The 62,850-nt window shown below is 41.1% G+C and overlaps 1 protein-coding gene across 1 annotated transcript; it reads right to left on the bottom strand.

The window, feature by feature from the left end:
• Positions 1 to 17,685: 17,685 nt before the first annotated feature.
• Positions 17,686 to 60,288, bottom strand: LOC306969643 (netrin-1-like). Its single transcript, XM_079565330.1, has 6 exons — positions 59,111 to 60,288; positions 40,378 to 40,566; positions 32,351 to 32,500; positions 30,475 to 30,531; positions 22,930 to 23,004; positions 17,686 to 18,656 (listed from the first exon to the last, which is right to left on the bottom strand). Exons 1-6 carry the CDS (start codon positions 60,111 to 60,113, stop codon positions 18,337 to 18,339), a joined length of 1,794 nt encoding a protein of 597 aa, XP_079421456.1. The 5' UTR covers positions 60,114 to 60,288; the 3' UTR covers positions 17,686 to 18,336.
• Between the last annotated feature and the right edge of the window lie 2,562 nt (positions 60,289 to 62,850).

The raw sequence follows: 62,850 nt of genomic DNA, 5'->3' as shown, positions 1-62,850 counted from the left end.
TGTAGCAGAGAGCTAACGTAAAGCTAACCGCTACAGCTCAGCTATTAGACTCAGACACAAGAGCAGCAGGAGCAGCCACTGTATTTATTTAGGCCTGTCTGTTTTAGCCAATAAGCAGTTATAGAGCCAATGTAATGGTTAATGAAAATAAGTTAGTACACATTTAAAAAACACAAGCTCAGGATAAGAGTGAAAATGTAAAAAATGCACAATGCACTGGGGACAGAAATTATATCAGAAAAGGCAACTTTTTCTTTCTGTTTGTTTCTTCTCAGTGAATGTGTATCATGAATAAGATATTGCTTGGCAGTCAAACATTTTAAGAGAATAAAGCCGCTGTGACATTGCAGATTTGCAAATAAAGTGATAAACAATTGCCAAGAAAGATTAAAAAAAATTTATTGAATAAACAAAATTACAAATGGAGCATTGCCAAAAAAAAAAAATCCTGATATGAATAACATTGGCATTCAATATGACAAAGTACATATATACTATATTATGTTTATGTTATATTATATTTATTCTTAATTCTTAATATTCTTGAAAAATTAACACTGTTTTACCGGAAGTAGATTTTGTTGTCATACAAGTGAAAATTACCTCAAACTGCTTCATGTGAAGCTTTGTTCTGACATATCTTCTCACACCTGTGTCTGTAAGACAGATAAAACACTGCACGCACATGAAAGAAAGGCTGTCCATGTTTCATTTGTACTGATGTTACAGTTACACAGTACTGTACCAGTAACTTCAAGATCCGTATTTCACACATCAACCTGTTCTGTCAAATCTTTATCTTAAATGATGATGAGCTTATGCAGCGGCCTACGTTATTCTCATCACAGCTGATGGGAACTGGTGGGAAACTGGAATGACAGACCACAATTCTGGCGAAATTTACAAACCTTTGCCTTCTTTGTTTTTTCAAAGGTACAATGAAGAATTTGTTTTTTGTCTTCAGAGGGACACGTGTCCTCTACTTTTGACCCATCCTTCAATGCCAATGGGGTAACTGTCAGGAGCAGTGGGTGTCTGCAGTGACTGCGGCTGATCATGAGCCAGGGTCTTTACATATATATCTATATAATATGAATACCAATGGAGATCTTTAGTCTTCAAATGATCTACATTTAAAAAATAATTTGTTTGTTTGCTTTTTAAGTAAAAGCCATCCACCGCAGTGGAGATTAATGGATCAAACTTTTGACAAATCTGTTTACATGGCACAAACATCCTTTGTAAAAAAAACAAAAAAAACATGGCCCTGGTTGTTTAAAACAAGCAAGCTCATCAACTGCCATCTTTACTAAATCAAACATATATGGATCGATTCCAGATGGACCTTTTCTACGCACAATACAATGAAAATGAATACAATTATTCAGAACAATTACCTGCTGGCTTCTGCCTTGTTTGGGTCTTCTGCAAATTGAAGCAAAAGTAACAGAGAAGGGCCTCTGTGGTGAAAGAGTGTGCTGAAAGACGACACCTAAACACTGACAGACTGGATGCATTAGCTGAGAAACCATGAAACCTCACACAGTCAGTTCAAAGACAAGATAACAACCTGTTTACTTACTGACATGTTCCTATAATGGTGGTAATTTGTAGGATCACGCACACACACACGTCATTAAAGCGCTAACAGATTTATGGCGCTCGCCATGACGCGAGAGATGAGATGCACAGACACACTCTGCTAACGAACGCGTGTCTGTGGAAGCATTTTATCTATCAACCTTATGAGGAAAGGATTAGCAGTGAAATTAAAGTCTGGGTGCCGGCTGCTCGTTGTTCAAGCAAAACAAAAGGAGCACCTGTTGACTTACAGGTATTGCTGGTGACATGAGTGCAGTGTTGAGTTGTTTTGATGGAAAAGAAAGATAGTATTTTCCGAGCGTTGTAGCCACTCCTTGATGGTGGAAAAAGAAGCTGTAGCCCAGATGGGAGCACATCACTCAGGAATCTCAAACATGACTGGATGAGCACGGCCCGACTCCAGAGCATTCCACTGTTTGTCTTTCCAGCTTGCAAAGGATGAGTCAAATTCTAACATTGTGTCAGAGAGCAATAGCGACCTCAACTTTGGGCATGTGGAATTACTCTCACTAGCGACCTAAGTTCACTTGCACTGACACAAGTTTAACAGACAGAGAATTTAAACTATTAAAATAGTTAAAATGACAAAATGGACAAATAAGTTCTTTTGAGTTTTGTGTTTTTTAGACACCTTCATGAAACCTGTTCTGATATGGTCAAACTCTGTTCTCTTTGCCAATACATTGCTATTGTTGTTATTACTGCTCATTTTAACCGCTTCCCTTTTCACTGGAGCGGGACGGCACCCTCTGAAATTTTGTAGACACACACATTTTAAGTTATACCTATACCTTATAGTAGTTTAGAGGGGACATAAGCAATCAGAAACATACCTAGTCATTCACAGCGTTTTGAGCTGTCCTGTTTACATGTGTCGTATCTTCTTCCACTGCAAATGCGCAATAAATGAAACCGTGAAATACTGTATGTTCTGTATTTTGTCCATAAATCTTCACTGAAGCTGTTCTGAGCTGCTCAAATTGCGGTTACCACGGTGCTATTGATTTGTTACCCTGCCATTGGCTAAGAGTGGTGGCTTTTATCTTCTCAAGAAATGAAAAAGATAATTTATATGAAGTCCTGCCAGTCTCCATACTGATATCTGTATAAATGTATAGGAGGCACAATAGAAAATAATATGGCTGGGATTGATACTGCAGTTTCAAAATGGCAATGTTTGATTGAACAGCTTGCCTTCTTTACGACAAGTTCAAGTTCGGGTTCAGTGCTGAAGGTCAGTGAGTGGTGGGTGTTGTGATGGGGTTGGTGACCCTGGCTGGCCGGTGACTGTGTGGATGATTGCTGTGTCTGAGGTTGGTTTGACCCCTGGGCGAGCGCTGGGCTTTTGATGCCAGCAGAAGATTGAATCCAGCCTCCTGTGGTGACACGGACACATACACAGGTGACCACATCCCTCTGATATTGGTCTCATGCCTTTGAACAGCACTGCTGATAGTGCTGGATATATAGGTTTGCAAAGCTTTATCCTAAAACTTACAGATACTGTGCCTGTACGTTTCTTTTCAACTTGAATTTAACAGCATGATAGTTTTTCTGAGGGTGTGTTGAGATACTTGTGCCTACATAGACAAATTGTGCAAGAAAAGGATTAATGGCTCTTTTTAAATCAGAAGTTTCATACCGACAAGGAATAAAGTTTGGCTAGGGTTAGTAACAGTTCAAAACGTACTGCAATTTTCTCTTAATTGTGTAATAAAAACACATTTTGTTATAACTCTCATCATTTGTAATAATATTTGGAAACCGCACACTCTCAGGCAGTTACAAATACATTACTGAACTCTTAATTTATCATTTCAACAAATGTACTTTCAATTGTTTCTTTATTATTAATAGGCACATAACAGACCATAGTAAGAGTGTGCACCATCCCTGTGTTTAGGGTTAGGCTCAAGTCAGGAAGGCTCAAAAACTGTTTGGGTTTGTTGTCTTTCGGGTCTAAAAGCATTCATAAAGGTGACTCACAAATGATTAACCAATGATAAGGAAAGCTGTCTCTCTCCCATCCATTCAGGACATTTACTCACAAAGCCTTCAGAATGTTATTCCATTGTGTACCATTGGTGTACTACTTTCAGGGTGGAGACTTCGGTTTCTGCGGGCTATGTCCAGCCAACTGAAGAACAGCTTCAGCCATCCTCTGGTAGCTGAACGCTCTTTTACTTCATTTTCTGATTTTTACTTTGCGTCACATAAAAGGAGTTCTATTCCCAGACCTCCCCTCCAGAATCAAGGTCTTAAATTCCCACTGTACATTTTCCATGTATTTTATTACACGGTTCAGCTTCCTCGCCATTTGGTCTCATTTCGTCTTGTGTTCAAGTGCGTGAGCGTCCGGGCAGAGTTTACTAGCAACCGTGGAGCACCAAGCTTTCAAGTCCCATTCAGTTGGACAGAAAAGCATTTGAGTAATGACTAAAACAGAAGAGAAATCCGCTTGATCAAACAAGCCAGTCACGGCATGTAAATAGTTTTAATGAAGATGATTTACTGTTAGTAACAGAAAAGGGACAGGAGCGATATGCAACTCATGATGTATCAGACACCACGAAACCTTGTTTTTTAGATCAATATTGCATTTTCTAACCCATAAAATGTCAAATAGTTATTGCCAAATACCGGAATTCTCAATTAAATGTGCTAACAATCTATGGTTCTATGTGGAAGAGATTTGGCCATGTTCTACCTACTAAGCTTTGTGTATTTAGAGGGAAAGGTTTTACTTTAATGTGTAGCTGAACAAGCTTGCAGTAAATCCCAACTTCATTGCACAGAGGATTTCTGTCGTAGATGATTATATAAATGACTATATATGTTTTTTTTATTTTGTACAATATTAAACACAAGCTCCCTTGGACTTTAATCCTCAAATGACCTTTTAAACATGTCACACAAGCTACGACTGCTTTCACTGATTTGTATTACCTTGTTTAAATGCATACCAAAAAGATATCATTAAAAATGATTCCTTTGATATTTCCAAACTGTCCTGTTGAAGTTTTGTTTTTTAAAGAACCGTATTATGCTTGTGGCTAGCTTTTAAATAGAGAATGATTAGTGTGGAATAAATAACACACAGCAGCACTTTTTTACGTAGCTTACGAGGAGACTTTCTATTGTCATTTATGATATAAGTACACCTGACCCTCAAAAAAGTGGCAGCCTGGATTTAACAAACTGTTATGATCTGGATTTGTGCCCGAACAATGAGATCATCTCCATCAATAGATTTAAGGTTAAAGGAACAGGCCACCATTTTCCCATACTGAGATATGTTCTTACCTGAGCTTAGACAAGTTTATACGTCTGGTCTTTGTGCGTGCCCGTGGAAGAGCGTGGTAGCTTCCAACTTCACCCCCGTTTGGAGCTATTGGATTACATTGGGAGAGGCCAAATGCCAACAACACAGCAACAGTTTTGCGTGACTGAGTGCACGCACAAAGACCAGACAGGTACTCATCAACTCGTCTAAGCTCAGGTAAGAACATATCTCAGTATGGAAAAAACGGTGGCCTGTTCCTTTAAGGTGCCTCTATTGTCATTATCCAGCTGTAAATCGAATGTGTCCTCTGCTGGGTGACCCTTAAGGAGCTGTGGGCAGTAGCGTGTGTCGCCTGATGGTCAGAATTACTGGATGAGTCACCTATTATACATGTTGTTTGTTGATGGGGGGGAAAAAACGGAGCATCCGAAGGAAACCCATCCAGACACGGGGAGTGAAACATGCAAACTCCACACGAACAGTCTGGGAATCGAACCCGGGACCCTCTTGCTGTAGTAACCACTGGGCCACTGTGCCGTGACAGAGTGGTTCAGCCAATGTTAGACATCATTCTCACACGTGGAGTGGCCTCCAGAGAATCCAGATCTTCATCGCATTGAGAATCTTTGGGATGTGCTGTGTGCGTAATCAAAGGTAAAGGCGCTACATCCAAATATTAGAGTGTGTGACCTTTTTGGTAGCTTATTTTTTGGGGGTCAGGCAGTGTAATCAGAAATTGGGCAGATGCAGAAAAGTAACTTCAATGTTTTGAGCTACATTGTACTATAGCTGTAAGTCAAGCATGTCCATTAATATTGTTGATTTTATGTATCATTTACACTTTACTTATCTTCTGAACCCTCATAGATGAAACTGCCAAATTGGAAGTTTTACCAGCGCTAAATCTCCCCTGTAGGTCAGTGCTTTGTTTTGGTCTCCTACATTACGGTCGACCTAAAACTGTCTGGTACCTTCTAAGAAAATCCGTGGTTGGACCTAAGCAAACGGCGGTGGAAAAAAATAGCTATAGAATAAGTTATTGTGAGATGTGGGAGCGCTGAGTTGTTGGCAAGGCTCGGCGTGTTTGCTCAGTAAACCAAAAAAAAAAAAGGAAAAAAAAAAGTGGTGTTTTTTCCCCCGAGGGAAAAGGCTTGCATTGTTTGCCGCAGAGACCGTGGTTACAGGGCAGCCATGTTGGGACAAACAACAAGAAGGAAGGTCAGCTAATATTATGGCACTTAATTCCACTTCCTGGTCGCCATGACAGCCGGTTGGGGTTTTATTTGAAGATCCCAGCGCCCGAGTCACTGTGCACTTTGTTCAGGCCAAGACTTCTAGATATGAATGTGTCGGGGGGCCGGGGCCGGGGAGGGTGAGGGGCAGTGAGGAGTGGAGCAAAGGACAGGAGCATTCCAAAAGGCCATTTCTTTGTGTCTTTGTGACATCTGTCAAATCATACAAAGCAAGAAACAAATGAAACCACAATAAAGATGAAGTCATAGGATATTCAAATGGGCATGTTTTGTGTTTGCATGCCTCCTGAAATTGACTTCATAATGTTTTTCCCTGGTCAAAAACATGCCTTCATCACCACTTGATTCATACAGTTTTGAGTAATTCTGTCAACTGTTCATTTTGTTGAGGTTAAAGGTATTTTTCATTAATACAAACACCCACATTCAATTTAAGGCTTGCAATTTATTCTGTTTATTGGATGAAATGTTATTGCCTAAAACAACTCAGTAAATGTTAGTATTTATAAGATTTTTAGGTGAAACCCTCATCTACAGGGCGTCAGTGAACACCCTGTGAGCCACCCACTCCCCATGACCTCAATCAAATCTGTGCCTCTGCGTCAATGGCCATTAAATTGCCCTAGTTATTTATTTTAACTCCAACCTACAGAATGCGTGTGAAGAAGAGGGCACTATATCACCGATCGCATCCAAAAGCCAAGTGCCCTAATCCTGTATGGAAATGTTAATGAGGAAAAAAGAGGACTACGTTGAGATTTGGGCCTCTATAGTGGCGGCTTTGTGCTCCAATCTAGTAAGCCAAAAATACAGCTTTTGAACTGCGCGCATTGACTGAAACTAAAATGAGAAGTCTGGAAAGAGTGAATGAGGGTGAAGGAGAGGGAGGGGGGGTTTGGAGGACTTTGGAGGCGTTAGTGTCAAATGCAAAGGCTGTAATGTGTTCTGAATCCGAGTTTTGTATGACATTGGCACGCACTGGTCGGACCATATCAAGTGCCTCCTTAAGCAAAAGGTGTCTAGGCTTTGTGTCATTCACGCTAATGGTGTGAATGGAAGCTGCTAAGTGAATGGCATTTCATTGCAGCATTTGGAGAAGCCTGTAAAGCAGAGGGGGGATGTATAGAATGACCTATGCATAAGTTAAAGGTGACAAATGATGCTAAATTGACTTTTTTGAGCCCTAATAATGTTGCTCATTCGTCAAAAACATATATGGAGTATATTGCATGTGTTCAAAATCACATAATACCGTGATCGTATTTCAAACGTGTTGTTTTTGGTAGATAGCTTTAGATTACAGTCTGTGATGGAGTTAACCAGTGTCAGTGCTTCGTATTAGCGCTGAAGCCGTGTAGCCTTCCTCTGTTTCGACAGTGCTTCTGCATATTGTGTCTTTCTTGGGAACAAACTCATTCTTGCATCAAGAAGCTGTTCCTGTGCGGCTGCTAATCACCCATGTTGCTAACGTAATTAATGTGATCTATAAACTACATTTTCAAATTACATTTTTGTCGTACCCTACCATGAAAATGTTAAGATCCAATATGACAGCGAGCCCTGACACTATGAATTACCTTAACCATTCCTGAGCATTGCTAACTAATGCATTACCCACTGCTTAATACTGCAGTTAACACATGCTGGATTCTAGTTTTTTTTTTTACAAATTGAACTGTTGTTACATAAGGCCACTAGTGTTATTACAAAACAACACCACCTTATGTCTGTAATGTTGCTGCTGTAATGTTACAGACTTATTGATTATTCCAGACCAAGTTGTGCTTTTCTTTCATTGTAAATTATTAAACCCTAAAGAACATGCATTCTTTTGTTGGGGGTCACCAGAGCCAACCTATAATTTGTATATTTTTTTTCCTGCCACATGTCTTAATGGATGGAGACAGCAAAGTTCCTTCCAAACATTACTGATTGCCATCAAATCAGTCAAATCAAGATTTTTTGACACGGGTGGTTATGTTTAAATCATTTGATTTGATGTGCTCTTTTGCCTGGCATTTCAATAAAGCACATTGTGAGCCATTTTACTGTGTGGCCTAAGTGCCCCAACAGAACAGCAGAAGTGCTAAATGCCTGAAGTGATGATGTTTCAGCACTGCAGACAGTCTCAGTCGTCTCGTAACCGTCACGCCATCTACCTTACAGTAAAACAGGGGGCAAAAATAACACGGAAATAGCTATAAATCCTTAAGCTTAATAGCATGAGGGTCCAAAGTGTTAACCTTGTGTTTACCAAGCAACAATGTGTCAGGTTTAGTATGAATTTAAACACATGTTTTTAAGAACATTAGTAATATGTTTTAACCATTCAAAGGGGACATATCAAGTAAAACTGACTCTTGAAACTTTAAATGTTTAATGTGGCCGTTCTTCCTCTGATCCTGGATCTAATTCCTGGATATTCAAACCCATAAACCCTCACTGGACCCGTTCTTTGCCCTAGTGCAAACAGAGTTCCTCACAGAGCCATATATTTGTTAGCATGCTGCCTGTTAAAAATGGTGGCTTTCATTTTGCGATAACTACGGTAAGTTTAATCCCTCTGTTACTAGTGGAGGGCGCTCCAAGCAGCACAGAAGATGCTTAAAAGAACAGTCTTTTGAATAGAAACAATTGAATATAAATGATTAAACTTTAAACATTAATGCTGAGGTGCCTAAAGGCAGGTTTGTCAATCCCTGCTTCATGTCTACGTTAATACAACATTTATTACATAAAAAGCACTACTATTTCCTGAAAACAGCACGTCAAATCCACAGCACCACCTGTTCCATGACCAAGGCCACACGATATTCCCCATCAGGACAAAGGCAGGGCTGAACCAAGGACTGACCATGTGGAAAGTTCCGTGGAGCGTGGAGGCCCGAGTGTCTGCTCTCTGCTGTGTGCACCATCAAAGTGGCCTCAGGAACTCTCTGAACACTATTTGTTGTTCCATCTTCATCTTTGTTCCATGCTCTGCTCAGTGCTTCCATCACACCCTGGGTAAACTGTAGCCTGGCGAGTCAGCCACATCTTTATTTTCTAAAGAAATCGTGTCTGGAACCAATCACGGCAGTTTATATGTAGCATGTCTCTCAAAAACGGAAGATGTTTTCTCAACCTTCGTTCAGAGCTTATTTTTTACTTTCTGTCTTTTCTTTTCTCCTTCATTTAACAGCATGCAGTGTGGTGAAAATCTTGAGAAATCTCCACTGTTCAGTCCTATGTGCGGTATTTCTGGTTCTGTTTTTCTCGCGTAAACTGCCATGTTTGTGCTCAGTTTAATTCACGTACAACAGCCCTGCACCAACAGACAATTAAATCAATGTAAAATTAAACAAAGCTATAACCCTCGGCTTGTCAGATCCCACAGTCAGTATTGGTGATCCAGCTGCCCTGGGGCTCCGTGATGAACGTGGCTGTCATTCTGCACCATAGCCTTTCCGACCCCCACAACTCACTCTCGCAGTCTATCACACTTTGGCAGGTTGAATGCTGAATTCAGACCAATGTTCCAGAAACCCCACCTGAGCCGTATTTGCTCCTTTTCGAGCTAAAATGTTATATATTTTATTTTGTTTTCAATTATAGGGGCAAAGGAAGTGTGTTGTATGTAAATGTAAAGATCTTGGACAAATATGGCATGTACACTTGTCTCTGTATTTGTTCTTGAACACTGTTTGTATACCGTATTTTTTGCACCTGATTATAAGGCGCATTATCAATGATGATGTTTATTTGAATACAAGGTGCATTAATTAATGCTGCTGGGTTTACGCATAATGACGACAAGTCACGAATACCACTAATGTGAGTGAAATTTGATGAGGGGTGGAGGTTTCACGCGCCGCCACAAACTGTTGCGACCTGTTACTGTGTGTTACGATTAATGGCAGGAATTCTTATGCACGGTCACGAATATGCGTCCCGGGCTGCTGCATGCAGTGGCGCGCTGCTTCATGGACAGTTGCGGGTTATTGGGAATTGTCGCGTTCTGTCAAGAATTGGGGGAATGTGGACAAGACCGGCTGCCACGCACGCTGGGTTGGAGGCGGAGCAGGGACGTCTTGCTCCGCCATGCTCTCCCCTGACTCATTGGGCTCTTGTCAAATCGGGTTAAACAAAAAAAAGTAGACCAGCTCAGCGTCGGGCCTGTCTAAATACTGAAGAATAGGAATAGCACCGTCTATGGGACAGTCACACCAGTTCAACCCCAAACTACAGTAATGTCAACTTATAACACGGGCAAAGGCAGAATGAATCTATCAAGACAAATGCAAAACAAAATGATCTTCTGGGGATCCGTCGTAGAACTTGCTGCTCTTAAACCTCTTTATCCATGATTCTCACTCGTCTGGTCGATCATTCGCTCCATTTGGAAAAACGTTATAATCCACAAAAACAGGCCCATTGCCGCTTGGTTTACATGTCTAAAGTTGTAAATAAGCTTTAACTTATCCATGGTGTAGCATACTGTAACCACGCGTTGTTGTTTTGGTGAGTGCGAAGCAGCGTGGGAGGTGCATTCAGGGACAGCGGGAAAGGCGCACTTCTTACTGTCCCTTTTTTCCCCCCACAAACACAGGGAATATATAGCAGTCGGATTCTCCAGCGGGGTGGCAATAGGGGTGGCAGGAGTATCTCATTAAGATGCGTTCAGTCATGTTGCGAACGTCACGAATGACGGAAAAATGACATTTGTAACACATCGTGCCTATGTGTAAAACCAGCATAAACAAAGGCACGATGCAGTAGGAATGAAATTGATACATACGACGCACCGGGATATAAGGCGCACTGTTAAAATTAAAGGCTTTTATGTGTGCCTTATAGTGCGAAAAATACGATAGTTTTGTTTATATGGCTCGAAATAAAATGTTCAATTCAATTCAAAGTCTACATGCCCCATGTACAAACAGCATATCTGTCTTAACATAAAATAAACATAAAATGTGTATGTGATTAGTCAGAATTACCGACAATTGCTGTATGTGTCCCATTTCCCAGAAATCAATACATCAGTTTGCATACTTTATTTTTATGTTTGAATGTGTAAAATCCTCATCTGTAAGGTTAAATATTCAGTTTCTCTATTTGCTAAAAAATGACTGAAATTATACTGTAATTTGAGTCAGACGTTTTAGACCACCCTCTGTTTCTGAATGTCTAAAGCTGGGCATGCGATTTTCGGGGTAATTTTGACACAATTGTAGCTCGCAAAACAATTATTTTGTTTGGCAGCATCACCATGCATCACCCAGCGCACAGGAGGTCACAAGAAGTGAGTAAAAGGTATAGGTGCTATATTTGTTATTATACAACAACTGTACAATGAAATTTGTCCTCTGCATTTGACCCATCCCATTGGACGATCCCTGGGGAGCAGTGGGCAGCTGCAAGACTGCGCCCGGGGACCCATCTCTAGATGTGGAGCCAGGCTGGTGGTCAGAAACACCTGGCTGGAGGATTCACCTATTGTACATGCTTTTTTAGTGGTAGGGGAAACCGGAGTACCCGGAGGAAACCTAAGCAGACACGGGGAGGCAAGGCAAGGCAACTTTATTTATACCGCGCATTTCGTACACAAGGCAACTCAATGCGGGGAGAACATGCAAACTCCACACAGAAAGATCCTGTCCAAGTGGGAATCGAACCTGGAATCTTCTGGCTGCGAAGCATCAGCGCTAACCATGAGTATCTGATTACAATAGACTTACATCTGAAGATTGGATGTTTGCAGGGATTTCTCACATTTGACATTTGTCAGAAGTCATAGCCAGATAAACTTTGCTAATTATATTTTTTTTTGAAAGTTGTCTTAACTGTTTACAGGCAGTGTTTGTATGCATCCACAGCACACATTTTTTGGGTTTAATGTCACTCATACAGGTTGAGCAGATTATGCATTATCACGGTGTGAACAGCTCCATCATGAACTGGCCTTCTCCTCATATGAGATGTAATCCCAAAGTGTGAGTTGATTCATTTTGCATGTTCAAATCACGTTGAATTCCTCAGTGTCTGCCCCAAGCTAAAATCGTTCACTTAACCTTAAGGAAAATGCTTTTAAAATGTGTCATAATATGTCACATTATAAAAAGAAAGTTTGTATAATTCTTGCTAACTGACCGCTCAGGAAATGTTGTCACATATTGGGAAAAATAGAAATAAGTACTATCTATTTGTTTTATACAATGTAGTAACCTTCTCGATTTCAACCGTATGTCACTGGGAGGATGTATTCTGATCTGCACTTTCCAATTTCTCTCAACGTTTTACAAAACTTTTCTGATGTTGTGCAACTGGCCAACACCATCCTGCTATTAGCGGACCCATTCACCCTCCAACAATCTGAATGTTTTTACAGGCTGTCATCCTGATGGCTCTCTAATAATGGCAAACGCAGCTTAACCTCTCAGACTCTTGAATTGCTCTGCCCCTATGGAGTATTTAGCACTGGGCATTGCAGCGGCCATATATCATTGCTGTGTCCACAGTCCAACACACACCGACGTTCTATGGAGAGCAGTCCCAATGTGGTGTTTTTGCCTTCAATTCCCCCAAAGAAATATGCACAGGGCCCAGACTGATGCCAGAACCTCCCGGCTACAACAATAGCGTGTGGTTTGGATTAGAGGCATTGGTGATATCACTGTTTTAGTAATAAGCTTGCATTTAACTATCGTACATGTGAGGTTTACAGAGGGCACAGGACCAACACAAATGATCATGTGTGCATCAACACAGACTTAAGTTCCCTGGCAGAGGTTTTTGGATGTTGCATGTTATTAGCCCTGCCATGGTTTCCTTTCTTATAGAGTTTACACGTCGTAGGGGCTCCAGTTATGGCTTAGTAGATTTGTTGGTAACTTGTGGCTGGCTAGGACAGGTGTGATTCGAGTGAGGAAAGATCTGCAAAACCCATTCCAAGATGCTTCTGAACTATTCCCAAAACCCTATTAGGGGCACGAAGTCTCTGACAACATAGATCCTATAATAATGTGGACACTCAAATGCCTCTACCACGTTTAGCTGGCAGTTCGAGGAGCAGTGTCAGCAGAAGGATTTTGTGGACATTTAAATTACATATAAAAAATTATATCCCAACAAAACCTTTTATCCAGCATTGTTTTCTTTTACCCATGTGTGACAACATTTCGTGAGAGTGCTGTATGCCTGAAATGCATTGGATGCGCTGTTCCTTTATTTTACTTCTTGGCTAAGATTGGAATTGCACCCATTCATAAGGGGTTGGTGACTATTTGGTGATGGTCTCGATATTTGCTTTGTTTCTGTTCAGTTTCCCTTCGGGGTAAGGTCGGCTGCTTTTGCATGGCATCTTTTTAGATTATTAAAATGCTCACCTGAGTGTGTAGCACATTATGTCCCATTTGTGGACTTTTGAGAACTGTGCTCTTACTCTACAAAAGAGTGATAACTGCTTGGTCTAAGTAAGTAAGTGCTTTATTTTTCATGTACAAGTGTATAACGAAATAGTGTTCAGGTGTTAGTCCTGAGCTGCGCTGCCACTGTGGGCCAACCTGAGCAGCATGTTTTTGGACGTCAGGCAAACCGTACCCGGAGGAAATCAGTCTCCTCTGATCCACCGGAAAAGTGCAGTGCCTCCTGGGTTTGTCCCTGTTTCAGAGCATGGTGTCCTGCACTGGTCAGTTCCTCCACCTCCTTCCTCCTCCTCCTGCACAGCTCCCTCCGCACCACAACAGTCTTTCACCATCTCCTCCTTCGTCCCTTTTTTGTTTCCTTTAGCTCCTCTCCTCTAAGCACCTCTGGATACTCCATCCTGCTAAAGGGCAACGACATGAAATTGAGAACACACTGTTGTTTAAACACAGCTTTATTTCAGATGAATTAATGTCCACTTCTATCAGGCCCTTTAGGAGCCACACAAAGTACAAACAAGGTTCATACTTTTATTGTCTACATATCAATGCAAATATAACCCAGATAAAAAAGAAAAGTACAAACCACAAAAGCCACATCATTTCACATGTCATTAAATATATTCATTTGTGATAAACATCATATATTAGTATTACAAGACATTTGCAATGGACACTACTTAACAACATTTACAAGCTGACCTATGAACCACGATTGCGTCAGAGTGCAGAGGGCTCTCTGAGGGCTGCAGTGGTCAAAGTGTGGCATGTTCCAGTATGAGGTCTGTCTTTTCTATGGATAGGTCCAGTGGGCGTCCCTTTGTGGTCTTCCCCTTTATTAAATGAGTTCATTGCGACGGGTTATTCCTTCAGCGCATTAGAGCAAACTCCATTGAGTGTGATACTCCTGTGTCAAGTCCCAGGCTTCAGGTGTTGTTTCACCTTACAATTTGTTATATCCACTATTTCACCGGTTATTTATCCACAAAACATTTCAAAAGTGTGCATATTCACTCTCTCTTGCCTCCGTCAGCACTCAGCATGTGGCCGTTTGTGCGATATAATGTTGATAAGGATTATATTTTATGGTATTTTATCAAACCTATAAGCCCAGTGTGCACTGTTGCACATCATCTGAAGTGTGTAGAATATTGTAGGAGGCAAACACACACTGAGCTTCACGTGTCATGCCGCTTCAATACGTTTAAAATAAAACTAAGTGGCGTTAAAGACCAAGTGAGAGCCTTTGTATTTGCATGTCATTGGTGCCCTGGGGCAGATTAAAGTTCCTCCTTAAGTGACTTGTGTCCATCTCAAAAAGAAACCGCAGCAGATCACTATTTGTGCAAAGGAAGAAATGAGGTCCTGGACCGGTTTGAGACCTCTCATAGAATGTAATAGAGGCATGTTTTATGTTACCCATCAGCAGCTTAGTGTCTGTTGGCCTTTACATTTGTCCCCTTGGAGTACTGCGTTCATGTGGTTCACGGGTGCCCGCCTGCCCAATGTGACATCGATCTGTTTGTGTTCATTGTCTTTTATTTCGCATTTTTGACTGTTTTTATTACAGGTTACTTCTTTTCAACAGAGCTACTGTAACTCTAAGATTCTCTAAGCCTTCTCTGAAGCTAAATTTAGGCATATTTGCTTTGTGAAATGTAGTACATTTATCTTTAGCAAGCATTACAGCACAAGTCTTCTATTTCTTCTATATCTTCTTCAATTATGTTACTCTAAGGACAACTGCAGCTCACTGTAAGTGTAATCTCATGAAAGTAGCAAGAAGTTCACATTTCAAGGATAAATAAATAAATCTGCTGATTTTTGCTGTTAGGTGGCGAAGTCGGGATTATTTTTAATCCAAGTCACCAAATTATTTACCGGTATTTATTTATTTATTTGACCTGATATTTAAACAGAAAAGTCCCTCTGAGATTAGGAATCGCATTTCCTGGGGAGTCCTGGCCCCAGAGGAGAACCTATGGTACATTTGCCTGGATAATCCAGACTCACCGCTGTAACAGCGATCGAGTCTGTTTAGGGTTCGCATCAACTACATTTCCAGAGCCGAACGTACACAAGCAAACAGGAAGTGGAGTAAACCAATCAGCGAAGGGAAGTCAGCAGCAGTTCTGCTAACAGGATTATAAACCACAAAACTCACCTACTGTTGATGTGTTTTTGGTCATTTACTGCCAATTGGGAAAAAGCCCTTGGCTCTCCTGTGCGCTGTCCGTAGATTGTTATTGAGGGGACATCCCAAGAGTGACGCCTCTCACAAACAACGCATGACCGCAGATAAACGATTCTGATTGAACGAGGGCTCGTTTGAGTTTGGCAGAAGCAACAACAGCAAGCTCCCTGCCCAGACTGATGTCCCTGAGTATAGAATATACAGAGGGGTATCATTCTGGATGCCAGGCTAATTGTACATATTTTTAGTTTTTACAACTTGTATGAACAATTTTCAACAAAAAAAAAGTTCTCCCGAGGACCACATGAACGTCTTTTTACCTCAGTAATTTAACACTCATACAGGTTGTTAACGGTGACATAGAACGTTTATAAAATTAATAGTGACAAATTAAACATCTCTTCTTGGTGTGTAGTTTTTTGTGACGCTGTAAATACATAAACTGTGAACATATCTTATATGTTCGCAAACTGGCCAAAATAAGTGCATGGTTGACAAATGTAACGCACATCTAACCTATATTTATTTCAACTCTATGGCGCCATCTACTAAAATATTTGTATCCACACATTTACATCGCAGAGGTCACAGCCTAGTCTTGAGGAATACAGAATATATAAATGGTCAGAGTAACTTTTCCACCCTTTTTAAACTAAAAATGTACAACTCTCACAAATTGGATTAGCCAAAGCTGCATAAAACACATGATTATTTTGAGATGCAATGTGCTGGATTTAGTGGCATCTAGTGGTCCTATTGTAGAGCACAGTAATTCAGTGTATGGGTCATGTTGTCTTTATGTTCTTACTTAAACTACTTACTAAATCTTTTCCCCCACTTTAACATTACCAAACAGATTTGAACAAAGAGCATAGGTCTTCAGTCATATTGTACGTAGCTATGGACAATTAAGTGCATTCATAATTTTCAATGATGTGGTTATAAACCTTTAAAGTCTAACCTTCTGTGGTGTAAATATACATAGTATTCACTGGTTTGGCAGTGGAAGTGATTTGTTTTGAAAAATGTACTAAAAACTATAGAGAGAATAGAGTGAGAGTTTTGACGGCATTTTGTAAGACACCAGTGGTTCTTGAGGTTTCTGAGTTATCAAACATCGAACAACATTACCAAACCATACAGACACATTTGTTTGAGCATTTTTGAGCAATCCATGCAACGGCAAAATGAAGTTTATACAGTAGACGAATTGTCCCATAGAATAACTCCACAATGGCATCAAATAGACAAAAGGCGGCATATCTGTGACAAGGGGTGAGCCATATGACAATATGTTGTCAAATCAGTGTGTGACCCTTACTGAGAGATGTTGTGTTGAGATTTACAGTTTCCCAGCTTAAAGGGATATTTCAGGGTTTTTGACATAGGGCCTCATTTCCTAGTTACCCAGAGTGTTGTTAATTTCTGAAGATTTTTACATTTTTTAGTTCATGCAGTCCTTGTATTTGAAGAGTTGTGGTGCTAATCTAGTGCTAAGCTTGCACATGTCTATGGTAATTAGTAGCCTGCATTAAAAACCTCTTCAAAATTATGGGGTTGTCCTCCAAACGTTGCCATATCTGATTTTTCTAGAAAGCTCCTTTGTGAATTCCACGTGTAGTAATGCCGGCCGCAGGTAAACAAACTACTGTAGAGCCGGTAACCTAGCAGATCACTCCGCCGCTGCGTAGGTTACAACCAGGAAGCTGATGCTGCTCAAATATAACTTCTTTTAAATGTAAAATGGTTATTTTTCAAAAAATATTCAGACATTTATTTGGGTAGTCTGATGTTATACGTTTTTTGCCTCAGGTGCACCGTGCTTGGGTCAGACTGTTTTTAATGCAGGCTACTAGTTACCATAGACATGCACTAGCCTAGCACGAGTCTAGCAGCACTAAACTCTTCAAATATAAGGACTGCATGAATTAAAATATGTATATATCTCCAGAAATCAACAACACTCTGGAAAACTAGGAAATGAGTCCCCATGTCAAAAATCCTGAAATATCCCTATAATGTTGTTCTAGAGTCTGCTCTGCATCTATTTTCATCCGCTCACTCCATTGTAAGTGACAGGCAGCTTTAAAGCAGGGGTATTATGCTTTTAGGCCTTTGGCGATAATTTTGAATACAACTTGGTCACCATCTTTCATAGCAATGGTGAGAAAATTCTGCTGAAAATTTGTAGCAGCATACTTTGCTGGCATCATCCTGCTGTTGACAAGGATCAGCTCATGCTTGTTGTTACAGGTAAGTGTAAAACCTGCCCACATGATTTGCTCATCCTCCAGTTGGGTGCAGCGTGAACACGGAAAAAGCGCTTTAGCTGCCTTTTAAAGGCAATGTAAAGCTAATATGAATCCAGCTGGAATTGAATATAGTGTTTTGTGTTTGTGTTGCCATATCACCCACCCCTACTGTAACATTCGGTGCAAACTCTGCAATTAACAAAACAACACACACACATCGGCTGTAGAGTAAGCTCCTTCACCAAAGTCCCTAAAAACACAACGGTTTTCAGAGCAGCAGCAGTCTTTCCCAGCGGCGTTCCGTAATCCATCCGTCTTCCAGTGAGAGTTCTTTGCTCGCTCTCTCTTTTTAACACTTGCCCCTCTTGTCGCGCTGCTGAAACTTCCGGAGACGGCGCCCCCACAGGTCCTTCCAGGGAATGAGCAGGCTGCCTTTGTCCGCCACAACCCCGCTCTGGCCGGGAGAGTCGTCGTCCGTGCCCAGGAGGAGGTACTTCCGGCCGGGCTTGATCTTGGGACATTTGCAGGCCACGTCTTTGGCGCGCACCCACAGCAGCTGGTCTCCACGGCGGATGCGGTTCTCTCCCTGTTTGTAGACCGAGATGATGTTGACGGTGAACTTCCACCACTCCCCTGTCTTGTCTCCTTTGAGGACGTGCACTTGGACAGCTGTGGGTGACAGGACATGTTGGTCAGGAGTCAGACTTTAGTGGAGCAGATAAGAACAAAATAAGACATCCTATATTTATTTCACACCCATGTGGTGGAGGGACTGATTGGGGTGAGAGAGTGTGTGCTCCTTGGCCCAGACATCCAAAATAAATAAACAGACAAAAAGGGAGATGGATGGCTTTGAGAGGATGCAATTGACCCCTTCCTAAAGATATAGCAGAAGACCAAAGGGAAACAGCCAAGCTTCCCCTCCATTTGCACTTACATCTGCATCATGCCAACACAAGGCCAAATATCTGGTAAGTATTAGGACTGCTCTAGTGCAGATATGCTCACACCATCAACCTTTATTTCATCAGAGTTCGGTACTAGTGAAAAACAAGTCGAAATCGCTGGCACGACACGCTTACACAGTTAACTGTCTTGCAACATAGCTTGGTATGTACAATTACAAAATGAGTGTCATTCTCACCCAACACATTCGCTAATGGAAACAAGTGAGCCGAATAAACAATCTCAAATAAATTAGAACATTGTGTTGCAAGGGTAAAACCGCAGGCGGTACATATTTCCTTTGGAAGAGGGTGAGGTCAATGCCATCTTCTGCAATAATTTCCGTAAAAAATTCTGTTATTTGTTTTTAAATGCCTTCATGGGCTTGTCTGACCTGCAGCAGCTCTACACGCCTGCACCCTCAAGTCTGCAGGTCTCTCTCTGCTAGTGGTCCTAAAGACAAAATGCACTGCCCTGGCATCTTCGCCAGGTTGTTTCATTGCCTGATTTTACAGTACTTGCATGAAAATTATGATTATGATTTGGTGTCCAAAACTGCCCCGTTGAACTCCATAAAAGAGAGCTGCTTTACACACTTTTACACACTTCGATACCAACATGGCCACCAAGCTGCCGAGGTGATATCGTAATGGGAAATATCTTGTTACTCGTCTTTTGGCAGCACGTCACTAGATGATCAGTTTCCCCGGTCATCAGTCAGGCCGCCATCTTGTGCATACTGAACCCGGCAAAGCCCCACAGTGAGCAAATTGCACCCAGTTGGTGAAGAAAAGTGTGTTGTTCCGAGTGGTCCGAGCTCTCACAGTCTCGCCATTGAAATCGGCCTCTCCTTCAACACTACATAAAGGGGAAAGCGAGAAGAGGGGGGGAGGGTTTTATTTGTCTTCCCAACAACTTCCAGAAGCATCGAGATGTGTTTTCAACCTCATGAGATGTCCGCGGATAGGCTTCCCAGAGCTCCATCCAATTTCCTAGCGTGAGAACTAGGCAGAGATACCATGCGCCGAGCGATGGGGGCCAATAAGATCTGGTCCACCGCGGGTCTGCCAACAACTCTTCACGCGCTCGAGTACGGTCACTTCAGCCAATGTAGCTAAACACACACAAACCTTTTGCCTTCTGGGCCGAGCTAAATAGATGGAGGAGAATGAAAGGCAGGGTTGGACAGTCTGTCAGAAAATAGTTTATAGACTCCGCTGGGGCATGTGCGGATAATAGCCGCTGGCACGTGAGATTTCCTACAAACTGTACTTGACCGATGCGATTAAGCTTGTCTCTAACAATACACATACACTGTCATTTTTTTGTTTTGTTTGACTTATTTCAGGCATTTTTTTGCGGTGGAAACTGCATTTAATAAATCAACCTCAAGCCATTAGCGAATAATTTAGTTTGAAATATGAAAAAGAAAAAAGTATTAAAAACGAATCGTCACGCAATAAATAGACAGGTTTTTGTCCAATTTCCCTGATCTGTCCCAAGCGGTCACATTTCTGCAGTCACATTACAAACACTTCCTGGGTTTGAAACGGTTTCCCGTATTTGCTGTATTCCTATGGGGAGTGACCCATGTCTCGTTGAAATAAATCAACACTACACTACAGGACGAACAATAGTCAGTTAATAGATAACCATTTATAAGTAGGCTGTAATGAAATTACTTCACTAGAGGAAACTTTAGTGTTTCTATCTTGAAGATGATAGAGCGAGTGTCATGATCGAAGGTAAGGCAAGAAAGTCCCGGGTTCGATTCCCACTTGGACGGGGTCTTTCTGTGTGGAGTTTGCATGTTCTTCCCATTTTTGCGTAGATTTCCTCCGGGGACTCCCCCGCTACCACTGCTTTTACTAATTCTCATTGACGACCTAGTGTTCGTTTACTTGCTCATTTACATGTTTATTGCGACCTATGTGGTGCTAATATGCCTAAATCCTCAGTGTCTGTCGGCCCTCTTTCAGAAGCAGCCTCCCCACTGCGCTGCTCTCCTCTGGCCCATGTGCGCTGATTCCACACTTGCTGCCATCGGCGGGCGAGCCTAATGAAATTAGTGTGCTTAATTAGCCCCCTGAGGCCCCCGTCCCATTGGGTTATCAGCCCCAGTGAGTGATCCAAGACCTGTTACCCCTGGGCAGGCCTGCGTGCACTATCCCCTGCGTGGGTAAACATGCGGCCCTTTGATTCATTGTCCCGCTGGTGGCCCTGTGTGCTGAGGGGTGTCGAGCCCTCAGTATAATCCCTTTGTGTGCGCTGTTTCCGTAGCGACGGCGGTGATGAAAAACAAAAATTGAATCAACAAAACATATTTCTGTCTCTCTTGGTGGCAATCCGTCACCGTCTGGCTAATTTAGCACCTGTTTGCGCCCCGTGGAATGCTCGGCACAGGCAACTGTGTTTAAACAGTGGGCCCCTTCCCGTGACCCCTGGGGGCCGCTCGGGAGCCCCGAGAACCGACAGGCACTAAAGGCCCACAAAGGACAGGGGACAGGCCTGAGAAATGAATTAGACCGCAGCAAAAGAGGTGCGAAGGAATGGAGGCTGTCTCTGAGTGGGCAAGCCAGCGGAGGTGGCAAATACTGCTGAAGAGTATATACGAGCTCTCTTTGTTTGAATCATATGATAACATAAAGCTAACAAGGAGGAAACCAATGTTTTATTGCTCTGGTCTTGTGATGGGCTGCATTTATGTTCAAGCGCTCTCTTCGTATAAACATCTTACTGCTGCCATGTTTAGAACTTTTGAGACCTTTTGAATGGCTCTATCAGGTGGGCATTTGCACTAAAATACTTGAAAACCTCTCCTCTGCCTATACATCAGGTTGCAGTGATCCTGTGAACTTGTGAGGTCTGTTCCATGTCAGTAAATTTCACACAGTCCAGAGCCAGCGCACGCTTGTCAAAGCTTTAGTAATGGTTGAACTGCAGACTGTTCTATGGTTATAAGTGAAAAAGACGTACAACTGCAGAAGTCATTTTGGAATCTACCTGTTACTCTCGAAAGGAACTCTGGCTCCATCTGTATTCAATTATTTTTGTCATATAGTGTAAAGTATGGGCAATCAGTTACAGTTTCAGCATGAACCAAATAGTCACGAAAAACCTGTGCTACATAAAATGGTTTTAGTTCAGTTTATTGGTTTCACTTTCTTTTTTTTGTTTTACAATTTCAATCAATCAGGCATCAGTAAAAGTAAAATGCCCAAACTTTCCTCACCCCAACTCCTTTGAGGATATCTTCCAGGTCAAAGAGACTTAGCCTTTCCAGGGAGCCCTTGGCCTCCAAAACACCTTTGCATCGAGATGTCCAGGAGGAACAGATCTAGCTTCAGCTTCAGCTCTTCTTGACCTCCTCCAGGGTAACCGGGGTCCACACTCTCGCTACAGAGGAGCATCAGGCCACCTCACTGGAAACCTTTCTCTGCCACTTGAATACTCTCGCTGTTCAATTTGTATTTAATACAGTAAAATACTGTCAATAAGGCAATATTTAAGATTATAAATCTCTCATCAGGAAATCATCTAATGGAGTTGAACCATAATTTAACTGTGATCCAGAGAATTGAATGTGGTACAGTAGCTGCAGGCTAACATCTGAGTTTGAGCTCTTACACAGCATTTCTATATAACAAACATATATTTAGCATTCACACAAAAAATGAGTGATGCACTGTCCTCCTCTTTATCCTATTTTACAAATTGCCTCATTGCCTTATTGCCTAAATAGAAAAAAACTAATCCTCATGAAGGTGTGGGGCACAACCAAAGATACCCAAAGATGGAGCAGTCTCAATTTGGCCAAAAATGACATTGGCAATTATGCTAGGAGGCTAACGAAAAATTCTTGAGTTGAGGTGCTCATGTTTGATTAAAAATAAATACATTGGAATTTGTTCATGACCTGACGAACTGAGCTCACTGTAGGTTTGATAAATGGAGACATTTCGAACATCTGTCGCACACATTGTCTCTGCACACTCACCGTAGTCCTTCTTACAGTACTTCTTCATGGTGATCTTCATCTTGCCCTTAGACGCCTTACAGTGGGAGTCACAGTCTGTGGAGACAAAGCAGGGAGGTTAGACACAGCACGCATATTATTTATCCTCACGGAAGTTTTTCTCGCACGGAGTCAGCGTCCAGGTGTTTGTCACAGCTGGTTTGAGCTTCAATTTCATCCATAGTTAGTAAACAAAGTTCCGCTCATGGTCATGTTTGAAAGCTGTGCTGCCTAATAACACTCTCTCAGAGGCGATTTGCGACGCATATTGAATAGGCCGAGTGAAACTTTGAAAGAGCTATTGTATTTTCTAACCAACAGAATGTAAAATAGTAATTAAGATGTCTCTGGAATTGGGAATAGTGCTGTGTTGCCATCTCTTACTTATGTAACAATTGGTTGAAAATGTAGCTTTAGACATCAAAGCATACTAGCAACAGTCTATAAAGTCAGTGTTATCTCTCTGAAGCTTTTGCCTAAAATTTGCCAAACTTTGACCCATGCGCAAGCCTGGTGTCTGATGGATGCAACATGTAAATGGCTTTGTGACTGTGACACTGATTGAACTGTCTGTCTGTTGCCAGTGCCGCCGCTCGTCAGTGTGCTGGCATGCAGTGTGCGAGCGCCAAAGGTTACAGAGGTCAGCCGCCCAGCCAAAGGAGGGCAGGAAGGGGGGGACATTAGCGGTGACCTTTGGGAACATAATCAGGGCCAGGGTGAAAGGCTGAGCGAACACTAAATGATTTTTTTGTCTGGTTTTGCCTGACGTAATAGACTTGACCTTAGATGTCTGATGTAAGAATATGGTTTATGATGATGAGCCGTCGTCCAACTGCGTCAGATGATTATAGATTAATTATACTTTTTCTGTTTTAGATAGCATTTCAGTTTTGAATTGTTAGTTGTGGTCATTTTTACTTTCTTAACCTCTTAACCTCCCGCCTTAACCCAGCGCATTTTTCTCCAGTTCGGGTTTACCCAAATCTAAAAGCTTTGCAACTGGAGCTTACAGAGTATAGGCCATTGTCACATTTTCACACAGTTACATTGCACTCAAAGGTGCAAAAAAAAAAATGAAAACGTGAACTGGAAAGAAGCTTAGATGAGTTTTGCAGGTCTTAGATTTCAAATGAGATGTTACCCTGGCCTATAGGCTTTAAGATCTCCAGGCGAGAAGCTTTTAGACACTGGAGGAAACAATTTGGAGAAAAACATCCCATAAATACATAAAAACGGAGAATGCTAACAGGATGCTTCAATTTGGCATCGTGCTAATGCTACCACTAGCTAGTGCTAGCTACGACTACCATTTTTCCGCTTCTACTGAATCTAAACATCCATATGAACACGATTTAGATTTGACTATATTTGTATGTGATAAGTATGTTTATATTCCACCAGAAAATGTCTAAAAAGTGTGAAAAATTGTGTTTCCCAAAAGATTCTGTTTTCCCCCATCGGCAAAGCCGACGCGATGCCGTCTGTATCTATGGGTGGTTAGCATGACCTCTATGGCTCCATCGGCAGGTAGTTTTACATGTCATTTTATGTAATAAAACAAGGAAAATCAAAGCAAAGGAATTTACTAGCGTTAATGTAGGACCTTTAAGAACACATTATCGAATTGAAGTTAAAATCTAAAATACAGATGGCTTACGGTGTCTAAATCTGTTACTTAAAAACTGCTAGAATGATTCATAATCTCTTCCAAAAGTGCTATTTTTTTTAACTGAGCCTGTTCCACATGAGAAAGCTTGGACCCCGGTCTGTTCAGTCCATAGTAGCGTATATGATTAATGTGGTGGGTCTGCAGCGCTAAGTGCATGTGTACGTGCTGAAGAGCTTAACACCCGGCTAAGTCTAGCTCTCTCCACGGCCAGTACCATTGTAATAACCCCCACCGGAGCCGGGACGAGGGGCCAAACTCCAAATTGAAATCATTTGTTCCTCTGCTGACTGACACAAATTGGAACCAGATCATTGGAGTATCACCCCCCACTCTTCCAAAGCAAAACATCCACACATGAGCTGCAAAGAGGAGTTTTGAGGAGTTCCGATTAGATTTAGTTTGTAGGTATAGATTATCTGACTTGAAGACATTCTGCAAAACATTTCACCCAAGAAATAGAAATACAAGCATTTATTTAATAGCAGGGATCACACCTCAAAAACATCTTTACTGTCACCTCTTCTCAGACCTGACTCTTAACTTTGCTGGGAGTGGGACATCCCTTTGACGACAGGGAGCCTGACCTGGAATGTTCCGCAGTGTGGTTTTAAGTACAGGATTCTTAGTCCTTTGGTAGATCACTGTAGCTGTCAGTTTGGCACCAACTCTTATTGCAAACCGTTTTTGTGTCCTTGAGCAAGGCACCCCATCTGTATGAAGGTTATCTGCTGAGTGAATGCTGGTGGTCGGAGAGGCCATTGGTGCGGAGATTTAAAATACTTCTTAACCGCTGAGTGGTGTTTTCAGTTTTACTACCAATGCACAGTCCCGATCAAAAGTGTCAAAATTCACAAATTGCATAGTTGGATCTCATCAAGGTTCCAAGTAGAACTTATGCAACAAAAAGGAATGGGAGTGGGAGAAACAAACAAACCTTTTATTGAAAATAACATATAAACTGACATAGTCTGTTTTGCATCTCCCCTCAGCAGTGATGGCGCGCTGTGAGAGGCCCTGCTTATGCAACTCAACAGCCCAAACATGTTCAAAATGAGACTTTTGCAATCAGCACGTCATGACTGTGTGAAAATCTGTTGTTTTCAATAAAAGGCTTCCTAAAAAAATGTATTTTGTCTCACTCTCATTCCTTCTTGTTGCATATTAAAGTTCTACTTGGAACCTTGTTAAGATCCAACTATGCAAAAGTTTAAACAAGGATCAAAAGACTTGACAAAATATTTTATGATAGGGTCAATACAAAAAACATTTTTAGTGAAGTGGATTTGAAAAAAAGCTTTCTCTTTTAGTAACGGGGTCCTCGCAAAACTGCGGCACCGGGATGAATATATTTATACTTGTATATATATAAGAGTATTCAAAATGGATGGATTATTTGAGCTAAAAATGTGGAAAACAGTTTTGTGTTCCCTGTATGACATAAGAATATCCAGGAAGCACAGACTGAAGCGCTTTAGCAATAGAAGAAACAGCCAAAGTGAACAGGATTACTCTTAACTGTGTGAACGGTGTGAAGTACTACTCCAGGCTATGGTTTTGTCCTCCATCTTATGAACAAAATGTTGTCCTTGAGAATATTGTTAAAGCAGACATTTGTGAAAAATGTGCATCTAATTAATACGATTTTTAATTCATTGTAAACTATCTCCCATTGTCACGACTGTATTGGTACCTTGAAGTTTTGAAACATGCTTAAACTTGTAAAGAATTGGGATGTCAGGAATGCGTCTGGAAAATTATGAATGAGTTTGGGCCACAACTTACGACTTAAAATCTACACCCTCCCTCTTTCTTCTGCAATCCTTTAATATCCATAGTTCATATCATTACAACTTCTGGATTGAATTTTTGATTATTTCAAAGACAGTCTTTTAGGAGGTGGGAACACTGAGCCCAGAGCAGTTCTTTCTTGAATATGGACAAACTTCATTACTTCACCCAAACCCTGTGTCCAGTCCTCCCCTTTCTCCACCATTATACTCCCTCTGAATGAGGTTGCCCGGGCAATGATGGAGGGAGAAAAAAACGCCCCTCTCCCAAAGAAAAACGAAACAAAACCAAAAAAAAAAAGAAAGAAAGTAGATGGGATGTGGGATGACGTTTAGATGCAAAGCGTTGGTGGTGAAATGGCGGCTTTCGGCCAAATGGCGGGAAAATGAACAAAAAGTCGGCAGGTACAGTAGTCCTGACAGAGCTCACCGGCGTTGTCTGTCTTCTTTCCAGCAGCAGATTCCTCTTAATGTTTTTAATCAATACTGATGGTTGGACATTCTATTGTGCATGCCCTGTTAATCATGTGAAAACTGCTTGAACAAAAATCAGGAATGAATTTCTTTTACTTGTTTCCCTTTTTCATCTTATTGTCCCGCATGCACACTCACAAGTTAGAGGAAACAGTTACACGGGGAGGAAACCTACGCAGATATAAGAGCTCGAGGCATGAACAAGAACTCACTGAGATCATACGAAAGATTAGTTAAGCGAACGTCCGCAACCTACAGGGTATATTCATGCTTTTTTGGGACAACACTAAAGAGGGACTTTGTTGTTTCAGCTCAAATAAATTATACTAGACATAGTGTTTTGTGGAATAAATTAACATTATTGTTCTGTTATATGGTTCGGTATCACTTTATTTTAAATTGTACGTAACTAAATTTAGTACAAGGTAATGTGCCCTGTAACAATCTGTAGTAACTTGTACCTATGGGTTAGTTACACAATGGAATAACTTGAATTAGTACTTTGTTGGTACATAATGTAAGGACACGAGACCCTTAGGGTTAGGGCTTAAGATTAGGGTTAGAGTTATGTCTTATTACATGATATACCTACAAAGTACTAATACATATTATTACATTGGGAATCTAACCCATAAGTTATTACACATTGCTACAGAGCATTACATTGTACTAAATTTAGTTAGGCATAATGTATCAAGCATACTGTAAAATAAAGTGCTACCTATGGTTCTATATAATATTTTAGTAGAAAAATGTAACGGTACTCAGTCCAGGCGCAGTCTTGGTTAAGACCGCATTGCTAACAGTTTTAAAAGCGCTTAATCAGTCGTTCCCGGGCCTTCATACATTGGAAAAATATCATCAGTTCTATTGTGCTGTCCTGTTTATGCAGCTTTATATGATTTTATAGACTAACTGCGTATGGTTGATCTACGTTTGATCCAAAGTTTCATACAAAAACTGAAATAATATAGACCCGGAGTAGCTTTACTTTTCACTAGTGCCTAAAGGAAGCGCCTGTACCAGCTCCCGTCGAAAGATGATGCTGCCCATTCGCCCTTTAGCGCATTAGTCTCTACACCCTCTGCTTTCATTGCGGCCCATGTCCCACTGTGCGGACAAACGCCCCCTTTGTGTGGCCCTTGGGGGGGTGGGGGGGGGTGCCTGTTCTAATTTAGAGGGAGGTGTCGGACGGGGACCCAAAACCCACAACCAGGGCTGGTGCCAACGCCGAGGAAATGAGACTCTCAATGAAGTCAGAGGCGCCATTCTCATCAGTACACAAGATGCCGGGAGGGAGGTTCTCACCTAGAGGAACTGTTAAAGTGGACATGCGCATCATTGTGACTTACAATTTTTTTAAAATTTAAAGTAATGTTTGTGTATTAAATTAACACTTTATGAGTAAAGATTGCTACTTTATGAATCGTGTGTGTTGCCTGGAGTGCCTTCTGGTGACAATAGGTGGAATAAAGAAGTAGATACAGGGCATAAGCCATTATTTTTTAGGCAACATCATGCTAACAAATCAACGCCTTAATCGAGTATATTGTATTTTCTCCAATTTGGCTTTACCCAAATCTGACAGCTTCTGGAATGGAGAGCTCACAGCCTACAGGCCAGTGTCAACACCTGATTTGAAAGCTAAGACCTGCAAAACGGATCTAAACTGATCTTTTTCCTTGCGTTGTTGCCATGTCACTTGTTTTCACTTTCTTTTTAAAGTAATATATTTTTGCTGCACTTTCATTGCTTTTTTTGGTCACTTTCTGACACTTTTTTTGGTTGCTCTTTTGTGGGGGTTTTTGGGTCACTTTTTGATTCTTTTTTATTGCGTTTTCAACCTTATTTTCTTCTCGTTTTTGTCTTTTTTCAAGTCGCTTTGTCCAACTTTTTTCAACAAGCTTTTAAATTTGGGTGATTCCGAACTGGACATAATGTGCTTGGTTCAGGTGGGGGTTAAGAGGTTAATGCTGCCAAAGAAGACGAGCTGATTTTGCATGATATCTCCCCTTGGAATTCTCATCCATGGTTTTAAGTCTTGTGGCACGACTGGCCCATTTGGTCCCATGCCAGGGGCCAACATGGCAGCTCATGTCCCGTCACACTGGGACAAAGGGCCCTGGCTGAGCGGGCCGGCCCTCGCAGCAGCCCCTGATTGAAACACAAACTGCGGCAAATGAAGCGTGTAATCAGATTATAAGGCTCAACCTCGGAGTCGGGGGATACACAGACCACAGGAGGGCTGGCAGAACAGGGCCGCTGTGGGACAGGGGGGGCCAAAGCCAAATATCTGCAAATCACATCAGCGCTGCAGCGGCGCAGAGCACAAACACGAGAGAGACGTGGGGTTTGGGAGTGAACACACGCCGAAGTAATGCCAGTGTCATCATCTGTCTGTTTTAGCCATGAAGACGTAAAGCATGGGGTCATTTGTCATCACAGGAGTTCTGCTGTCGTCATAGTAACTTTCATATATTTAAAACTGCAGTTTGGCTACGTTTATCTCTGCTGTTTATCTTGCGCCAGTACACTCATACACACATTGTTGGTGTTAAAAATTAAACTGATCCTTTGGAGAGATTTGATTTCTCCTCTACCTTCCAACATAACACTCGCCTAGGAATCCCCAGACTGCTGTGTGCGCTCGAATCATTTGAACTTCACAGCAGTCTGGGGACCAAGGCCGAAATCATCTTTCGATCAAGCTTTAGACCGTGTTCTAAATAGTTTCGCTCAAACGTTTACAGTGGGTGCGTCATACGTCATCGGATACAATTGATACGATTGGCTATGGCTACGTTCAGACACATATGATAGACATTCGTAGCGCCCAAAAAACGGCTGTGGACAATCTTAAACCACACCTCTCCTACGAGAAAATTAATTGGTGGTCCCCAGACTACATCACTTGTGAGAACACATGAATTAAAATTGTATATATATAATCATTGATTTTGCCAAAATAAAGGCTTCAAATGTCATTAAAAATCTTTAGATTGGATTCAAACTGGCAATAAATCAAAATGTATTAGAAAATTATGACAGTTTTTTACATTCATTGACAATACCAAAAATGATGGTCATTTTTTTTAAAACAAAAAAAACAGCTGCAGCTTTGACCAAATTTTTTCGTGCATTTGCGGCATTAAAATACAGTATTTTGGCATTAAAAATGGCATTCAATTTGTCTCAGTCTATTACAGTAAAATACTCACTTATACATATTTAGAAACACCAAAGTTTCTGTAAAATCATGTACAATAGGGTCCCAGCTGGGGATTCTGCTGTAAAAGCAATTCTGAATCTCAGTGGGATTATAGTTAAATTAAAAGTTATAATCAGGTGTTGAGGACAAACCAACTTAAAGACAAGTCTGTCAAGATTCTCGAAAGCCTAAGTTACACACATGGAGCGATTACATTTGATTTCTGTTTTCAACATGAAGAAGAATATTACAGTGGGGAAAAAAGTATTTGGCCAAAATCCAATAGAAAATCTATGGGGAACTGACCAAATACTTTATTCCCACACTGTATAATAAAAAAAACAATCAACACTTCATGGTGGATAACGTATGTAATAAAATGCAGTTACCTGAGTGGTCCTCGTAGCTGTTGTAGCTACTTGCTGTTGGTGATGCGATGGGGATCTCTGTGAAAAACAACCACAGGCTCAAATCAACACAAGCATTTCATGGGTAAATCATTTCAAACACAAACCTATTCACCATGCTATAAATTGCGCTCTTTTATGATAAAAATTAAGCCAGAACTTGCTGTCATGTCCACATTACAAGAGTTTAAACGTGTGCCACAGTTTGAGTAGTCTTAAACTTTGATGCCGCGTACAAACTCTGGGTCAAGTGCAGAGAGAAGCTGTCAAAAAGCCTGTAATAACATATCCTAAAATATGCTAACAATGTGTAATGATTCCCACTAAGATGGTTTGTGCTGAAGGCCCAAAATGTCATGTTTCACCCCTGTGAGCACCTCTATATCGTAACAGAAATTTCACCTTGAGTTTTATTCTATTACCCTTTGACTACATTGGGCTTTTGTCGCCTACATACGCTATCGCCCTGGGACAGCACGTCTTGGCGAAGGCGCTGGAGTGACTCCCCGACGGCTGGTTGTAACAGATAGAGCCAGCAAACAGCCAGGCTTTGAGTCGTGTGGATTTATAGCGGAGATACATTTGTTCAGAGGCCGTGTTAGGACAGAGGCAGCGGGCTGTTTATCCTTCTGCGCTCGTACATTTCCTCATAATGGCACAGCGGTGTGAGCTGGACAGCACATTAGAGGGACTCACGGATTTATGCCCACATTTATTTAGCGGAACGTGTTACTCCAAGGTGGGATTACAATGAGACAAAGGCATAGTCGGCGTGGTGAAGTTTGATGTAAGGTACGAAGAATTGTGTTTCTCTTTCCTGATTTCGTAAACATTACCCACAGTGTCCCCAGATATATGAAGTTCACATATTCAAATCGCCTAGCCCCAAAACCACAAAGATATTTAATGGAATACTGAAGTTATTGTTCACATATTGCCAGAAGTCACCTTCTCTACTTTTCATATTGTTTTTAGCTAATGATAATCTATAACAGTGGTTCCCAAAGTGGGGGTCGCAAGATGATTTTGAGACAATATTTTTTCATTTCTGACATTAAATTTGATGTATTTTTGATTGAAAACTGTATATTTAAGTGAAATTAACCTCTTAACCCACACCTGAATTAAGCACGTTTTCTCCAGTTTGGCATTTCCCAAATCTAAAAGCTTCTTGACACAAAAAAGCGACAAATACGCAACAACAAAAAGCTACAAACAAATGAGTAACAAAAAAACAAGAATGTGACAAAAAAAAGCGACAAAGAAGTGATGAAAAAATGCAGGAAAAAAGTGACAAAAACTGGACAAAATAGTGGCTAACGTGAGATGAAAAAGAAAGTAAAAAAGTGTTGACAAAAAGGCAACAACGCAATGAAAAAGATCAGTTTTGTAGGTCTTAGCTTTCAAATGAGGTGTTACCCTGGCCTATAGGCTGTGAGCTCTAGTCCAGAAACTTTTTCGATTTGGGTAAAGCTGAACTAGAGAAAATGCACTTGGTTTAGGGACGGGGATAAGTGTTTTATCCGAATATCAAAATACAGTATCTGAACAAACATCATTAAACCAGATTTGAAATGTTTTGTTCCTTAAATTATTCTAAATCAGAAGAGGGTCCCGAGTTGTAGATTTTGGGAAGTTTGGGAACCCCAGGTCTGACAGCAATTCCTTTTTCTCTCAGTGACATCGACTTTACAATAAACACATTTCACACATTTTCCGTGATAAATAAAAACATTATGGAACAATAGTAATCAATATAAAGCCAGGGCTGAGCCTAGTTTGGATCTGCTGGATCTCTGCATTGAACCTAAATGGGATTGTATTGTATTGTATTGGAATAGTGTTGTGCAGGTCGTACTTATGCAGGGGGCGATGGGCGAGCGGCTCTGCTGGTAGCCTTTAGCACAGCGGTTACAGGTGATGCCGGTCACTCCGTCCTTACAGGGGCACTGGCCGGTGGTCTGGTTACACGTCTTGCCCGCCGCACCCACCGGATGGCAGTCACAGGCTGTGGACACAAACGACAAGTACTTTTTACGCCCGCTTCCACTTTTCAAACAACATGGACGTAAGGGAACAGAACCAGTGTGCTTTTGGTGAAGAAGTGAGGAACCTTCAACAACAAGCAGATGGAAGGAGTGAAGAAGATTATTTGTCTGGATAGCATTTTTGACGATTTAAACCAAAAGATGTAGAGCAAATGACAAATCTTTCTGGTGGCACACGAGCCCTGAAGTTGTAGTTCACCAAAAACTGCTTCAGCTTCTACTACACACACTTCATGAGACACTTTATTCTGGAACATGTTGAAATCTGCAACATCTACGTAAATATATAACAAGTATATAGAGATCACTTGATCACATTTCTTTAGATCAAATGCTCTTGTGAGAATGTCAAGCGACAAAACATTTGCTGCATTTTCCCATAACAGTGGAAACATATTCAAAAGGTTACTGCACTAAAACCCTCCTTACATAATATACAGTGTGGTCTAAACATGTTGCCTAATCACTTACTTGAGCAGACAGTTTTCTGTTGCATTTGGAACTGGGCCTTGTACCAGCAAAACCTCAAAAGGTCCGGCCCCACCCAACTATACGATTGCTCATTAGTTCTGGAGTAAATATGTTCGTTTATCCTCATATAACTGCACAGTTTTGTGTTTTAGATGGACTTCAGAATGTGTTTATTTGACTTTTTGAAGTACTTTTGCATAAGAATATCTTCTGTAGTTGTGTAGTGCAGGTGTAGTTCAGGGAAAAATGTGGATGTAACCACTCCCACTAATTTGAACTGTTTTGTTTGACCTTTAGACCTTTATCCATTTTTTCGTCTGTGTGCGCACTTAATATTGAATTTCCTATGTAAAGCTGTTGGGCGAATACAGTCTGAATAATGTTGCAGCGTTAAGGGCGGAGTGGGCTGCTCTTCAAAGCCTGTTGAAGCTGTTAGCGAGAGGAAGGCACGCTAAATCGAGCTAATTTGTTTTTCTGGGTGAGCGCTGTGCCAAACAGTTACCACGAAGCCCGCTGTCTGAAGTGCCCGGCCCGGCTTGTTCTATTACACGTAACTGCCGACTTTTAGCACCAATTTATCAAACCGCGCGCTACCATAACGACTGCTTATTACTCATTTCAGTTTGAAAACACCAACACCAATAAAATGTTTTCAAAGTTTTGTCACTTCCAGGAACGCAACGTAAGGGAGTGGTTAAAGTGTCATATAAAGTTTTATGAGGAAACTAAAAAGGGGGAGTTGTTGCAGTCGTATCTTTCTCAAAAGATATGACACAAATGATTACACGGATACGAAACAAATGACGTAGTGGAAACAAAAATGGGTTTCTAAATCTGCTTTCTATTCTTTTGATGTTAATATTTAAAGTCAAATAAGTCTGTGTATGAATACTTTTTTGTCAAGTGTTGTTTGGTTTTCGCTCCCTCTGCAGGCAGTTGTGGGAATTGTCTAAAAAGAATGAAGGCCACCAGACGTGCTAATAAATGTTTGTTTTTTTTATTTATTTTTTCATTACACAGAGTGAAAGAGGGTGAAGAGCAGGAAGAGACTCAAACTCAAGACTGAGGCAAGAACAGTGTTTTGCCAATTGTGCAGCAGCCTTAAAGGGACTATACAGAGCTTAAAAATGTTAAAAGTATGTATTTTCCTCCCCCTACATGTTCCAGCCATATCCTAATGTGTAGAATGAGCTCAGACCTGTTCACCACAACTGCCTCTAAAATCCTGCACTGTCACTCAAAAAGCTGTTACTTCCAAAATGAAGTCATGCACAAGCTTAATATAGAACCTGCAGTTACACGCATGACCTGAGGTGGAAGTAGTGAGCATAAAATGGCCAAATTTCATCTAGTGTCTTTAAATACCGGGTTATCAGTTGCATATGATAAGTTTGAGTTAGAGACTGGTCAGAACAGGTCCAGCAATGGGTCATAGATATTGAAAATATCAGGTTCTGATTCATGATGCGACATTGTTCAGATTGGAACCGATTAATGTTGCTGCCATCAAAGAAGAAACATCCAAATCAAACAAGATTAACCAAAACTGCGTGATTGACACAAAAATGCTCCAGGTAGGTTTTTGATCATAGGGAACAATGCCATAAAAAAAAAAAAAAATGTCCTTAGAAATGTCCTCTTTAACACAATCCGAAACATTAATGTAGAAAAGTATCATAAGGAATAACATTATCTGTCTTGTGTTTCCTCTCCTGGCATATTGCTCTATGGAATCATACTGACCACTCAGTATTGTGAGTACTTTATGCCAAAAGAGGATAGGTTTTACACATTTAAGGAGGTAGTAGACATTCGAAGGTGCAAATTGCAGTTACTCATGAAAAAGTAACTCATTACTTCTTACTCCTGTTGGTAAAACGCTTAAGGTCCTTCCAGAACTCCCTTGACACCATCACTTGACCTAAAAAATCCCATGTGGACTATAATAGTTTTCGGGGTCGTGCAGGAGAGCAGTTTCCCAAATGTTTGCATGTGCTGCTCGGGGTTTCTGAGAAGATGGATTATACCCCTGAAGTGCTCAGAGGTTCATTCAGGAACATGAGGTTTGATACTGAAAGTACTGAAAGTATAAAATGGTTCAAAAAAGACATTTCTGCAATGAGATTATTGAGCTTTCAATCATCTTATGATGTTGTTTGCGCCTCCAAGACACTCCTATTTTCTGTTTTAATGTTTTACCAGATGCCCTCTGCTTTTGCAATGGGTGGTATGGGATGTCCTACCTATATAGCACTGGATACACTTATGACACACTGAATTGAGTACACAATTTCTGAAGTCCATGCACTTTTACAACTCCAGTGCATGAGTCATCTAACATTACGTAGCTGATCAGTTGAGTCACATCTATACAGCAATGAACAGGAAGGGCATCCGGCATCAACAGAAGGGGTTCGTGTCCGGGATCTTGTGTCTCTCACGCCAGTGGGCATTTTGAGAGTTTGGGCCAGGGAGGTGAAACTTGGTGGAGGCAGAATGGTAGTAAAAAGACAGCAGATTTCCTCTTGGCTTGTTGGCAAAGTGCAGTATTTCCTGTCCAAAAACAGCACACCTCAATGGCTGGCTCCTTTAAGTCAATATTACAGCAATTTAGGGGATGTCACGTTATGTCACCTGAAAACTACAGGTTATTTTAGTTTGATTTGAATGTTAGCAGGAGATGTTGCTTAAAGTTCATATCATATCATGTGTTATTGTGACTTTTAAACCTTGTTTTAGGCACATAGGCATTGATTTCTTATGTTTTATAACTTGTGTGTGGAAAGGAAGCGATCCCCCTCAGCAGTGATAGTTTGTATCTCATAATTTGATTGGAGCGAATCAAGCATGCTAAAAACAATATGCGACAATATACAATTATTCCTATTTGGTTATATTAAAAACCTGATACTGAAATCCTCTACTTAGACTTCATGTTTTTAGACCCTGAAGCAGCAGCAGACTCATTCCAATGCTCTCAGTCAAAGCTGTGTTTGAACATTCATCAGGGTTTAGGTCTGTGTTGTGTTCAGGTAAATTCCATTCATTGCTCATGATACAGAAAGGTGCTGCCTTTGTGTACCGCAGCCTCTTTACACAGATTTTTGAAGACTAAAAAATGAGTCAGTTCTGTACAATTATAATGACACTGTAATAGACAGGGTGACATTAATTCTTCCAGAACCCACCGTACCTGAAATTGTGTGAAGACCCCAAAATACTTCGATGCCACTGAGCTACTGTCGTCGCGATTCCCCCTGGGAATAGCAGAGAGGAGCGCAGAGCTGCTGTTTGCTTGAACTTGTCCTGACTGACCTTCCTCCCTGTTCTCCTCAGAGCTGGCCTGTCTAAATGTTTGGGCTGGCAGCGGCGTGAGGTGTTTGTCATTTCTGAGTGTGTCTCATCTATCAGGCTGGGCTTTAGTGAAACTGCCACCAGCGAACATCAAGCGCAGTATTTGTGAGGCTCTTAGACGGCCTGAGCTGTGTGTTTGCATTTCAGGAAGGGCTGAGTGAGTGTTTGCTGGTACAGAGTTGGAAATATCGCATTAGGCTGATTGATTATGGAAAAAAGACTTCATTACATTTACATTTGACATATGCTTTTTTATTAGATGTATTAGTGCTGACACTAAAACAGTACAGCACAGATAAAGGCTTATGAAGAGTTGTCTAAGATTATTCTTTTTTTGTTTACATTCTCTTTATCCTAGGATACTTTGTTCCAAATTGAATGAACCTGTCACAAAGTAGGAGTAAAGTAAAGCAGATTCAGTTCCAACTTGATTATGATCTTATAATGGGCCCTCAAACTCAAACTAATATTAATGATTTAAAAAAAAGGGAAACTAAAACATAAACATCATTGTCAGGGGTCTGAGAAGTGTCCTATTAATTCATTGGTTTGATTGGAAACTCCCTTTTCTGAAACACATTTAAAATACGTAAAACTCAAGAAATAAACTGCCAAAATTAAGACCTTAAATGTCATTCGAAAGCATTACATTTGATTCCAACAGGCATTAAATCTATATGTCTTTCATAATAATGACATGGCTCAATAATTCAAGAAATGAACATTTGCTTTTAAATATCCAACATTCCCATGTCTCCTTTGTTTGGGAATCTATTAAAAAACATAAATCCATGTTCTGTAAGGAAATTGTGTCTTGGCATTAAAATGCTGTTAAAGGCATTGAATTGGATTTGCTACCATTATAAACCCTTTATAGCCAACATACAGTATTCATCTGCTGCACTAAGTTTGTTAACATACTGCTATTTTATTTTTATTGTTCTAAAGAAAAAAACAAAGTATTGAATATTTTCTTCTTCCTAAACTGCTTTTGAGCAGTCATTTTCGTCCTTGTCTGTTTTTCCTGTGGACTGATGTTTTTCCTCCACAAGTTGCTCAAATAAAACCAAAGAATGACTGAAAAGGGAGATGGGCCTTTGTGTCCCTCACAGTAATCCTGAAGCTGTCCCACCTGTGCTGAGAGGAGCACAGGGGAGAGAATGCCCCACTGCTGTGTTTGTTTGGTCTTTCTGTCAGGGAGAGAACCCACACAACTCCCAACAACCTCACGGGTCACTTCACTGACGGGAGGACAGGTGGGCGCTGAAAGAACTCCATTAACACCTCGCTGTTCGAACACGACTCCTGAAGAGTTGCAGAATCCAGGATAGATTTTTCCATGCATATTTTCCATTTCAGAATTCCAAGCTTTTTTTCCAATTCCAACAAACTGTTTACAAACTGTGACTTGTGTCCGTGAAAAAGGCTACCCAAATAAAAATTAAATTCAGGACCATGCTCCAATTTGTTTCCAGTAGTGGAGTAAAATTAGTTCTGCCCTCCATCAGTATATTGTAAAGGCAGACATTTATGAAAAAACAAAACAAAAAAACACTATTACGCATCTAATTATAAAGCATAATTTATCTTTACTGTGGAATGAGTTCAGGCCACAATTCAAACTTTACTTTAATCTTTTCAAGAGCATCTTAAAATGCATTTTAACATCATTCTATAATTTAATGTCATTACTTCAGAAGGGCTGAAGGGGCGAACATAATTTACTCATAATGAAAGAAATATCATTGTTTGTGTACGGTCCACAAACCTGCCATTTGCACCAATTTGTAATAATTGTGCGCATGTGATTGATTAACCACTAAAATAAAGATGACACATTATAATAACTGCAGCAGAATCGCTGCATTGGCTCCCCGTGTGTTTCAGGATCGATTTTAAAGTACTTTTAATGGTTTTTAAATGTCTTAATGGTCTTGGTCCTTCTTATCTTTCAGAACTGCTTTTACCTTATGAACCTTCACGGCCCCTTCGCTCCTCCGGCAGGGGTCTCCTAGTTACTCCTAAAGTGAACAGGAAAACTCACGGTGAGGCGTCTTTCCAGTGTTACGGCCCTCGCCTCTGGAACGACCTGCCGGAGGAGCTCAGGGCCGTAGAGAACGTTCATGTTTTTAAGAGCAGGCTCAAGACCCACCTTTTTAGCTTAGCTTTTAACTGATATTTATTTTTGCTAGGCCTATTTATTATTATTTATCAGCACCTTATAATTAATTAAATTGACATTTAATAGTTATTAATATTTATTCTGTATTTATGTATTTTACCTCTCGGTCTTATTTTTTTATTATCCTATTATTCAATTTTACTTACGTACTTTTATTTATTTTAACAATTTTTATGCTCTTCCAGTTTCCTCTGGAGGAGCCCTCTGCCTCGGGAGCGGTGATTGGCTGTGGCTGCTGGGGTGCTGTCTTGTGGGTGTCTGGATGGAGGTGTGGTGTTGTCCGGGCACCCTGTGTTGGTCCCTGTGGCTGCAGCCGAGGTGCCGCTCCCGATGCAGACGGCTCCTTGGATGGTGTTCCCTTACCTGGTTTATCTGCACCCAGCCTTATCTTAGCCTTATCTTAGCCTTTTGTCCATAATCTCCACTGTTTTACCTTGAGTGTGTATTGTGTGCTTGTGCAGTGTGTCTCTGGGGAGGTGGGTGGGGGGAGTGTGAATGCTACAATGTGTCTGTTTTTTCTGGAAGGAAGTGGGTGTGAGAGAATGTTTTTAAATCTGTAAAGCACTTTGTGTTACATGACATGTATGAAAAGCGCTATACAAATAAAATTGATTTGATTTGATTTGAAGAGAGAGAACGTTAACAACCCTATACCTGACGAAAGGGGGAGCTAAAGTTAAAACTGATAGTTGTGTTCATTCCTAACATATTTCTTACATCATGATTCTTCACAAGGATGAAGACGTTTCACAGCGTCCTTCTTATAGTAATGCTAACAAAAACTTGCTTTGAAGCTCAAAATCAATAAAAATGCTTTTTAATTACATGGACAGTCTATTTTCTCCCCCACAAACCACTGCATATTTTGCACAATAATTGTATACAATCCAAAATCCAGGTCCAAACATCTGCATTTGGACAGTTAAAAGGCAAGTATAGAATATTCTATAATACTGAAAACAACATACAGTGAGAGGAAAAGTATGTGAACACTTTGGAATTTCTCACATTTCTGCCAAAACTGGTCACTAAATGTGGTTTGATCTTCATCAAAATCATAACAATAAATAAACTGTGTCTGCTTAAACTAATACCACTCAAACATTCAAATGTTATCATATTTTTATTGGCCACAACATGTAAACATTCACAATACAGCGTGGAAAAAGTAAGTGAACCCTAGAAATCTCACTGAACTGCAGCAGTTTTGTAAAGAGGAATGGTCCACGATTCATCCTGATCGTTGTGAACGTCTAATCTGCAACTACAGAAAAGCAGTTGTTGCTGCAAAAGTAGGATCAGCAGCTATTTAATATAAGGGTTCACTTACTTATTCCATGCTGTTGTGAATGTCTCAGGTTTTTCAGCAAAATATCATGATAAACTTGTGAATTAATTTTTCTATTGATGATACCATGTTGTCCAGGCCCTGAGGCAACAAAACAGCCTCACAATATGATTCTCCTGCTCCAGACTTCACAGTGGGGATAGGGTTTTGATGTTGATGTGCTGCTCCAGTTTTCCTCCACACATGACGTTGTGTGTTCCTCCCAAACTATTCAACTTTGGTGTGCGAAAGAGCTCTTGGATGCTCCACAGCACTGCTGAAAAAATATTATGTGGACTGATGGACCCAAAGTTGAATAGTTGAATATAAATGTGAGAAATTCCAAAGCATCACATACTTTTTCCTCCCACTGTACGGGCTTGTATAATGTAATGAAGTCACATTGACCCAAGCTATTAAAATCCCACAAAAGCTTCACACACTTCCGTCTTGTTAAGCGATGTATAAAGATAAGATTATAAGTACAAAGTGAGCTGAGTTACCTTTGCATGCGCGTCGGTGTGAGATGGACTTGGTCATGTCCCTGTAGTAGCCCTCTTTGCAGTAGTGGCAGTGGCGCCCGGCCGTGTTGTGGCGGCAGTTGAGGCAGACTCCTCCGCTGCGGCGCCCAGACAGCTTGTACAGCTCCATGTTGAAGCGGCAGCGGCGAGCGTGCAGGTTACAGTGGCAGGCTGCAACACAAATATATGTTGTTGGACATGTGAGCTTGAGATCTGGGGATAATATTGTGATATAATTGTTTATTATTGATTATTTTAATAAGCCATTTCAACACGGCACATGCCATTAAATGTAAACTGATTGAGGGCAGGTGCTAATACAATGGGAGAGGAACCATTTTTGGTGTTTCCCTTCATCTTGTGAAATGAATTTTGCGTCACATATGAAGCCTTAGTAAACGAATGCATGAAAACCCTTTTTGACCAAGTCCTGTAAATTGGTTTGGATTTGCACCCACTGTTGGCAGGAGTGGGAGTAAACCAAGTTTTGAAAGGAAAGTGTGGTGCAGCATTATAGCCGAGAGTTGATGTATACAGGTAGGTGTAATTTCCTGCTTGGCATTACTGCCTGTCGCACCTCCTCCGGTGCCCATGGGTTCCTTGATGAGTGATTCTAGAACAGTCTTCTCAAAGCACTCCTTTCTGTGATCACTCTTCATATATTAGGACTGATCTCTTTATCCAGGAAGTGCAACAGTCAGATTTCCATGAGGTCACATTGTAAGGATGCCTTTCCCAACTCATGGGCTGATGACATGATACACTGTGACATGTGTCAGTGACCCGTTCAAATAAGTATATTATCCGAATATTCTGTGGTAATTAGTGAGTTTCTGGTAGATTATGCTTACTGTTGGATGTAAATACTTCTGGGGAGGAGGCGTCTCAATAACGTTATAGGCAAGTCCGCCTCATGCTAATTTGGTGAATGAATGTTTCAAATAGTGCCACAAATATGTAACAAAAAACTACATGAATACAATTGAGTATCTGGATTTAACTTGATTTATTTAAAATCTTTAATTATTTATTATATATTAGCCTTTAGCTTCCAGACATACTCCGACCTTTCTAAATGCAGACATCTCTTCGCTGAAGTATTTACATCATATATCAAGCTGTTAACACAAAGCAAGTGATCATCTACCAGGAATTTGTACGTAATCTTTAGATAACGTGAAATGTCATTTTTTTAATGGGTCTGAGCTAATCTTCAAAGGAATAGGATGGGAAGTGCTGGAAGTAGCGGAGCCGCATTGTGCAAGTTTTTTGCAAATTCGGAGTAAAATGCTGATACATCAAAGTTGGTAAACTCGACTTTGTAATCTGAAGCTTGCAAAATGTGCATATGTGTGCCTTTGAATCAGGATGTGGAAGTACACGCTTTTTTTTTGGTAAGTATACACGTAAACCCTGCCATAACCAATTAATTTAGGCGCTTTAACCATAGCTAAATCGCTGTGACACAATCAGAGAAATGCACAAATATCCACAGCCTTTTCTCTAATGGTGGATCTTGTTTCACTGTATTGGGACTTAAACACGCTATTGTGCTGATGATTTCCCTCAAGTTGCATTGGTCACAGTCCTCCCAGGCTGACAACCGCAACTCTTTTGCACCACACTTCAAATATGGCCATTTTGTAATATGATCATGTTCTGTTACATTATATCCCCAGACGCATTGTTTGGTTATAGTGTAAGAAGCCAAGCTGAGCAAATGCACTGAACAATTCATCACTAAAAAGTTTGGTTGAACAGTTGCATCTGTTCTATTGGTATTAATGATATTGTTTATTATGACAATTATTTCTTACAAGCTAAAGACAACTGGAAAAAAAAAAAAAAAAAAATCTTCGTTGTACATCATTTTTTTAGTATTGACCTGCATCCAGAACAGTTACAGAGGTCAGAAAGTGGTAATTGCAACCTGGGCCGTTCAAACTGCAATTAAACCTAAACAAAAGACACAAATAAGCTCATCCTCCAACCAGACTGTCCTCACTCTAAATCTACCAAATCTCAAGATGGTTTATCACGTGCTGAACCGCTGTCACCCATTGCCCCGGCCAGGTTTAACCCCAGGGTACAAAAGGACACCTTTTTCTCGGACTAAAGTGTACCCCACAGTACCTTGCCTCAACCTTAAACTTTTGATCCAATGGTGATTTAGCACTAAGAGTTTTGGTCCAGTTTCCCACATGAACAAAAGTGTGTATATATGGAGACCCTTGCTCAAGCACCTGTTAGTGTGTTTAGCCTTTCACCTCTCATGATGTCAGGCAGGAAAGCATTCTTCCGTTCCCCCGCACTCTGAACTAACTGCTCTGTATGTGATTTATTGGCTCTGCTGTTTTCTCTTGTTAATATTGACCCTTTGGGCTATATTTCTCACAAGCAACAGAAAGTAAAGGAAGAGTAACAGCTGCAGATACAATAGTCATGTGTAATGCTTGTCATTTATGTGTGTAATTGTGGTAGCCCATTATACATGTTACACCTACACCTACTTTAAAGTACCTGAATTCATGTTTTTCTAGTTGAGATGAAATTTATATAAAGAGTTGTGTTGTGCATTACCAACATTAATTCTGCAGTCTGCTCCCAGAAAGTTCTGAAACATATAAACCCCTGTGGAAACAAGGGATGTTATAGGCTTCAGGAAAGTTAGGAGTGAATTTGGACCACAATATGGACTCCCTCTTGACTCCATATTAATAATGTAGAGAGGATTAACAGTCTACTTTCAATATGTCTATGTGATCTATACATACAAGTGCTGAGCTTTACCAGTTTGAGTCACATACTTGGGTGACTGTGAAGGTATAATCAGTTCAAGTACGCGTTCTCTTTGAAACCAAATGCATTGGTGGTGTTGTAAACCATACTCATTCAGTCTTTATTAAGGACACAAGAGAGAACACATGATCCATACTATTTTAATTCATAATGAAATCCAATTGCACAAAATGCATTTATGCAAAGGTGTCCGAAATACTTTTCAAAATCCACAAGAAATGACACTGTCAACAATCTGAAATTAGAAAGTCCCGCTAACTTGCTTCTTTTCTAAACCACCCATACTCTCAAATTTCACAAATCTCTCCATCGTCATGTTATTACAGTGCGATAAGACTGCCACATGTGCTCCACTCTCAACACAAAAGCCTCTGCCCACCTGCCAGCCTGCTCTCTCCCTGGCTCTAAGACAAGTGTGTCTGGCTTCAACAACACTCTTTGAATGGACCCCTACACTCGCTCACGCACACAAACAGAGGTGTTGCACAGCTGTCAGCGGCTTATCTACCTCCCCCTCCTCTCCTCTATGTGTCTTAGCCCAGATGTTATCTCCACCTAAGGGAAGCAGGGAAAATTAAACTATAGGGGTTTTTCATAAAGGAAGAAGATGGAATGTGGTCGTGGCTGATGCTGGTAGTGCAGTATTATTCTTACTTGTTACTTGCAACAGTGCGTATCACATTCCAAGACATTTGCATTCTGGTTTTAGAATTTAAAACCACACTATGCAGCATTTCACCCAATAAATAGACTTACGGATGTGTTTAATGGTGAAAAATACAAAATGTTGCCAAAGGTATTCAAAATGTCATTGATTCTCAACAACCCAAGACCAGATGATACTTTGCTATGTTCCAATTTGTGCCTCTTTTGATTTTTGAGCCCCTGCCCCTCTGTAGCTCCCTTCACGGCCCTGTGAAAACGTATGGAATACAAAGGCCCTACATTCTCATCAAAACATACTCGGAGTGGTGTTCTCACCCGGTGTGGCTTTGGGACCCATCTTAAGTGTATCATGGCAATCTCTCAAAACCATCAACTATTACTTGAAATAATTTGCTGTTTCTACATATAATAACTGAAGAGTTCAGTTGATTTAGGCATTGAAGTGATGTTTTCCTATCAAAAATAGATTAATCTTGGGGTTCGGCAAAGGCCTGCAACCCACTGAAACTCACTTTTTTTATCCTGACCCATCAGTTGAGAACCACTGTTCTATACACATACGTAGATTATGATTATACTGCAAAAATATGAATATCAAAATATCATTACAACAATGCAGAAAATAGCTTCATGCCGACTACTCTCTTCTAAGGCAAATATATATGGCTGTGACATATGATAGCCACTGAAAAGTGTCTCCAAGTGCTTGTCCTCACACTAACCCAGTATTTTGCACTCAACACTTTAAATAGTGACAATAGCAAAGCTGATATAATATTTTACTGGTCATGTTACATTCACTTCATGCTAGACATAAAAAGTGCATAAACATATTAGAAAAAAATAGCAGTTCTTTGCCATAGCATTCAGTTTGCTGAAAGTGTAAGATTTCACTTTCAGCTTTGTCAAAATAATAATGGGAATAATGATACCCAGGCATATTTGAAATCCTGACCAGCCCAGCGTTTCTCTTTCTTTTCTTTATTCTCTCTTTTTTTACATAGACATTATAGTAATGTCCATGCTGAGACACCAAATAGATGGTTTTAAGCCTCTATTAAGCCTCTATAATGTATGCACAGTCCAAAACTATAACAGGCAATTGCAATCTCTCAGCGGGTATTAATCATAGTGTTTAGTCTGGTGCTTTCCCTATCTCTGCATACTTTCTACTTCGTTGCCTGATAGAACCGTACCTCTTACCCACTGAAATAACCATAAGCCTACGATTTGAATAATTCTTTTGCAAACACGCCATCTCTAGTGCCTTTTTTGCAGGATGGATGTCTCTGCTGTTGTACTTTCATTTCTCTTCAAGAGCCCTCTTGCCGCTCGGCTTTTCCAATCTATTTCAGCTGAAAGTGTTCTCTCAGGCCTGTAGTGGTAGAGCCTAGCGCATCAAAATGACACATCCTACACGCTCCGCACGCACTTCACCCACCATCCAACGCCTGTACATGATCACGAATGAAGGAACGTGATTGGCTACGGCTTGAAGTGGGGTCAAATTGCAGCGGCACTGTGCTTTCAACAAGTGTCAAGAGCATATGTGATCGGCGTGTTGAGGAATGTAAAAACTTCTTTAGATATGGGCCGCAAAGGGATTCAGGGATGATTGGTGTTTGTTCAGGGGCAATTACCAACGTGGCGTGAGTAGTCCAGGAAAATCCAAACCCAAGGTATGTCTGTCGTGAGGGGATAGGTAGACTTCCGTAAGCTGGTGTAGCGTTGGAGTGTTTGGGGTTTGTGTTAAAGCTTAAGAGTGTTTGAAGTCCAATGTTCAAAGATTTAGAAAAAGGTCTATGTCACCAGGCCATTAGTGTTGTTACAAGGTGGATTCATTTATCTCCATCGGGAAACTTTGTTTTGGATAACCCATCCCTCAACCAGTGTCAACGGGCAATGTTTCAGGGGTAGAGAGCATCTTGGCCCTGGAGAACCTAGCTGGAGAATGCGCCAATTAAACTCTCCCACACAGTAATAACATGGTAATAGGAAAGAAGTAGCACGGTAACTTAAGAAATGTGATGGTACTTGTGTAGTCTGCATGTTTACCATTAATTTACTTTAGAATGTTAGAGAAAGGGTTATGAGTATGATTAAATTAACATGAAATAAATGTGAGGTGTGTCTTGGCTTCTTGTATAATTAACATGTTTTACATTGGTATTTCCGTCGTGGACTTTATATGTTCTCGCTGCGCCTTTGGCTTATCGCCCAGTCAGCTTCTCATGATTCTTTCTCAAGATGTGGAAAGAATATCTCTGCAATCACTAGCAAGCAGAGTTAGCGCAATATTGATATAATCATAAATAGCTGATGGTGTGTGTTTCTTTGACCTGCTATTGAATGTAGAAACTGTGTCCACCTTGATTAGCCATCGCTGATATTTATGTTGCCAGATCTTTTATTACATTTAATAAGCTGATGGGTCACTTGCTGTTTGTCAATTAGCAAGCTAATAAAGAGCGCTCATTTCTGCCTGCAGAATAGTCTAAAATATTCTTTAAAGTTTTGCATATTTAAGTCTGCAGCTCTTCAACGAAAGTTATACAATGTTCCTTACATAAAACTAGTTCTATACGTGGGTGAGCTGTGAGTGCTCCTAAACCTTTGACATATTGCGCAAAACAGATTTAGAGTGGATGTTTAAAATACAGCTGTGATATCTGAGAGAGGGAATGGTGGGCTAGACCTACATAAAGGAGCAGTGCACTGGCCGAAGTACTGACCGAGACTGACAGTGGTTTACGCAGTCAGAAAATCCAGAAAACTAACCAGATAACCCAATAATCAGAATCAGAAATACAAAAATGTGGAATTTTCTATTCATTAGAAACTGATATTTTAACTGATATTAACAAAAAAAATTACAAAATAGCACAAACAAAAGTATTATTTTGGTTTGTAGACTTTATTACAGAGGACTACTCCTGTGGGGAAAAAGCATGGACAGACAATTAGAGCCGGGACTCAAACCCATGGCACTATGGATACAACATTGGACTATGGACTATGTGTTTTCATTTGAGAAAAAATGTGGTCTACATGTAAAGTTATGACTGAGACCTCAAATACTAGCGCTAAATGGAGCTTCTCAGGTTGCGGAAGAAAATGTCTCTGTGATTTAAAGTCTGTTAACCACAGTAGAGTGGCAGTATTTCACATGTCTGGTGATATTTTTCAAAACATTTTGATCACTATCTTGCATTTTGTTGGCTTGAAAATTCTCTATTGATCTAAAACTACTGTTAAACGTTTCCTTATGCTTTGTTTCCCCCAACCCTTGCCATCATGCCCCTGCTCCTGATTAAAACATTATGGGTCAGCAGATGTAGCAACTCTCGGACATCGACGCCAGTATCAGAAGTTGCTGCAGTGTAGCATATTTGAAAATGTGAAGGAAACTATTGTAAATCCAGCTTTAGTTACATTTCATGAAGTAAACCTCATCCCATATCCTCAGGGCCATTGAGCTGCCGCCCCAAGCTGCAGACAGCAGGGGCCCTCATGTTCCGACAGTCATCTCACCTCTGGAACCATGCGGCAGCAGCCCAGCAGATAAGAGGTGACAGTGGCTAAACTGAGGCTAATGAGTCGACACGTGACGGGTGTTGAAAGGTTATCTGTCCCATCTGAAACAGCCTCTTCAGTCAGCCGAGCACCTTCTTGTGTCTGTGTGCAAATACTGACACGCGGCAAGTTTCCTACCGCCATGAATCTGTACTGCATGCCAGGTCAAGAGGGATGGAGATAAGGATGTTTCTTTTTTTTTTTTTTTGATTTTTAGACTGGAGTTGTATTGAACTTCGACTTAAACTGTTTTTGTTGGTAATTTATTCTTCAATCCTGTCTGTATTTCCTGAATTTTGTTGCATAATAGATGTGTCCACATTTACAAAGTCCATAACTCATCACTGGATCCGTTCTAAGCTGAGCTGTGTTCAAAAGTGTGTTCAAAAGTGCATTCATCGTGGCGCCATGGGTTTTCTGAACAGTAGAACTTTTCACCGTTTTGTACCCAAAAGAGTGTTCTGTCCAGTTCAAAGTAAGTACCTTTTATTTACTCCTCTACCTACCACTGTGCCGTTGTGTCATGTTGCAGATATGTTCGAGGTCTAGTAAGGACATTCCATGCCTCTCTCCCCTGTGGTGTAGTAGCAGGGCCCTAATAGAATCCATTCACTTTCTTATAATACATGTGTTTGTAGTCTCTCCCTCCAAACGCCCCGCGCTGATGTCATGAGGGCGTTTGGTCTCTTTTACGGGCGCCGGCCTCTCTGATCTGCGGTGGAGATCAATTAGCAGAGCAATCAGCCCTCCCACCTTCATTGTGCGCCAAGATGCTCGTAAAAACGTGCGTGTTGCCTGGAGAGCCGGGAATGAATGCACCAGAGCAACATAAACAGCCCCAAGCCGGAATGGAGGACTAGCCGTATAGCATTGGTGCTTCTTGCTAAAGTATGTGCTATTAGGTAATGCGCCCTGACATCAGCTCACACAGCACGCCGTTAGCTCTGTCGCTTAGGATTAGCTGCTAATAACACATGTGGTCAGAGTAATGGCTCTCTCTGGTCAATCTGACAACTACTGTGTGTTAGCGTCAGCTCACTCAGCATTTCCTAAAGGTCCAATAGTCCACTTTATTTGAGCTTTTTAAACTTATTTTCAAACCATTGCTTTGGTATTCTTTAAAACTGTGAATTTGCTTGGAAAAGTCATTCTCCTATGATACTGAACACACAAAACACATCAGTGTGAAAATGATCAGAACAAGAATAGGTCTGGGGACTCATTTACTCTCATTACTGTAGATGAAGGTATTTGAGTCATTGTCTGTACTCTGCAGTTGAAGTGTAGGATGTTTCGTATCCCGGCCGTATTAGCATGACAGTCCTCTAGTCTTGGGGCATAAGAGTCTGTCGTACAGAGGAGACAGAATGAATCTATGTTCCCCAACTATGCTAATGGAACGATTTTGTTTCCTAACAAAACTTGCTCTTTGTCCCCTCTTTCTAACCATCTTTTTTCTGTAGCTAAAATTTTAACCTCACTGTCATCAAAGAAATGGTTTGTGACTAAGATGGAGGTGGACTGCAAACCGATGGCTGCTAAAGCTCTCTCTGTAGTGTTGGGACAGCCTTTTCTGAAGCTGTTGTTGTTTGCCCAATGTAATGCACTTTGCACTCCTCTTCTTTGCACCAAATAGAATAAACCACATTGCTCTGTTTGTGGCTGGGAGTCTTTAGGATGCACTCATTCCTGTCTCAGTGTGTTCTCTGGTATGATGTACACACTGATGTACATTTTGGGGGGAAAGCTATGGCGACAGATCAATAGAGAGAGCTTACACAGACATGTTACTCTCATTAGGCTTGCTTTTAATGTAAATTGATTTCCATAGATAGATGAGTCAGTCCCTCAAAAATATGGCTTCTAACATGAGAAAATTCCCATCTCAATAAACATTAAGCAAATCAAGTATAATGGTGACATAAGTGGCTGCAGTGCGCCATAACTATTAATTTGGAATAAGGGCTTATGCAAAGCGGTGGCAAGTGACACAAACCATGCACTCCACATCAGTCAAAAGAGTTTAGGAGAGCATAAAAATGTGAAGCGACGGTGTTGAAGCAAGTAAGTATGGCGAGTTTTGGTCTTTGCTATGGCAACACCGTAAAAATATGGCAGGTCCCATTGACTGTTTTTTTACTAGGACATTTTGTTTTTTTAATTATTATTTTATTTGTTAACCCATGACATTCTAACACTGTAGTGAATCCTTTTAAGGGGCTCGCATGATCGTCCATAGTATACTACCACTGATTTGTTTTGAGTAAGGAAACAACATCGCAACAGGTTAAAAGTCAATTTAGCATAAGAGGTTTGTAAAGATTGAAATTGTATAGTGCCCGTTCGAGAAAGTGACATCATTCTCTGTGGACTGCGCCGACTATTAGCAGTTTTCCAGCGTGACACAACCTCTTTAGTCAAATGAGAAAAAGACTTTTGTAGACTTTTGTAATTGCACAATCAGTAATAGCCATAGAGTCTCTTTCTAAACAGACGCCTCTCCGAGTGCCAACGACAACACGCCCCCTTCATTAAGACAAATGCTTCATGACCACTTCTCCTTTGGTTTCAGGTTTGGGGAAAGCTCCAGGGGTGGACATTACTGGAACACATTGTCATTACAGCAGTTGTGTTGGAGGTACCTCTCAAGGGCTGAGCTGTGTGTCGCTATGGTCAAGGCATCTGTCTAGGTGCTGAATGTTTTGGAAAAACAAAACAAAAACTGCAGTCTTTCTGATTAGTAATCACAATACAGCGAGTAAAATTGGTCTGCATGGAAAGAAAGTTTGCTACATCTTCTCCTCAAAGGCTAAAAATGTTTTGTTCCAACAATATATTGTTGGAACATCTATAGATGTCATGAGATAGTGGCCTCCTTCTCCATTGTTGTTAGATAGCTAGATCGAGTCATTCGATCATGAAACCACCCCACAGTTTTATTTTATGTTTTTCTTTTAGAGGAATAAGCTACATACGTTTAACTGCCGCCTCAGCCTTGCTGCCACAGAGTTTTACTTCATTCACGTTGCCCTGGATATTGTGACCACTGGCATGCTCCAGTAGCCACTAATCATTTCTGCACCATTTGCGGCAAATGACAGTTAATCCCCTTATTCATTTAATCATTTTCCCGTATACATTTCCCTCTAGATTAAATATCCTGAACTTATATGGCTGGCAAGCTGTATTTACAGTAAACTTGACATTACTTACTCAGGCTTATATAGAAGCTGTACCTTTCTGTGTAATTGGAAGTGAGAGGAATTTCTCACGACCTAAACTTTAATGGATGTTCAAAAATACCACAATTATAAGGCATTGGAGTAGGTCTGATTACTTTTGTCTCTTAAACATTTTAGGTTGTATTTTTCTTTGGACATTTTAATTTTTGTAATTTCTATTATTAATTGTTAGTAATAGATTCTTGTTGTGTATTTGCAGAGAGAGAAAAAAAACATTTTACATTATGTAAAAATGTTTTTTGTTGTTGTTTCTCTTGCTAAAACCAGTTAGCAATGGACCTAAATGTTATAGTGACAATTTAAAACAAGCTGCTTATTAGGAGAGAACACTCTCATTTCCCACATTATGATGCAATATGGTTAGGATTTGTCGGGCTGCTTCACTCCCCACCCAACTGAGGGCGTCAGTCATGTAAGTTAAGAAGAAGAAGAAGAAGAAGAGCTTTGTTTATATAGCGCCTTTTACTGATATGGTCACAAAGCGCTTTACATGAGACCATTTTTTACATTCACACATTTTACATTTACACTCGGTGATGTTAAGCTACCTTTATTCTCCTGGGGGAGACTGACAGAAGCGCTGTTGCGACTACACACATCTGAACCAACGGTCATACATTCACGCACACACATTATCTTGGCCTGTTGTACATGTTTTTTGTGGTAGGGGAAACCAGAGTATCAGAAGAAAGTCTATACACATACAGGGAGAACATGCAAACTTCTCACAGTTTTACTGTCCGCCGTGAGCTAAGCAGGAAATTAGACACATTTCTGCAATAATATTTCTGCAATATCATTCCATTCATCATAACATACCAATGCAAAAGGGGTCTATATTTAAAAACATACCAACAGAAATTAAAAGCAAAAATCATCCACCACAGCGCGATGGATTTGGCTTTTGTAGCGCTGGGAGTGTGGAATAGGAGCAGGAATGGGTGCATGTTGTAAATCATGAAAGTGAAGTGACCAGTAACTCTGCTGTGTTTTCTCCTCTTTCCGTAAAGGACCGGAGGACCTACTGGTTCATAGAAAAGTGTTTTTTTTTTTTTTTTACGATGCCCTCTGCTTACCTTTATGTGAAAAATTAGCATGGCTTACAGCAGTATGATCTCGATATGATCACAGCATCATTACCAAGATCAGTGCTGGGAATGAAAGCAGTCCACTGTAAGTGTCCAGGCCACCAGGACCAACCCAAGTCTCTAAATCAAGGTTAAAATGAACATCAGAAATATAGAATTCAATTTCAGAATTCCTGTGCATTTACATGCTTTAGTTTTTGCCCTATCCTCTTATGAATTATAGAGACAAATGGATTTAAGCTGTTATGTTTGTTAAAAAAATGATAAAGCTTGTTTCACAAACCCATTCGAACAGTTCTCATGAAAGCAGCCTTTTTTTAAAGTTACTGTGTCTGTCAAGGGGGCACGTATGCACCGAGCGATGGTGATCGTAGTGCGGCTGGAGGAAACGAAAGGTCACTCACAGAGACAATGGCCACTGAAATGAACATGTTTGGAGTGTGTCGTGTGTGCCATTTGGACTGTATAGGGTTGTTAGGCGGATTCGAGAGCAGCTCTGAGTGAAGGGGAAAAGGCCGGGCTCTTCCTGGAACATGGCAGGAACCTCACGAGTTCCACTACTGAGGGCTGTTACTCCTGGCAAAACAATACCAGTGTAGTAGCTCTGATACAAGTCATTCTCACACGTGACTGTACCAAACAAAGATCGCAAGTGCCTTTAGCGAAAAAGTCTAAAATGGAAGTAAAGACAATGATATCTGCTGAACTTCTCGAGGCATGACAGTTTGAGGATCAGGTTAAAGTTGAGCCAATGCTGTGAGTCCAAAGAGATTGATCAATCCCTTTAGAGTCTCTGTTGTGCGATTCTTTTTCCTCCCCAGACTGTCTTTTCTGAGTCATGAGACAGATTTCATACCATGTCAAACATGCCAAAACTCTGTCGCACATGTACAGGAAGAGTCTACAGGCCAGACTCTCAGCCCGGAGGAAGGAAGCGAGCGCGTGAGGGCCCATACAGTAGCATTACAACGAGGAAATCACGCAAGCAAATGATAAAGCGGATTCAATTTTTCCTGGTCCTTTTTTTCCGTGGATTTCAGAATTTTCCACTTGTAGTAGAGAAGATTACGGCAATGTTGCGCACTTTGCGATGCACCAATAATCTTATTTAATTATCATCCCCATTTTCTCAAGATATTTTGTATCAAATTTCATAACTGTGACGAAGTGTGTGTGTACAATCTAATCATAGTTTGTTGAATGAAACAGGTCCCCAAACAAAAGAGGGAAAAAGAGAGGTGGCCACTCTGTTGAGTAGAGAGTCATTGACTTAACCAACTTAAACTAATGCAGAGGGGTATTTAACATCTAATGGTATCTGCCTGTTGGAGATACAAAACGTTTATTTTCTTTGTTCAAGGCTGGCCAACACCCGTGTTCGTTTCAGTGAGGGATCAGTGAAGGACAGTGATTCTCCCCAAAGTCAGGTGGAATGTTGCAGGAGGACAGTGCGATGGATTGGTCCCCTGGTCCTGAGCAGCTGTGGAACCTTTGTGGATATTTACAGCCATGTTGAGGCCACTGTCTCCTTACGTTCCTCCTCATCCTTCATTCCTTCCTATGCTCCGCAGTTGCTCAGAATAGTTAATTTGAGTCAGATTTGGCCACAGTTTACAATGTGATGTGTGATCATTTCACTCCTTAGATTGGCTTCACTACACATCGTTATGTTGTTATGAAATGTGAAGTATTAAAGCCAATGCACATAAGTGTTCACATCTACATGAAAATATCATTTACCGCTTCTACAGCAGCAGAACCCTGATCTTCCTCAGCCCCTCCATTTCCTCCTTCCTCACCACCACCTGGGTTTAGTTAGTGTCTGCACCAGGGACGATTTATTTTCTGAAAAATCCGTAATTTAATGCTACAAAACTACTATAATCTACTAACCGTGGCCTCCTCAATGCTCCTTTATCATTTGAGAGACACTGCAATATAAATAAATGATACATAAATTTAAATTGTTTGAAAATTTTACTGTAGACATAAATATTGGAGAAAACGTACTTTTAGTTTGCTCTCATTTGATATCTTCATATCCAAATCAGCCCTTTATGTTTAATAGTTAAAATTTTTCATATAAATTCAAAGTAAATTTCTGTATGTTTTTTTTTTTTTTGACAAATTAGATACAAATATTCTTCTGAGGGGATTTTGGATACTATTTAAAGGCGCACTGTGTAACACTTTGGATTATACTCAATACAAAACGTGCTCCTTATGAGCAGCTTTGCAGTGGGTTATCATGGATTTGGACGAGGACCTAGCATATTTAAATCATATTCCTTTAGTCGACATCACCATGGAGACTGAGCTGGAAACATCCTGCTCCCAGTAAAGTTTACAGTCAGGTCTGAGGAGAGATGAGCCAACAATAATTAAGCAATAAAAAAATATCAGTAATAAAATAAATGCTCATATTTCATTGGGTGAAATGGCCGTAAATTAACTTATTACTGAAATGATCTGTAAACATTCAAATGCCGCCTTCGTGTGTGTGTGTGTCGCCTTCTTCAATCCCACTAATCCCTCCCAGCCTGGCCAACTCGTCTGCCCGCTCCGGAGCCTCTGAAGGGGCTGGATGCCCCCGCTGTAGGTGGTCCCGGTGCCACCATGGAGGATCCCGCCTGATCCGTGTGTGTAGGGCACAAAGAGAAGGATGTTCACATATGGGTGAACATGTGCTGCTCAGTACGCCCCACTGCTTTACTGCACCCCCAGTACAGAGTGTGCCGCCGCACTTCCACTCCGCATTGGTTGTATAGAGGTACTATTTGGATTTATTGAGGCTTTTTGAACTACTTTTTGATATTTCCAGAGAGGTGTCTAGAGGGGGGCCGGGGAAGCACAGGCCACCACTGGGATCTGATTAAATATCCAACTCAGAGGGGTTGAGGAGGTAAAATGGGGGGTCAATGACAAGTTTAATTCAATTTAGCTTATGTTAGGTTAAAGCAGTGGTTCCCAAAGTGGGGTCCAGTGCCTCCTGGCGGACCTCAGAGGCACTACAGGGGGGCCCCAAACAAGTACATTATAGAAAATTTATTTAAAAAAAACAAAATACCCACACATTTATTTGCTCAAGTGTTCTAGTTTAAATCAGTATTTACCTTCAGTCATTGGTAGCTGTTGCTTTTTATGTCATTTTAGCTCTAAAATAATAACACATTCCACATAATAGACTGAAATATGGCTGGAATAAAGTATAAGTGGGGACATGAGAAATTCAACTTTTATGCTTAAAAATGGCCAAAATTATTGATGTGTTTGAATGTGCAATGGTCTGAATTGTGATTTCAAAGCCTAATACAGTACAAAGATATAGCCGCTTATAACCACATTATTGGCCTGTAAAGTTGCCCCATTAATGCTGGCACACTGGACCAAACAGACTAAACGTGGCCAGTAACATTACAAGTGTGAGCAGGTGACGTCATGTGTAGCTCAGATTCCTGAGCGAGCTGGAATGGAGTGAGAGTGTCGCTTTGGAGGTGAAATGAGAGCCAGATGTGGAACAGGCCCGATCCACGAACCTGTCCTGCATGGTAACCCAACAAATACTATCATTTTTCTTTTTTTTTCGTTTATTTGCTTATGGTTGTAGCGTAAGTAATTTATAGTGTACTTGTGTGTGTGGTCTTGTCGTGGGATGGAGGTGCGATCCAAGATTAAGTGAATCAACAAATGACAAGAATAATATAGACTGTCTGGGATCGGAGCATTATTGGCAAAAAAGCCTTTTCAAAGAGTACATTTATGTCAATATTCAAAGCCAGCCAGGTAATATTCTGAGACCTAGTTTACTGAGAGGTATGACTTATGATCACAGCCGGATTCTGAAGTCTGGCTAAAGTCAAACCAAAGCTGTACTCATTTGTAAATAGCACTGAGTCTATGTGAACAAATGAATCTGTTGTACTGTATGTGTGCGACTGAAAAAGTTTCAAATGAATTTTGTTTTACTGTATTTTCCTCTAGTAAATAGTGTAGAAAGGCCCAATCAGGAAAAAAAGTCAAAAATTAGCACTTTATGTAACGATGCATAAATATATACAATAAAATAAAAATATATAAAAAGATCCTAGTTTCTTTTTCGTGAATGAGCTCCAGTTTGAACCTTTGAATCAAGAGCATCACTTCAGTAGTCGGTTCTAAAGGAGGAATTTCTGTTTCGCCGCCGCGGCGCAACACCTGGATGGATCATGTGGAGATACTGCACTACCAAAGCACCCAGACACATTCAAACACACACTGTCTGGGAATCAAAACCTAGACCTTCTTTCATGCAAATGTGAAAGCTAAGAACTCAAAATGTAATTGAAAAAGCCTGAACGGTGCATGAACGGTTACTCCATTATTGCGCTCAAAGGCTTTACAAATCCATAGATTGATTGATTGATTGATTTGGTTCTGTCTCTTCCACGGCACAAAATCTACGCAATCACAACTGATTAAACAAACAATAAACTGCTTGATCTGGGCCCGTTTCCAGCCTGGTAATTGATCCAAATCTACAGCGCCCCCAATTCAGACACCCATTGGCTGCCGTTCAAAAACAATTGTGCACTCGCTTCATAAAACCAACTAAATATTTTTCATCTTAACGCTTTGCACGTGACAGGAAAGCTTTCTCTCATTACATTTGTCTTCTGATCTTATCCCCCTCGGTACGTATGTCCAGATACGCTCAAGCTTACATATAAAATTGCCATATTAGCGAAAAGGAAAACCGCATGCCAGGTCAAAACCATTAGAAAATATATAGAACGGAATTTTCTATGGCAGACTGACAGCGAAAATATATTTCCCGATTGAACAAGTGTAAAATGACACGTACGAGTGGCAAAGGCAGACTGTACGTTTGGGAGCCAGTTGGCAAGCGCTGTGTTCACGGCACATTGGACAAACCAGCGCTATATGATGTCCTGCTAGAGTCATTTAGCTCCAAGCGTTTTATTATTTCTTTTATTGCAGTGTGTAGCTGAAGGCTTTATGCTTGTGCTGTGTGATTGTGCGATCTATAAATGTCAAAGAAATGCAGCCGTGCTGTCAGGGCCCAAACCCTTTTCCTAACTGTAAAGGCCCTCTTTCTCATCTTCTTTTTTATATAGAAGAATGTTGTTTTGTCCTTCATATATATCGAAAAAGCAGGCATGTGAAAAAAAAGACCTTTTTCACTGTGATTCTAATTGTAAAGCTTTTTATATCGATGGCTTGTTATTAATGTGCACGTTGTTGACAATATTTCTCCATGACAGTCATGAAACCCAACTACTCCACACATTTAAAGTAACCAAGGTCATAATAAAGTGAAATAAGCCAGGGGGATAGAAGCATTTACTGAAATGTATTTAATACGTGGCACAAACTTCATGAATTTCTCATGAGGTATTGAGAGATTCAATGACAATTTTCGGGGCTATTTGCACCTCCCTTTCTTCACGCTGACAATATTTTTTTCCTGGTTAAGAACATATTATTACTGTATAAAATGGTCTGTTAGATATCAATCACATGGGTCTTAGCAAATCTTTTATGTCAATAGCACCGGCAGAAATATACTGACTGAGAAAACGCCGTCTAGGCCCGATGTAAATCAAGAAACATCAAATATTCTGTCAGCTTTTGACACTTTTATGAGGGGCCAAAATAGACGTCAAATGATGTGTTCGACTTCCACGGTGCTTTCAAAGTTGCACTACATTTTTTATGTGTTATATTTGCACAGGTGGTAACTAAGATATATCGGCGCAGCTCCCCTGAGGTAGACTGACGGAAGCGAGGTTATACCTCTCTGCGCCATCTGCCCCTCCGACCAACACCAATCACTTCCTCACGCGCCACCTTCAGCAACGTGAGTGAAGTGTGTTGCCAAAGGACAAAACGACAGTCTGCTTAATAATGGAATTACAGTATTAGGAAGGATGAAACACTGTTAAGATATTTTTGGGGCTCAGGGCAAGGTGCGATGTGTAATATTCCATCTTTGTGACATATATCTTTTCCAAATGATTTTCTTCTTATTTGTATAATTTACTCACAAATTTAAAGTTGTTGTTCACTACTTTTGGTGCAGCTTTGATTGCGATTTGAAGGAGAGAGAATACGTTTTCCTCAGACATCACCAAAGATATAAAAAAGAGTGCACAATGCCAACTATTTTATTACTTCCTACCATTCAAAGTTTGGTTGAATTTGAGACAACAGTGTATTGTATAAAGCTGAGCCCTTTAAATGAGCAGTATTTCCCACACCCATCTTGTGCATCGGTGTGGAGTGCACTTACAGTATAGCCTTCTTTATAGCCTGCTGTTTAACATGAAATTATTTTTGGAAATATTTCTTGAGTACAAGTGGAGGTAATTTCCCCATTTTGAATAGTCTAAATCATGCTTTCTAATGACAATAAAAATGCATTTGTGCACCTTACCTCAAAGGTGTATTTTATGTTTTTCATTCTTTAATAAATATGTTTTGTAAGTCTGTCTTTTTACGATTTATTGAGTGATTTATTGAGATTGTTTTGGCTAATCTATCCACCTATAAATACATTCAATAAGAACATATTCTAGTCTGTCTCAATCCATGAATGTGCGTAACCGTGCCATACCCAAACCCCGTGGCCTGCCACTTAAAGCGACATGGACGCCTGAGCTGCTCTGACGGAGACCCGTCCAGCGGTGTCGGGACTTGTTCTCTGTGTCAGTCCTCTGCGCCAGAGCCCCCACAAACGAATCGCACTTCAAACAGTGAAATGTCGGAGCGTCAGATGACTGTTAACGCCATATTCATCATTCAACTGCAATAAAAGACTTAACTATTCTGGAGGCACGCATAATAAGGCTTGTGATACCGCTCTGATCCGACTGTGCCAAGCGCAATTACGCACGGAACAGATGTTTGCAGTCCTCGTATCCAGGCCTTGTTTGTAGTCTTTATCAGCGGTCTGGCTCGTAAAAGAATTGTAGCGGTCACTGTTAAATATTATGCCGTGTGTGTAGTTTATGTGAGCAAAGGAAAAATACTTTGCTTAAATACTTTCTTTCGTTTGCTCGAACACAAATCATTTTGTGTGTGTTTTCAACATTACATTATTGTTTTTATGAACTTATTTGAGCTATAGCACAGGTATAGAGTCAGAGAACATATTTCTTGCTTATTGCCTATTTGCACAAATAACGTTTTGGTTGAGTTTTGAGCTGCTGGATCCGGCTGCCCGCTCTCACTTCACTCCCAGTACCAGTGGTGACAGACTTTGCGTCAGTGGGACACTCTTTTGGAAAACATCACTAGCATCGGTTACACCGTAGACTGTGGGGTGTGCGGCAACGGGTTGAAACTTACCCACGCACTCGTTCGCCTCCCGCGCAGTGGCCCGTTGCCACGGCCGGTCATAGTGGAAAGGCTTGCACCTGTCGCACTCGGGCCCTGCGGTGTTGTGCTTGCACTCGCACACCAGGTTGCCCTCGCGGTCTTTGACGCACTTTGACGCGTGTCCGTTGCACTTGCACCGGCCGCCCACCTGCAGGTCCGACACGGCGTACGCGTACGAGTCCCGTGCCAGCTCCGAGTCGTCCTCGTTCTCGTCCCCGAACGTGTGCAGCCGGCTGAAGATGACCTTAATGTCAGTGGCGGTGACCCAGTCCTGCAGCACAGGGGAGTTATCAAAGTCATGCGCGGAGGGTCGTCCATCCAGAGTGCTGAAGGCGATGAGGCCGCCCGTGAGCGGGTGCATGTCCGTGTGCGAGTCCGTGCACACCGCCTCCTGCTCGTTCTGCTTGGTGATGACGGCCCGGTTCTGCCGGTTGTACATCTTCTTGCACTGGGTAGAGTAGAACTGGAAGGGCATCCAGGACTTTCCGTAGTCCATGGACTTAAAGATGGTCATGGACTCGGGTCTAGGCGAACAGAACTGTAGGCTCACGTATGTCACCTCAAACTTCTTCCCCAGGGACAGCGTGAGCGTCACGTTCTGCGGTGCCTGCAAGTACGTCTCTGAGCGCCAGCACGTCAGGTTGTGCGGGTTGTTCAGGTCCGTCAGGTACGCGGCCGGGTGGGACTTCTTGGGGTCCGAGGCGTCACACGTGTGGCAGTCCCTCGAGCGCTCCTCGCCTTTCTCGCTCACCACGCAGTACCGAGCCGCAGGGTTGCCGCACGTGCTGGACACGCGCACATCTTTCCCGAAAGCGGCGTTGACAAAGTCCGGGATGCACCGCCGCGGGTTGCCGTTCTCGTCGTAGCATGGGTCCGGGGGCGAGGACTGGGCCGCGAACATGCTGAGCCCGTAACCCCCGAGCGCGCGCCGGCTGCACGCGCACACCGTGAGCAGGATGAACCACAGCTGCATCTTCTCCTGTCACCGCTGTACGCTCCCGCAGGCCGGTCAGGACTGAGAGAAACTCCGGGTCAAACTCCCCAACTGTAGCAGGACGCGCCTCTGTCCTCTAGTCTTCTGTGCGTCTGAGCGTGTGAGTCAACTATCTGGCTGCTGCCACTCTCTCCTCTCACCTCTGTCCGCTCCCCTCTCTATCCCCCCTTAGTGAACCCCCCCCTCTCTCTCTCTCTCTGTGAGTTAAGGGTCTGAGTCCCATCATCTGTTGCATTTGCGTCTGTCTGCCGTGGGGAAGTAGAACAGCAGTGACATCTGGTGGAGGACAGGAGGCTATCGTCTTCCTACTGCACGTTCTGCTGGTATTGCTGGTAAACTGCACGGAATCTATGGTCAATTTAAGGTTTATTTTGATGACTCTTTATTTTATTATATTAATTATTTAAAATTTTAATATTTAATTTAAATTTAATAAAAGTTTAAGGTCTACCTAGCATGACCTTGAGGTATTTTGTTATCATGCATTTTATTTGTCGATGTACAGTTGTACAATGAAATTGCGTTCCGATGTTGAGTTGGTCCTGAGCCGCTGCAACTCTGTGCGTCGCCATCGCCTGACCAGCATGTTTTTGGAGGAAGGGGAAACCGGTGTACGGCCTTCATCTTCATCTTTGTCCTCCTCTTTCTCGCCTGGCTCTGACACCATTCTTCACCTGAGGGTCACCTGTGAAACTCCACCTTCCAGTTGAGCCAGAACTCAAAATATATAAAGGCACAACAGTCTTTCACCACGCTCTGGGAAGAGCGTAGCAGATTTTATTCTTCAGTGAACTGACATTAGCCAGAACAATATGGACAGAAGGCTTGTGTGGCTTAGATACATGTCTTGCCCAGATACCTCCTTGTTAGTTTCTTTTTTGTTTCCTGTAGCGCCTCGAGTGCTGCCTCCCATGTGCTGCAGGTGCCTCTTCAGTGTTTCAGAAGAAGTAAAGAAACGGAAATGTATACATTAAAACCCAAATGCAGATCAGCCTTTTTTACATTTCAGAGTTTAGAGAAATAATAAAGACTACAAGCTCTCAATTTGCTTGTCAATGTTAGAAGGATGATTCAAGTTGAAATTAGCCTCTTCTTCATTGTGAATGTGCTTTAAATGGTGTTTCCAATATGTAAGGAGCACAGAGCGGAGCCATTGCTCTTCCACATTCACTGAATAAATGACCATTTAACACAATCCAATTTGTGGAAACTGGTTCCTCACCAACCATTGGGATCAATGCAATGTCATGAAATGGTGTTAACTCGACACAAAGTGCTTGATGTGATGAATTGACACAATTAATCAATCAATAAAGTCCCTTTAGCCTATTTTATCTTCCAAAGCGGTATGTTAAGATGAATTTGTTATTAGTTTAAAATCTTTACTACAGTTTGGTAATATAACACAGACCAGTCGACATGAGTCATGGTGGACCATTGTTTGCAATTACAATGTAAAAACTGGTCTCTATAAAACTAGAAGGTTTGGGCCACAGAGAAATGCTTTGTCAAATGACATCCACCGCCTGTGTATTAAAAAGTACATTTATTTAAAGCCACACCGCGTAACATTTCACCTAATAAATAATAAAATACAAGGATTTCTTACATATATTTTTATCATTGGCTGGAACGGAGCGTCTCCAGCTCGTCTACTTGGAGATGTTAACTAAAGGCAGCCAACTGTGAGATTTAAATAGATTAGGTCCTCATCCAAATCCATTCTTTGATTACCCACTGCAATAGCATTTTCTGTGTCGCGCTGCTCATTAGGAACATGTTACTGTGTTGCTGGCAATAGTATAATCCAAAGTGTTACCCAGTGTGCCTGTGAGCACTACAAAACAGTGACCCTTCACACAGTTGTTCAGCACTGCCCAGTCACTGTTGGGATTGAGTGCATTATTACTACGTGTCTGTGTTAATATAAGCCATTACATCATGTGCCACACTGTTCCACTGTGTCATGGTGCAGTTAGTTCTTCACCACCTCTACATTCACCAATTGCTTTGATTCAAGACAAGTCATTGGTGTTAAATTAGCCTAATTTCATCACATACCATCGATCCAGATCATCACGTAGATTAGACACAATGCTAGAATGCAGGCTCGTCAATTATTTGCGTTAAAACTACGTGTTCATACGATGATTTGTTTTTTGGATTGTTTCGGTCTAGTTACTACTGGCCTAGACTAATTCAAAAAAATAAATGAACAAATTGGAGTGTTGTTGGAGTGTTGTTCGCATATACAGGCCTAGCGATTTCACTCATTTGCTCAAATAATTTACTCCTATAACCAGACATTGTCCAAAAAAAGCTTTTGGACCCCTGCAGTCCCATGGGCCCCCAGGTTTGGAACCCCTTGCCAATTCAACAAATCAAACAGCACACATGCATTGCAGCCCATGTATGTCTTTCACTCAAAGATTTAAATGCATTTTTTTCTCACATACTCACTACAGTATGAGAGAGTCAGACAGGCGGTGAGGTCAGTATGCACAGTGTTCATCATTCTAGTTGTCCACTCACTGCCCTTTACACGTGAAACTCCACTTCACGGACATGCAAAGACTCAGAGAACACATGAGAAATTTGTGATTGGACTGGGGCACCGGTGTACAATCGAAACAGGCGGCTTGTCGAGTTGCACTACTTCTCGTTGCTGCGCATGTGCAGAACTATCGAGTCATTTTACATTCAGCCATCGAGTTCC

Source organism: Gobius niger, assembly GCF_951799975.1.
Source record: "Gobius niger genome assembly, chromosome: 10".
Classification (NCBI taxonomy): Eukaryota; Metazoa; Chordata; class Actinopteri; order Gobiiformes; family Gobiidae; genus Gobius; species Gobius niger.
Note: the sequence above shows the minus strand (reverse complement) of the source record. Positions and strands in the feature narration are given on the sequence as shown.

Coding starts and splice junctions, on each gene's coding strand:
- LOC306969643 (XM_079565330.1), bottom strand. CDS start 60,113: ATGCAGCTGTGGTTCATCCTGCTCACGGTGTGCGCGTGCAGCCGGCGC. Junction 32,501..40,377: donor ACACCGACGCGCATGCAAAG/GTAACTCAGCTC, acceptor TTGTGTCCACAG/CCTGTGACTGCCATCCGGTG. Junction 18,657..22,929: donor GTACTGTAAGAAGGACTACG/GTGAGTGTGCAG, acceptor TGTCACCCACAG/CTGTCCAAGTGCACGTCCTC.